The sequence below is a fragment of the Zingiber officinale genome, chromosome 2A (assembly GCF_018446385.1).
Source record: "Zingiber officinale cultivar Zhangliang chromosome 2A, Zo_v1.1, whole genome shotgun sequence".
Lineage (NCBI taxonomy): Eukaryota > Viridiplantae > Streptophyta > Magnoliopsida > Zingiberales > Zingiberaceae > Zingiber > Zingiber officinale.
The window spans coordinates 159,959,837-160,014,371 of record NC_055988.1 but is presented as its reverse complement, the minus strand read 5'-3'; the positions used below and the strand labels follow the sequence as shown (position 1 = coordinate 160,014,371).

Below are 54,535 nucleotides of genomic sequence, written 5' to 3'. Positions count from 1 at the left end.
TAATAGGTGCACCACCACCAAACGCATCGGGAGCAGAATTTGGAGGCAATATTGATTAATATTTCTATTTTTATATGTTTTTATGTTTTTTTTTTGTATTATTACATGTACTCTTCATTCGAAAAAAATATGTTTGTTCCTAAGTTATGAATGTGTTCATTATTAATTGGTAATATTTTTGTTAGTTTTAAATATAAACTAAAAATAAATAAAAGATTATAAACATATAAAAAAATTATTAAAAAAATAAAACTGATAAAAAATTGATAAATAAATTGATTAAAAAATTAATAAAAAAATAAAATTTAAAAAATCAATTGAAAAATATAAGTATTATGAAAAAAAATAAAAACTAAATAAAATTTATATAAAATTGAAAAATAAAGTATTGATCAAAAATAATAAATTAAATTAATTAAAAAATAAAACTAAATAAAATTAAAAATATAATTGTATGAGAGTTATTTTTAAATAAAATTAATTAAAAAATTAAAAATAAATGAGAATTAAATGAAATAAAAAAATAAAAATAAAATAAAGAGGAAGTTACATGCGTCTTTTGACAGAGAGAGAGAGAGAGGAGGTGGAGGGGGTGTGTGGGAAGCAGCTCTCAATTTGTCAGTAATAAACTAATGGGTGGCATAATGTTATCAAAATTATGAATTGACTAATAAACTCATATAAAATCATGAATTGAGTGAAATCATAATAAAATCATATATTAATACTATCAAGTGAATGCTAATTGCTTTATTTTTCAGAAAAAACGAACCTTGATGGTCATCTTTCTTTATGATTAATTAGATGAAGTTGGGACAATCTATTTTTTTTAAAAAAAACTTACAAATGACTTTCAAATGTAGAAACTATTAAAAAACATAACCAATATTAAGTGGTTAATTAACAACACTAGAAGCCATAGCCTTGAGGTGCATAGCCAAATTCCAACAAATTTGGAGCCGCCGCCCCCGTGGGGGCGTCGGCGGTGACAAAGACACCGGCGTTGACCGCCACGTTCGACGGCTGCAAAGCCTCGAAGGCCAGTTGCTCCGCCCTGCCCGCCGCCTCCTCCCGCACCCACTCCATCGCTCTCTGCAGCAGGCCGAGCTCCGGCATCCCGAGCGCCTCGACGTCGGCATCCAGCAGGTCCGCCACGGTGCCCCAAGGCCGGAAAATCGCCGCCTCGAGCGCCGCCTTCCTCCTCCTCTCCGCCTCGAGCCGCTCCGCGAGCTGCGACTCCTGCCGTCCGAGCGCCTGAAGCAGGGCCCCAGCGAGGGGGTGGTGCCGAGGGGGAGCAGGCCAGGCGGAGAAGAAGCGGGCGAGCACGGAGTCGACGGAGGGGTGGCCGAAGGAGAAGGGCTTGCCGCTGGGGGAGAAGGCGAGGACGGCGATCTCGGCGCCGCAGAGGACGGAGAGCTCGGCCGCCTTCTTGAACACGACGGCGCGGCGCTTGGAGAAGCACACCTTCCGCGCAGCCGCATTCTCGATCGCCTCCATCGCGATCCTTTGACGGCCTCTGCTCGTCTTCTTCATCGCCACTTCCAAATTCTGTTTCCTTCGAGAACACGCCAACCCGAGACAGGTTAGTTATATATAGCATTCAAACTCCGATTGAGATCTGAATTGGATTGCAAAATCTAAGTTAGTTATATATGGTGTTCAAACTCCGGATCTGAATTGGATTGCAACTCAAATTTTAATTGCAATCTAATTAAGATCTGAATATAATTGCACAATTAGTTAATCTTGGAATGATATAATTCGGAAGGATTTTTCAAAAAAAAAAAAAAAACCCCATGTTTGGACGATAATAAATAATATTTAGAATTGTTCTTCATTTACCATATATATATATATATATATATATATATATATATTCTTTATTTTAACTTTTTTTAATTATCCAAATATCAAACCATGTATCTAGTGAGTTAGTTCCACCATAGCTCACTATTTACCACTACACCATAATCCAAAGATAATTTTTTTTTTTGGTTTTGAAATATTCAAATGTCTAGATATTTCTATCTTTCATTTATCCTAAAATGATCCGATTATGTCTCATGAAAATTTTTTCATTGATTATAAATTTTTCTATCGACCATAAGTAAATTTGTAAAGTATAGATGGACCACAAGGGAATATCCAATTTTCTTTTATTATTATTATTATTATTATTATTATTAGTAGGTATCTAGATTTTACAATCCGATTAATTCTAGACTAGATAGTCTAATCCCACGTTCGGTCCATAAAATAAATTTAAAAACCTAATAAATTCAGAAAGCATGATGGCTCACCCCAATTTTACTAGTAGTTTACTATTGATACAGGATAATCTAGAAAGCACGGTGTTCTTCATTTACTATATATATTCTTTATTTTGATATTTTTTTAATTATGCAAATATCAAACCCAAGGATAAATTTCCTTTTTTTTATTTTTAAGAATTCAAATGCCTAGATATTTCTATCTTTCATTTTCCTTTTTTTTTATTTTTAAGAATTCAAATGCCTAGATATTTCTATCTTTCATTTATCTTTAAGGCATCAATTATACCTCATGGAAATTTTTCCATCCACATCGAGTAAATTCCAATTTTCTTTTTATTATTATTATTATTATTAGGTATCCAAATTTTATAATCTGATTAATTCTAGACTAGATAGTCCAATCTCACATTCGGTCCACCAAATAAATCTAAAAACCTAATAAATCCAGAAAGCACGATGGCTCACCCTAATTTTATAATTAGTGGTTCAATCTTGATTGGAATATCCTATATATGAATTGAATCTTAATTATTTGAGAAATATCACCTAAAATTGTAATTAGAAGTTAATTATATTAATTTTATTTAAATTTAGAATTATTATTTTTGTTGTATTTGATACATCACTTCATTAATACAATGATAAAAAAACAGCGAGAGACTATTAATAACAAGGAAGAAAATGTTAACTCATAGAAGAAAAAAAAATGTATTTGACTATGACAACTTATATGAATGTAACACCTTTTTTTTTATTGGTATTTCCAACAAGAAAAATGTATCTCAAGTTGGGCTTGTTTTGCACATTGAATGGTAGTAAATCAAATAAATTAGCATTTTACTCTAAGAGCATCCACAACGCTAACCCATTATATTACTAAAAAGCATAGGGACCACTATTATATACTCATTATAACAACATATTTTTTTAACCCATATTCATTTTAACATTAAAACTTATTATTTATGGGTCCCACAGTCTACTTAATCATCTTAAAATTAATACATATTAAATGAATATAATTTAAATATATTTTAAAATATTTAAATTATTATTATTGTTTTTAATAATTTTTTTTAAAAAATAATTTTACTATTTTTAAAAAATAATATTGAATTTTTTAATATATTTTTTACCATTTACAAAAAAAATAGACAAAAAAAAAGAAGAGAGAGAACACTCCCCTCTCTCTCTATAACGCTCACTCACAATGGAGAGGGGGTGTTAAATGGACATTAGAGCATCACCTTCGGAGCTCCCACTGGTGACGTGGCTTGAGGGAGGAATCTCCCTCCCATAGCGACGGAGCGGCTCTGCAAATGCAGAGTCGCTCCGTCGTTGTCTTTTTTTTTAATTATTTTTTAAAATATTTATTATATAAAAAAATAAAACACACCTAATAACGTCTAGAGTTTTATTGTTTCAACTTTCAGCTTTTTAGTTTTTCTTTTAAAAAAATAAAAATATTTAAAAAGTAAGTGCTAATGAACATTTTAATGAATGTTGAATTTGAACCGTTGAGCCATAACTATTCAACGATTAATTTTTTTATTTAAAAAAATTTCTATAAATATACTCTCAATATTTCATTCTTCTTATCATTTTCTCAATTCTCTCGATTTCTATCGACCACAAAAATATCTTAGAAGACTTAATGACTAAAAATTTAGATCAATCTATGCTATATGAATTCTAGATAAATCAATTGAAGAAAGATACAGAGGATATAGATGAACAAAGAATGTTCCAGCTATATGAGCAACAACAAATGGTACATCAAATAACTCAAAGTTCTTCAGGCAGAACACAGAGGAGATGGTATTTAAATCAGGATCGTGAAGTCAGACATGCTTATCTTTTTAGCGATTATTTCTTTGATGAGCCAGTATATCCTGATGATATATTTCGACGTCGATTGCGAATGCAAAGGGGGTTATTCCTTTGTATAGTCAATGTCTTGAAAAATCATTCAAAATATTTTCAATGGAAGGTCGATACAACGGGAAAAAAGGTTTGTTGCCACTTCAGAAATGTACGGTGGCTATTCGTTAATTGGCATATGGAGTCCCTAATGATCATTATGATGAGTACCTATAGATTGCTGAAACAACTGTTATCCAATGCTTATTCAACTTCTATCGATGTGTAATTGAAGTGTTCAGGGCTCAATATTTGAGAAGACCTAATGATACTGATATCCAACACTTGCCTGAAATGCATGAACAGAGGCATGACTTCCTTGGCATGTTGAGCAGTTTTGATTGTATGCATTGGCAAGTTGTGCTTGAAGTAATCTCATCTATAGACTTATGGATATGACATGCCTTTTTTGGGATTTCAGGGTCGCATAATGATATCAGTGTACTTAACAAATCACCTTTATTTAACAACATTTTGCAAGGAAATGCACCCGAGGTTAATTTTACAGTTAACAATACACAATATACAAAAAGATACTATATGACTGATGAGATCTATCTGAAATGAGCTACTTTCGTCAAGAGCTTTCAGTGCCCCTAGGATCCCAAGAGAAAATTATTTAAGGAACGACAGGAGACCGCCATAAAAGATGTTGAGAGGGCATTTGGAGTGCTCCAATCTCCATGAGCAATGATAAGAGGTCTAGTACGATGGTACAAGGATAATTTGAAGGATATCATGTATACATGTATTATTTTACACAACATGATTATTAATAATGGGGGAGATGTAGTAGTAAATTGTTCAGATGATGAAGGAGATCCTCCGTCACAAATATTTTAAGGCTCCACCCAAGAATTCCAAATACCTCCGGAGAAATTATGAGCTATGTGATAATCAACTGCATCATCAACTTCAAGCTGACTTGGGTGAACATATCTGGGCACGTTATGGTTGTAATCAGTAAAAAAATAATTTATTAATTGTGCGAATATTATATTGTTTATTTGATATATGGTAATATTTTTTATTTTTTTAATTATTAATGTTATTTTGAGGGTTAGCCATTTATGGATTTAAATTAAAAAATAATTAATTATATATGAGGTAAAATAGGAATGAGAGATAAAAAATATATATAATGAAAAAATATGAGACCCATGAAGAAGTTGTTGAGAGACTTTTTGATAGTAGAGAGATATATAGGGATTTTTACTTTTGACGTGGCCTTGACGTGATATTGAAGGAACTCCTTAAGGGTGTCCACCATTGTGGATGCTCTTATAATGCCCATTTAACACCCCATTGGGGATGGCCTAATATCAACTATGGGTTCATTAACAAGGAATCTAAAGGTTGAATCTCAATTAGAGCACATTATAAAAAAAATTTCTCTAGTGAGAAGTAGGTCTAAGAATGTTGGTCATCTAGATGAGCCTCTATTAGTGATTCCCGATTTACCCTGATGATCGGTGAAAAACTTCCATGGGACCAATCCGGTCACCTCAGAATTAGTCAGTTCGAAGAACTGAATATTTGGTGTCAATTAAAAAAAAACTATAGGATCATTAAGGATTGATAGACCCCACTGTTGATACGGTCTGACCTGGTTGCTGTTTTGATGTTGACACTGATTTAAGTTTGTATCAGATATTAATTAAACTCTGATTGATTACTGATCAATGTTGATCAGGTGGAAGGGAAAAGTCCAAGTATGGAAACTTGGCACGCGAAGTCGGAGAGGGCTCGGTAGCTCGTTCTCTGGACCGGACGAAGTCGGAGAGGACTCGGTAGCTCGTTCTCCGGACTAGGTCAGAGAGGGCTCGGTAGCTCGTTCTCCGGACTAGGTCAGAGAGAGCTCGGTAGCTCGTTCTCTGGACCGGACGAAGTCGGAGAGGGTTCGGTAGCTCGTTCTCCAGACTAGGTCAGAGAGGGCTCGGTAGCTCGTTCTCTGGACCGGACGAAGTCGGAGAGGGCTCGGTAGCTCGTTCTCCGGACTAGGTCAGAGAGGGCTCGGTAGCTCGTTCTCTAGACTAGAAAGGCTTTAGGGTTTAGGGCTGGAAAGCGCCAAACCTACCTTACATAGGCATTGGATCGGTCTATTGACCGATCCAGTGATACTATGGATATCTGATCGGTCAACAGACTGATCCAGTGATACTGTTAGTTTTCTAATCATTCCCCATATGATAGGAAAGTATGGATAAGTTTACAATCTCAAACAAGAGTTCATCAGAAGACTATTGTATCAGGAGAGGATGCTTGAGGATTTGAACCTTCCGTGGACCGATCCACCTATAGGCTGATCGGTCCACAGACCGATCAGAAGCCTCCCAGACCGATCAGGATATGTCCTGATCGGTCCAGAGGGCTATGGATCGGTCTGCTGACCGATCCACAACACTGTCTGTTTCTCTGCAACTTCTGATTCGTCTGATTTAACCATCTGGTGTGAGCCTTTTACGTTGTAGGTTGCAGGTATCATGCCAGTGCTTAAGTTCAAATTAAGGTCTATCAGAGGAATAAGACAAAGTGGTTTTTCTACTGTGTTTGGCTGCAAATGGTGCAATTGGAGCATCAACGGTTACTGGCGATCTGGCTGTGTTCTGGTTACAATCAGCTTGACTCCTGGCTATTGGTTCGAGCTCAAAGACACCAGTGAAGACCATGAATGGTATTGGTGTGAGTTCAGAGAACCAGATGAGGAGGAAAAGTGATTGGCGACGCCTGAGTTGGCAGCAGCGATTCGGTGCAGGTTGCAGTGATTCGATATAGGCAAACGCAATGGAAAAGGCAGAGGCATAAGAAGAAGGAGTATGAGATGTTCGATATAACAACCAAAAAAAAAGTAAAAGAAAAACGCTCGGTCGATCAAGCAAAAGTGTTGTGTGTTTTTTAGCTCTTGGCTAAGGAACTTCTTCTGTTTTGCGCTCTGCTTTCATCGTGGCTGTAAGCTTATTTTTCATTCCCTTTAGCCACTAATCCCTGTAAGTCTTGTGCTTCATTTAAATATTCTTTGAGACTTTGTGGAGAGGTTACTCCACCGAGAAGGAGAAATTCTTAGCCGGAATCTATCCGGGGTGTGATCTACCGAAAGATCAAGGGATTGTCCACCTTACGGACACGCCGAGGAGTAGGGGCAAGTTATCCCCGAACCTCGTACATACTTGTGTTAGCTGTGGGTTGTTTCTTTTCCTTGTATTAGTTTTTCTTTTGCATATTTCCGCTGTGCTAACAAACTTTTGTGAGAAGATTGTTTAAGTTTTAGAGGAGGTTATTCACACCCCCCCTCTCTAGCCATCCGAAGGTCCTAACAAGTGGTATCAGAGTTTGGTGCTCTTCATCCGGATTAACACCCTAAAGAGCAAGAAGATGGCTATGAAGGAAGGGTTTAGCACCAATCGCCCACCCTACTTTGACGGAGCGGACTTTCAATATTGGAAGAGCCGCATGGAATATTATCTCAAAACCGACATCTCCATGTGGTTCTCTGTCAAGGAAGGGTTTACACCTCCGAAGGACGAAGAAGGTAAGGAACTTGACTCATCAAGGTGGTCCACCAAGCAAACTCGCAAATGACAAGCCGATGCCAAGGCGGTGGTCACTCTACAATGTGGGATAGCCAAGGATCAACTCGTCAAGGTAGGTCCATTCACGAGCGCATAAGATTTGTGGAACAAGCTCATCGAGCTCCAAGAAGGAACCCGAGACTCTCGGATCGCCAAGAGAGACTTGTTCCTAAACCAACTACAAAACCTCACCATGAAGGAGAACGAGACGGTAAGTGAACTACACGGAAGGTTCAAAGAAATCATCAATGGTCTTCATTCCGTAGATGAACGCGTAGAGAATCGCGATCTTGTAAGGTATGTTCTCAAAGCCTTTCCGAGGAATGCCTTGTGGTCATCGATGGTAGATGCCTACAAGGTCTCCAAGGACCTTTCAATTGTTAAATTAGATGAATTCTTTTGTGAAATGGAACTTCATGAACTTGCTAACAAGGGTCAAAAAGAGAAAGGTATTGCCTTAGTTGCAGGAGAAAAGAGCAAGGATGGAAGAAGGAAAAGAAGAAGGAAAAAGAGATTCCTTCATCCTCATCCTCCTCCGAGTCCGATGATGAAGGTGGTTCATTATCAAGCGAGATGGCCAACTTTGTAAGGAGAATCATGAGAAGAAGCCGGAGATACAAAGGGAAAGGTAAACCTATCGATCAAAATGTTGATAAAACTAATGTTACTTGTTATGAGTGTAGCAAGAAAGGACACTATCGGAGCGAGTGTCCAAAACTCAAGAAGAAGGAGGAAAGGGCCAAGAAGAAAAAAGCTCTCAAGGCTACTTGGGATGAATCCTCCTCAAACTCATCGGAGGAAGAGAAGAAGGAGAAAAGCACACGTTAATTAGCGTTCATGGCAAGGGAGGAAACGGATTCTGGAAGTGATGGTGACACAAGTGACACCTCAACCGCGACTTCATCATCTTCGGATGATGAAGAGGTAACATCTCCTTATTTATAGAAATGTTATAAAATCATTGCACATTTATCTACTTTGCTTAAGAAATCAAAAACTCAAATTAAATCATTAAAAGATGAAGTAGAGCACTTGAGGGCCCTTAGGGAAGATGAGGTTGATGACTTGCATCTAGAGGTCCTTGAGGATGAAAACAAAGCCTTAAAGGGTGAAGTTGAGAAACTCAAGAAAATGCTTGAAAAATTCTCAACTAGCTCTAAGACCTTAGATATGATTCTAAATGCTCAAAGGGCGGTCTACAACAAGGCTGGGTTAGGATATCAACCTAAGGAGTCTAGTTTCATTTCACTAGTGTCTAGAACCCAATTTCATAGATCACATGCTTCTAGGGTTCATGAGACTAGGAAGGTTGTGACCAAGGCATGGGTTCCTAGGTCTTTCATTGTAGATGCATTAGGTCCCAAGATTTGGGGTACCTAAAACGTCTATTTTTCGTGTCTTGTAGGCATTGGTCAAGGGGGAGCATCTATCAACTTGGTTTGTTGATAGTGGATGCTCCAAGCACATGACCGGGGACAAGTCACTCTTCACTACCCTTCAAAACAAAAATAGAGGTAATGTATCTTTTGGTAATAATGGTAGCCTTAAGGTTATAGGAGTTGGAGATATTCATATATCCGAATGTCTCCAAATCAAAAATGTCCTTCTAGTCAAGGGGATGACCTTTAATCTCCTAAGTGTCAGCCAATTATGTGATACGGGTTACACAATTGAGTTTCATTCAAATCAATGTCTGGTCAAACACATTGACACACTTAACACGGTACTAGTAGGCACAAGGGTAGATAACATTTATCAAGTATCTTTTAAAAGTGCTACTAATGCCTCTGCTAAGTGTTTCATGTCAAAAGAAGAAGAATCATGGCTTTGGCATAGGAGGTTGACCCATGTGAACATGAAGAATATTCGAAAGCTAGCCAACAAAGGATTAGTGCGAGGCCTACCAAGCATCAAGTACCAAAAGACAAAATTATGTGATGCATGTCAAAAGGGTAAGCAAACAAAAGCGTCTCATAAAGGTAAAAGCGCTGTAAGTACCTCTACTGCTTTAGATTTATTGCATATGGACTTATTTGATTGTAGTAATGTCATTTCATTGAATGGTAGTAGATATTGCTTAGTGATCATTGATGACTTTACTAGATATACATGGACTTTCTTTTTGAAAAATAAGGATCAAACCATAGATATTTTTGTTTCCTTTTGTAGAAGAACTGAAAATGAAAAATCAACAATAATTAAAACAATTAGAAGTGATCATGGTGGAGAATTTCAAAATCATAGATTTTTAGAATTTTGTCAAGAAAAAGGATATAGGCATGAGTTCTCTACTCCAAGGACCCCACAGAAAAATGAGGTTGTGGAGAGAAAGAATCGAGTCTTGCAAGAAGCTGCACGAAGCATGCTCAATGAGTACTCACTACCGAGCTACTTATGGGCTGAAGCTGTAAATACAGCTTGCTATGTGCAAAACCGAGTCTTGATACATAGGTTTTTAGGAAAGACTCCCCATGAACTTTGGTTTGGAAAACCCCCTACAATTAAACATCTTAGGGTGTTTGGTTGTAAGGTGTTTATCTTGAATACCAAGGATCATCTTGGAAAGTTCACGGCTAAGGCTGATGAAGGAATACTGGTCGGGTATTCTCTCATCAGCAAAGCCTATCGAGTCTACAACAATAGGACTAAATTGATTGAAAAGTCCTCGGATGTAGCATTTGAAGAAATCCCCAAATCAAATGATCAATCGAGGGATGTAGGAGAAATTCAATTTGAACTTAGAATGCTAAGTTTGAATGATCAAAACATAGAAAGAGTCGAAGTTGACTCCGATGACGATGAGCAAAGGCAACAAAGGGCTCAGGCTGATCCTTTGCCTGATACTGAGTCTTTGCCTGTGCCTAGTGAGACCACCCATGAGGCACCGCCGACGCCAAGACAATCCAGGATAGCCTCTAGTCATCCCCAAGACCAAATTGTTGGAGACATCCAACAAGGGGTTAGGACTAGATCATTCTTTAGAAATGAGTCTAATGAGGTCGCCTTGATCTCAGAAATCGAACCAAAATTAGTTGATGAGGCATTGCACGATCCTGATTGGGTCATAGCTATACAAGATGAGTTAGGTCAATTTGAAAGGAGCCAAGTGTGGGACTTAGTTCCTAGACCTAAGAAGACCACCATTATTGGAACCAAATGAGTCTTCAAAAATAAGTTAAACCAAAAGGGAGAAGTCGTAAGAAACAAGGCAAGACTTGTAGCCAAGGGCTATAGTCAAGTCGAAGGTCTCGATTATGATGAGACTTATGCTCCCGTGGCCCGATTAGAGTCCATTCGTTTGATGCTAGCTTTTGCTGCACATAGAGGCTTCAAGCTCTATCAAATGGACGTTAAATCGGCCTTTTTAAACAGTTTCATTAAAGAAGAGGTCTATGTTGAACAACCACCGGGGTTTATGAATACCGAAGCTCCAAACCATGTGTACAAGCTTAAGAAAGCTCTTTATGGGCTTAAACAAGCACCTGAGCTTGGTATGAAAGGTTGTCAACTTACTTACTAGAAAAGGGTTTTGTAAGAGGTCAAATAGATCCAACCCTATTTCTGCGTAGAGATGGTGAAAACATATATGTAGCCCAGGTGTATGTCGATGACATAATTTGTGGCTCAAATAACAAGGGTTATTTGAATGAATTTATCACTCACATGGAAAGTGAGTTTGAGATGAGTCTGGTGGGAGAATTGACATTTTTCCTTGGACTTGAAATTAAACAAACTCGAGATGACATCTATGTCCATCAGACGAAATACACTCAAGAGATGCTCAAGAAATTCAAAATGAGTGACTCTAAGGAAGTATCCACTCCAATGGCGACAAACACTCACCTTGATAATGATGAGAATGGAAAACCAGTTGATCTAACGCAATATAGAAGCATGATCGGTAGTCTTCTATATCTCACAGCTAGTCGACCGGACATACTTTTTGCTGTGGGCATGTGCGCTAGATATCAAGTCTGTGCCAAGGAATCTCATTTAATTGCAGTTAAGAGAATCCTGAGATACCTTAAGGGCACAATTAGAGTAGGTCTATGGTACCCTCGTACGGAGTCTTTTGACTTGATAGGTTATACCGACTCCGATTATGCTGGGTGCAAATTGGATCGGAAAAGCACTAGTGGGGGTTGCCAATTTTTAGGTTCATCATTGGTTAGTTGGTCAAGTCGGAAGCAACATTGCATTGCTCTCTCCACGACCGAGACTGAATACATTGCCATAGGAGAGAGTGTATCACAATTGTTGTGGATGATCCACACCCTAGAAGATTATGGGCTTTCGTATAAGGGAGTGCAAGTGCTGTGTGACAACATCAGCACAATAAACCTAACGAAAAATCCAGTCCATCATTCAAGGACCAAACACATTGAAGTGCGTCATCACTTCATTAGAGATCATGTAGCTAGGGGAGACATTGCGCTCACATATGTTGAGTCAAAATCAAACCTAGCTGATATTTTCACCAAACCCCTTCCGGAAAATGAATTTAGTCATTTAAGGAGAGAATTGGGAATGTGTTTGGCTCAATAGGCCATTAGGACTTCATCATGATTAATAAGGACAATTAAAACGACAAGAGAAATTGGAAAATTAACTTGGACAACTTGGGGACATCTCACACAAACTATAAGGTTTAACAAATTATTTTTGTTTGCTAGAAATGGGGTGAGATGCTAGGATCAGCCAAATTATTCAAAATGTATCATGTATCTCTTGAATAATTAGGTTGAAGAGACATAAATTGAGTATGGGGAAGACTATTACATAATTCATGTGTATTTGGTTCCTAGATCTTACTCATATATTCCAACCAAGGAAACTTGGTTGGACCTTTACCTAGAATTTATCTAACTTTGGTTAATGTGTTGATTGATATTTTTGATCGATACCTTTCATGTTTTTGATTGAAACTAGGACAAGTCGTTGAAATAATGATAGCAATTTGGATATATTTTGACAAACTTGAAACTGAACATAACAAGGTCGGAAATTTCAGTGTTTGAAGCCTTGAGTTGTCTGTGTTTTTTTAAACGTCTATTTCGGGCTATAGACAATTTCAGACCATAAGAGTTCATCTTTAGGAAATAGTTATGCTTGTAGATTCTTCAGATTCTAGGTACTGAATTTGGAAGTTTCTGGACTTCTTGAGTTCTGAATTATCGAACACTTCTACGAATTTCAGTTACTGAAATTACTGGAGAGACTGCAGTGTCAGACACTAATCGGTCTACAGCCCGATCAGGAGAGGGTGGATCGGTCTGTCGACCGATCCAAAAACTCTCCAGATTTGATATCTGATCAGTCCAGGGACCGATCAGGTTCTTTTTTTACGCTAGGAAGCTTACTGATCGGTCTACAGACCGATCAGGAGGTTCCCTGATCGGTCCAAGGACCGATCAGGTTAGTCTGGTACACAGGGGGCTACTGATCGTCTTCTGATCGGTCTATAGACCGATCAGGAGGTTCCCGGATCGGTCCAGGGACCGATCAGGAGGTTCCTGATATCTCCTGATCGGACAGCCGTCCGATCATTTCAACACCTGGACACCCATCTCTCTTAATTCTTCCCGATCCCTTCTCTTCTCATTTCACGCTAAAGCCCTAGCCGACACCCTCCTACACTTCAACTCTTTTCCTCTCTTTGCACGCCGAAGCCCTAGCCAAAGTCCTAGCTGAAAGATACATCAATGGCACCAAGGTAACTCCATACTCCCCTAGCGCTACTCACCTTGGCATTTCAGTTTCATTTCTCATCGTATCTGTGTATTTTGTTTTGGTTATTGGTTGTTGGTGGCTCTGGTGCTCACATATTTGCCCCATTGTGTCACATTGTTAAACCTTAGGAAGAAACAAGTGGGTGAAGGAACCTCTAAGTCGTCTGAGAAGTCTAAATCTAAGGCTCCCTCCCGACCTCAGCCATCTGTTTCTGGAAGATTTCCAAACCATCACTTTGAGCAAGCCTTTAAACAAAGAACCTTTAAACTGCTTCCTTGTAGGTCTGTGGATCAAAAATTCATGGATGAATTCTGTCCATCTGTGTCAGAAATAATTGCCTATTACAAACTTGATTCTCTAATCTACTTAGAACGGGACATCAATTACGACTTAGTATCTGAGTTTTATAATAATCTTCATCAAACTAATGATGTTAATTATAAAACTAAGGTTGCTAAGCAAACTATTGATTTCTCTTTCTCGGCTTTCTTTGATTATCTAGCTTGCCGGAGGTGTTCAGGAAATGTCTTTTATATATCCCTACCCTTACCTTCTCCCTTTGATGTCTCATCTGACTCCATTTATGAGTATTTCTTCGGACATCCTAGACCGGGTGGACTAGATGAGTTCGATGTTGATTTTCCTACCTTTACAGCCCTAAGACTATCTGCCCCAGATTACATTCTCTTTAAGATTGTCACGAATTGTCTTCTGCCAATCACATCAAAACCCTTGTCAGGGATCCGACCATATCACTGCCTGATGCTTTATGGATTGCGTCGGCGTCTCGATTTTGATATCATGTCGAGTATTTACTCTTCTATCATCTCCTATAGTGAGCCTAACAGCTTCACAGTTTATATGCCTTATGGGCATATAATTACGGATTGGCTCGAGACCCTACAGATTGATGTCTCCAAGGGTAGGATAGTCAAGATGGTGAGGCAGGACTGCAGACTTGGAAAACGTGCATTTTCCAAGTCTAGCATCATAGGACAGAATGGGGCGGTTCGTTGGAAGGACGGGAGAGCACTGGGTGAGTTACCACGGGCACCTCCGCGACAGGTTGATGCTGCTCCCGTTGCTGCTCCTCCTCCTGCTGCTGCTGCTGAGTATGGAGAGGCAGATCCTGATCTGCGCTGGCAGATTGCTGAGCTGGAGAGCCGCATCGATCAGCACGATGAGCTACTGGCTGCTGAGCTCCATGGGCTGCACGTTCGGATTGACCAGGGTTACGATGATCTACACAGTAAGCAGTTAGCGATGCAGCAGGTGCTTCTAGGATGCATGGCCAGTTACCCACCTCCGCAGTATTACTCGGGCTATCCACCCTTGAGCATGCCGCCTCAGGGATTCATTCCTCCAGCAGATGATGATGATGCTCCTCATATTGAGGATGTTGAGTGATACACTTTGTTTTATGTTGGTCATTTTGACTGCCTATGTTTCAGATACTGTTTGATAGATACTGTGTCTGACCTGGATATTAGCTGTTTATGCTACTCGTTTTTCTATTACTTGCTTCTATTTATTTTTTTTTCCGTTCTTATTGACTATTTATATGTTTTTCATATGTCATATCTTGATTGTCTCTTATTTACTGTCCGATATTGCACTTAGAGGGGATTCTGTGTGGATTAAGAAAGAGACAATATGGGTTAAGGGGGAGTCCTTTGAGTCTTATTACCTAATTCGCACCTTTTCGGTGTTTGACAAAGGGGGAGAAGATGACTAAGTTTAGAGATGAATGAAGTTTTGATTTTAGGGGAGAGGATAACCTTGAAGATTATTGACTTCCTTAGTGTTGTATTCATCTTAGGGGGAGGATCATGATTCATCTTAGGACAAAGAGGTCAACAGACCGATCCAGTGATACTGTGGTTATCTGATCGGTCTGGTGACCGATCAGTAACCAAACAGTAGCTTTCTGTGGGTTATCTGATCGGTCCGGTGACCGATCAGTAACCAAACAGTAGTTCACTGTAAGTTATCTGATCGGTGTGTAGACCGATCAGGAAGCGATGGGATTCAGAGGACAATAGGGGATCGGTCTGTGGACCGATCCACCTATAGGCTGATCGGTCCACAGACCGATCAGAAGCCTCCCAGACCGATCAGGATATGTCCTGATCGGTCTAGAGGGCAATGGATCGGTCTGCTGACCGATCCACAACATTGTCTGTCTGTTTCTCTGCAACTTCTGATTCGTCTGATTTAACCATCTGGTGTGAGCTTTTTACGTTGCAGGTTGCAGGTATCATGCCAGTGCTTAAGTTCAAATTAAGGTCTATCAGAGGAATAAGACAAAGTGGTTTTTCTACTGTGTTTGGCTGCAAATGGTGCAATTGGAGCATCAACGGTTACTGGCGATCTGGCTGTGTTCTGGTTGCAATTAGCTTGACTCTTGGCTATTGGTTCGAGCTCAGAGACACCAGTGAAGACCATGAATAGTATTGGTGTGAGTTCAGAGAACCAGATAAGGAGGAAAAGTGATTGGCGACGCCTGTGTTGGCAGCAGCGATTCGGTGCAGGTTGCAGTGATTCAATACAGGCAAACGCAATGGAAAAGGCAGAGGCATAAGAAGAAGGAGTATGAGATGTTCGATATAACAACCAAAAAAAAAGTAAAAGAAAAACGCTCGGTCGATCAAGCAAGAGTGCTGTGTGTTTTTGAGCTCTTGGCTAAGGAACTTCTTCTGTTTTGCGCTCTGCTTTCATCGTGGCTGTAAGCTTATTTTTCATTCCCTTTAGCCACTAATCCCTGTAAGTCTTGTGCTTCATTTAAATATTCTCTGAGACTTTGTGGAGAGGTTACTCCACCGAGAAGGAGAAATTCTTAGCCAGAATCTATCCGGGGTGTGATCTACCGAAAGATCAAGGGATCGTTCACCTTACGGACACGCCGAGGAGTAGGGGCAAGTTATCCCCGAACCTCGTACATATTTGTGTTAGCTGTAGGTTGTTTCTTTTCCTTGTATTAGTTTTTCTTTTGCATATTTCCGCTGTGCTAACAAACTTTTGTGAGAATATTGTTTAAGTTTTAGAGAAGGCTATTCACACCCCCTCTAGCCATCCGAAGGTCCTAACACCCACGAGCATAACCTAGTTGATACTTGGGTGGTAGATTACCACAAGAGAGTAGAGATAAAATTTGTAAAAAAAATAATCCACTAAGAAATAAAATTCCTCTCATTTAAAGATACGTCGTTCGATCCCCATGATTTACTTCACTTCCAAATATCATGGAATGGACATGGAAGGGCACTTGGGATGAGACATCACCTTTTGTCATAATTGAGGGCTTTACAGGGACTAGTGCTATGACTCTCAGCATAAAGATGGTCAACCCAGTAGTCGGTCAGATTTAAGAGAATTAGTTCCCCATTCTTTGGGTATAAGTCTCTCTGTATACAATCGACCGATCGCAAGGACCAACCGGACTGGGAGGAGTTATCGTTCCACTAAATACCAAGATATACAAGACAAACCCGAACGACGCTAATGTTGGTCGGACATATGGGACTTAGCTCCTCATCCTCTAGAAGTATCTGTTGGTGCAGTGGGGACCGACAAGAGGGGGGTGAATTGCCTGCAAATAAAAGTTATACCCTCCTCAACCAATTTAAACTCAAAATAAATGCAATAGTTATAAATTTAAACAAAACTAAACTATGAACAGAAAAGAAGGACTTAACTATTTACTTGGTTACAACTAAGAAGGTTGTTAATCCAAGGCAGTAATAAAATGCTATGAACGATCTCCTTCTCTGAAGGCGGAGAAGCCTTTTACACATTTGGAAGCACAGAACTATTGCTAGAATGAAAGTACAGAAATTGTAGTTCGATTTCGTTGTTTTTAATAGCTACCGGAGACCCCCTTTATATAGGGGTTCTAGAGCTTATCAGATAACCTGAACCTTCGGGATCAGGTTTGACTCGAGAGGGATCGATCGACCGATCCCCAGGTTCGATCGACCGAACCTGCTATACCTGCCAGTCTTCCGTCCAGGTGCAGTCTCTGTGGATCGAGCTTGGGTTCGGTCGACTGATCCTTATTTTCGGTCGACCGATCGGCCAACGACCTCCAGCTGAGTTGGCCCGATCAAAATGCTCGACTGAGTCTCTGGATAAACTTGGGTTCGGTCGACCGATCATGAGGTTCGGTCGACCGATCACTTCACCGCTGGCTGGTGTGATGCTGACGTGTCACCAATGGTTGTGCTCTGATGTAAAGGGGTTCGGTCGACCGAACCATTGACAAGTCAACTTCCAGTTGAATTGTTCTGGTTCGGCTTCCTTGGGTCATTTCGGCCATCCGGAATAGGGCTTACCCGAACCCAATTCCCGGCCTTCTCCTCGAGTAGTCTTCCGTCCTGGCTTTACGTCCCTTGAACACCGCGCATATTCTTCACGCCCACCGGGTGTACTCTTCCGCAGCTCTCTCGTCCTTCGGACGCATCGAGCCCGTCGGCTTCCTTCCCGTGCCGTCCTTCTCGCTAGCTGCGTCTTCCGCTCGACTTCTTGTGCTCCTAAGCTCCTTCACACTTAGACACAGGGATCAAACACAAAGCAGGACCTAACCTAAACTTGGTTGATCACATCAAAACTACCACGGGATTCAACAATCTCCCCCTTTTTGATGTGCATCAATCCAAGTTCAGGTTAGGGTTAAAACAAACAGATAGTAATTTAAAGAAATTACTAAACTAACAATTTAGGCATAAATTTGTAACTTTAAAATAAATTGCAACATAAAAATTTATACTTAAAAATTTTTTTTAACTAACTCCCCCTAACTGAACTTATCTTTATTCTCCCCCTTTGATCACAGCAAAAACGGGGTGCAAACAAATTTGAACTTTGGAAAAACTGATAATATAATTTTTTTTTTTCAAAATTCAAGTATTTCAAAAAAAAAAATTCAAAGTTAAACAATTTCTAAGTAAAGATTAATTAATAAAAACTGAGTTAGGTTTAATTTTAAAAATTTCTAAGTTTTAAAAAATTTTCCAAGTTAAAATGAATTTTCAGAATTTTTAAAAAAATTTCTAAGTAAAAATTTCAAGAAACATTTTTTCTAGAGAATTAAAACATTTAAATAATTTCTAAAGAGATGTTTTAAAAACTTTTCAAAGCATTATTTAATTCTAATTTTAATGCTTTTATCAGAAAGTTAATTAAACATTTTTATTTCGATATTTCGGCTTTCAGGTCATGGCGAGGCACTAGGCCTTCTTGGTTATTGGAGCAACAACCACTTCCTTAGACAAAGCTTCCATAAAGAACCTCAATGTTTAATTTTCTTACTGTAAGCTTTTAACTAAAAGAGAAATTTAAACCAGTAAAGATTTTGGAACCCAATAAAGGTTCCTACCTACAGGGTTGGTCAAAACCTTAGGGGGTATATAGTTTCTTGGTATTTTCCTAACTTGACCCTGATGCTTCCTTATGTACCAATTTAATTTTCCATATAACTTTAATTTTGAATGTGGAAAAATATTTTTAAAACATGCATCGGTTTTCAATTTTTTAATTTTTAATTTTAAAACTTCATTTTCTGATTTCAAATATTCATTTTCCTTTTCTACTTTATCTAATTCTTTAGAGAGAGCTTTAATAAAACGAAAGGACTGTTTAGGGTTTAGGGCACGTACCTTACTTACCTCGTCTTGCGATGCTCCCCTTTCATCACAGCTTTCTTCTTCTTCTGTTGTTCCTCCCCCTTCATCTATGCTCATTTCTGAGCTAGACGTTTCTTCTAGTTGATGGTTGGCCATCAGTGCTAGTTCCGAGAATTCTTCGACTTCAGATTCGGAGGACGATGAATCATCCTACGTGGCCTTTAGGTTCTTGTGCTTGGACGATTCTAGATTCTTGTGCTTCACCTTTCCTTTCTCTTTCTGTTTGCCCTTCAACTTTGGACAATCATCTTTGATGTGTCCTTCTTCGTTGCAATTGTAGCACCGAACTGTTCTTTTTCTTTACTGATGCCTCTTTGTCTGCGATCTAAATTTATTATAATTAAAAAATTTATTGAAGCGTCTTACCAATAGTGCCGCTTCCGATCCGTCGATCGAGGCTTTGGAGTCAGAACCGTTTATTCTTGCCTTCAAAGCGATGTTCTGACTAATCTTTTCTACTCCATTGGGCTCTGCAACTCGAGATTCGTGAAGTTCAAAAGTAGAAAACAAATGTTCTAGAGTACTTACCTCGAAATCCATAGAGATGTAATACGCATCTACTAAGGAGGCCCACTCGGGAGTTCTCGGGAAGGCGTTGAGCGCGTACCGGATCGAGTCCCGGTTCGTTACTTCTTCTCCAAGATTGGTTAGTTGCGTGATCAGCTCTTTGATCCTTGCTTGGAGTTGCGCTACCTTTTCGCCTTGGTTCATCCGGAGGTTCGTCAACTAGGTCCGGAGGATGTCGTGCCTTGCTAGCTTCGCCTCGGAAGTACTTTCATGAAGCTCCAGGAATTTTTCCCAGAGATCTTTCGCGGAGTCGTAGCTTCCGATCCGATTTACCTCCTGAGGTGGCAAAACGCTGAGCAGGTGGAACTCAGCCTTTCCGTTGGCGACAAAATCAGCTTGTTCCTTCTTGCTCCACGTGTTTTCTTCTTTATCTTTCGGCGCTGCATATCCATATTTCATTATTAAAAGTATATCAAATTCAGTTTTAAAGAATACCTCCATTTTTCGCTTCCATGTAGCGAAATCTCCGTCGAACTTTGGGGGATGAATGTTCGCTCCGGCCATTGTTCTGATCCTTGTGCTTCAGATGGCGGTTAGTCCCTCTGAGGCTGTTGGGCTCTGATACCACTTGTTGGTGCAGCGGGGACCGACAAGAGGGGGGTGAATTGCCTGCAAATAAAAGTTATACCCTCCTCAACCAATTTAAACTCAAAATAAATGCAATAGTTATAAATTTAAACAAAACTAAACTATGAACAGAAAAGAAGGACTTAACTATTTACTTGGTTACAACCAAGAAGGTTGTTAATCCAAGGCAGTAATAAAACGCTATGAACGATCTCCTTCTCTGAAGGCGGAGAAGCCTTTTACACATTTGGAAGCACAGAACTATTGCTAGAATGAAAGTACAGAAATTGTAGTTCGATTTCGTTGTTTTTAATAGCTACCGGAGACCCCCTTTATATAGGGGTTCTAGAGCTTATCAGATAACCTGAACCTTCGGGATCAGGTTTGACTCGAGAGGGATCGATCGACCGATCCCCAGGTTCGATCGACCGAACCTGCTATACCTGCCAGTCTTCCGTCCAGGTGCAGTCTCTGTGGATCGAGCTTGGGTTCGGTCGACTGATCCTTATTTTCGGTCGACCGATCAGCCAACGACCTCCAGCTGAGTTGGCCCGATCAAAATGCTCGACTGAGTCTCTGGATAAACTTGGGTTCGGTCGACCGATCATGAGGTTCGGTCGACCGATCATGAGGTTCGGTCGACCGATCACTTCACTGCTGGCTGATGTGATGCTGACGTGTCACCAATGGCTGTGCTCTGATGCAAAGGGGTTTGGTCGACCGATCAGGGTGTTCGGTCGATCGAACCATTGACAAGTCAACTTCCAGTTGACTTGTTCTGGTTCGGCTTCCTTGGGTGATTTCGGCCATTCGGAATAGGGCTCACCCGAACTCAGTTCCCGGCCTTCTCCTCGAGCAGTCTTCCGTCCCGGCTTTACGTCCCTCGAACACCGCGCATGTTCTTCACGCCCACCGGGTGTACTCTTCCGCAGTTCTCTCGTCCTTCGGTATACATGTTCTTCGGGAGCTTGTTTTTTTTCATGAAACGTCAATGAAAATATTTTATATATATATTATGTTATTAAAAATTTAGGCCTTTTACTAATTAATTTTGGATGAAATGTAAAAAAAATTATTTAATAATTTTTTTAGTCATACTAAAAATAATTTTAAAATTTATTAATAATTTTTACATATGTATGAATCATACCGGATCTAGAATTTAAGACTCCACTGATATATTATTAAAAATTTTTATCATTAATCAATTTATTAATGATCTAGAGTTCAAAACTCAATTGCTGCACATTATTAAAAAAAAATTCTCATTAATTAATAAAAAATCAAGAGTTCGAGACTTAGCTGCGGCACATTATTAAGAATTTTTCTCAATAATCAATTAGGAATTTAGAGTCTCTTTAGTTTCACATTTTAAAATTAAGAACACTACGAGCAGAGAAACTTCTATAAATATCTTGGTCAATTTTTTTTTAAAAATATATTTTCTTATAAAATTTATATGTATTCATATATTATATTACACATGCAATACGTTAAAATTTACTGATTAATATGCAAATCACATTATTTTAAAATATTCCAATATAATTTACCTTAAAATTACTAGCTTTAGCTTATTTTTTTATTTTTTTTAATACGTTAAAAAGAAAATAAAAGTAAAAAAGAAAACTTTAATAAAAATTATTTTTAAAAAACTAAACTTTTTATTTTTCTAATTTTAATAACTAATTATAAGAGAAGTAGAAACAAACAAAACTATAAAATTTTAATTAAAGAATATAATAAATCATCTTGATGTGTAAGGTATTTAATTGGCCAAATCAAAGGAAAAGTGAGACGCATTATTCATAGCGCAATGGCTCCTACAAAAACTATTTGATCAGACTTTACCACTTGATGAATGATCACACTAATATTTATAATATAAGTGTAGTAATAAGAGTTTGAATAAAAAATACTTGTAAATAAAATATATGTATATTTTCTTTTAGGGATAGTTGGATAAAGACATAAAAGTTTAACAATATTAAATGTATTAAAATAAGAGATGATCAATTATCATAATTGAAGTATTTAAGATCAATTTTTTTACAAAAGAATTCAGGGTTAGACAGTTCAAATGGAGGAGAATTCTACATAAACTTAAAATTTTTAAAAGGCTTGATTTAGTTTTTGAAAGAAATATAAATTATTTTAGAGAAGAAATAATTTTAGGAATTTATTATAAAAGTTATAAGTATGTTTTAAAAGCTTTAGAAGTTTAAAATAAATTAATTTTCAAATTGATATTTATTGAGACAAATTAAGAAATTTAGTACTGATTCCTAATATATCTAATCTTTTAATTAATTCATTCTAGGTTAAAAGATGATTAAAAACTATCTCAATGAATAACCTTTCTTAGATCATATTAAAAAAATTCAAAAGTGGAGAGGTCAATCATCTTCAGAAATTAGTCGATTTGAAGAATTAGATATTTGGATTATCAAAAAAAAAAATCTTAAACATCAACTCTCTTTTTTTCTGATTTTGTTTAAAAAGTTAGAGAAAAATTATCCCCATAGACGTAGCTGAGTTGGTACTTGGGTGATAAATTTATTCGCATCACATGAGCAATCCTTTCCACGAGATCTTACGGCAGGCAGTGAAGGGGCACCTAGGATAAGCATTTCACCTTTTTGCATCACATGAGAAACTAGAGAAATCAGACATATTTCTTGTATGTCTTCCATGAAGATATGTGTTCTGAATCAAAAAAGTGTTTTGGTTTGTTTTAGTTTAATCTAATCATGCTTCACATGAAGGAAAGGCAAAGTTGATGTAATAATTATCATGCCTCACATATTAAGCTCTCTCTTTATTGGGCAGTAAATTGATGAGCTTACATAAATAATCAGCATCATGAACAGGCACTCACAATCGCTAGCCAATTTGCTTTTCTCTCATGCCTTTCTTGGTTCAAGGCCTATCAATAGTGGCAATAGTACTAATATCTAAGCAAGGACTACTGCTTCAGCAGATGTAGCTGCAAGAACTGGTTCAAACTGCTCTCCATCCTGCCATATCTCAGGCAAGGCTTCTCTTATATTGTGAATGCTCTCTAGTGCAAGATCTGCCCCTGGCACCAACACCGAGCTCCCCACCTGCATGCATATGGCAATTCAACTATGAGATATCGACAAATCTCTGACAGAAATAAGGAAAGTGTTATGAAGATGTTTTGATAACTTGTTTTTCTATCCGAATTTTAATCTGTTCTGACATTAAAATAAAAGAGATTAGTCATCTTCTCTGCTTGTTGATATTTTATCAATACTTTAACATTTATATTTGTTGATATTTAATTTCATTCTTCTTTCTTCTTTCCTTTGTTTGTGTTACTCATTGAGCTTATGAAAATTATCCTTTTCCTATTAATTTACAGACTATTCATGCTTCCTTTTAACTATCAAGATGGACAAGATCCACTAAACGACACCAATCTTGATTTAATCTTCAAATGGAATATGCTTGATTTAATTTGAATATTGGAGAGATCAGAGGCAAACTTACAAGGACAGTATGAAGACCTGCTGCCTTTCCTGCTGCTATGTTTCTTGGACTATCATCAAAAAAGATCTAGGAGAGAGGTGACCAAAATTTTGTTTACAGTATGATTATTCTAATCAAGTCAAATTCAATCTTTGAATAAATATGGCTTACCGTTCTCTTTTGATCAATGTTTGAAATCCTGATTGCAGTTTCAAAGGCTTCCAGAGAAGGCTTGCAGAGTATTCTCCCTTCGGAAGTCCAGCTCTTTAGATCATCATCAGTCATGGTGGTGATCTTTTCAGCAGGAAAATTAAGAGTTGGGGTCAGATTAAGTGTCTCAAAACATATAACACCATCGAAACAATCTTCTAGGCCAAGCCTACTGATAACTTTGGCAGTGTGAACCTTGTCTGCATTTGTGAAGATCTATAAACACATTGAATCACACATAGTTAGAAGAGATAACATGGAATTATTTATGAACTATGTGATCTTTTTGTGCTTACTATCTTTCTTTGCGGCACTGAAAGTAGTAAACTTCTCAACACAGGATCAGGTTTCAAAGTTTCATATGGCAGTCTTCCGTGAACATAAGCATGGAATTCATCATCGTCAAATCCATAACCAAGTTCCTGTCGCAAGATAGAGAGAAAAGTTTCATTCAATCATGAACTAAGGAGAGAGAACTTTAACTAATCAGGCTAAAACCTTAAGACCAGCCATCGTTGTCCCATATTCTTTGTACAAGTCCAGGCACATTTTCGCAACTTGGCTTTCTTCAATATGGAGATTGTGCAACATGAAATCTGCAGTTGGGCACAATACAAGATTGAGATCAAAGGTCTCATTCTGTGTCTAATCGTAAGTAATAACTGTGCTACCTTGGATGTTCTTGCGACAGGCCAAATTGAGACCGGAGGTCAAGGGATACAAGGTATCATCCATATCTGAAAATCATGAATTTGAACTACTCAGTTCTCATCAAGAACAGAGACGAAGATACAATTTATCACTTACCAAAGACCAGACAGTCGTACTTGGCTTCCTTTGTAATAGTTGCCATGAACATCCAGCACTAATGCAAGCCTATAATAACCAATTTCACTATTTTAAAAACAACAACAAAAATGAAAAGAAGCCTAGCTAGCAGATTGTTACCTTCAAGAAGAAAATGGCAAAGCTGAATGGTTGGAGTGTTTGCTCAGGACACAAATTTATACAGCTCCAGTGAGTTCAGACATGTTGTCAATGGTGGCACTCGAAATGTTTCTAGTGGGGTGTTAGCGCAGCATCTATTCTTTTCTTTTCTTTTTTATCTGGATAATGCAGTGGATCTTCTTTTTTCTCGAGTCGTCGATGATGCCTTCCAACACGACCCAATTCGTCGCAGAAAATTTTCTTCCTTGCCAGAAAATTTAAAGAAAGATAAAAACGATGAGAGATGTAGCAGAATCATACCGTGGCGTTGTGCTGAATTAAATTAAGTTGTTGGGAAAGGTTTCTTTATTGCTAAAGCTATTGCTTTCTTCGTCACCAGTGGCAAGGTCGGTTTCTTTCTGGATCTGGCGTTCCGCCAGACGAGCGACAACGCAGCAGGGCTGCCCTGGACGATGTGCCTTGAGCAGGAGGGGTGTCCTCATGGCCACTTCGCAACTGAGGATGCTTGCTGCCTTTTGTGGTGCGAGAGGACAGTTCGTGTCGGGTTTGGCGAAATTTGACTGGTGGCTGGGTACGTGATTAATGCTTTAGCAGGAGAGCAGATTTTTGGTTTCCTTGGAGAAGTCAGCAATCCACAAGAAGAGTTGGTGGTGTATGCCGACTCCTCCTAGAAGTTTGTACCTCTGATCGACGCAGGCCCCCTGTGATGTTAACCTCTCTCATTTCTTCCAGCAGACCTTTCCGCCAAAAGTCCACGATCACAACAGACCCGCAATTTTCATCTCTCACGCGAAAACAACTCACGTATTGCATCGAATAAATTAAATGCAGTGATGTCTGATAAAACTAGTTGACCACTTCGATAACATTTTCTATAGTGTGCATAGCAATTCCCAACGATAAACGTGTTGTCCTCTACATCATCCAGCCTTAAAAAGTTGTCATCTAATTTAGCCTTCCATCTCAACGATGATTTTTAGCCACTTTAGATTGATTTATCAATCACGTAACTTCACACCTTGTGTAGTAGTTTCATTGGTGAATATTTGACTGTCCCATGAATTAACATAGTTAGTATTTGACTATTTTCTCACAATACAGTGGTTAAAATATGGAGTATTATCATATTAGATTATGGGATCAAAATTCAGAATCTTCGAGCATATCTTTTCTCATACTTTGACAACTATACTAATAGTTAGTAGTCATTCGAAACTCGTATTGACCTATGGATAGATTGACGGAGCCACTGAAGACGAGTGAATCATCTTTTGTCACATTAATAAATATTTGATTATCCTATAAAGTGACATAATTGATATTTGAGTATTTATTTTAATAAATTTTGAATTTAATTACTAACGGATGTAAAATTATCCATTAGAATAAATTATTCTCATAATTTACTTATTTATATTTTATAGTAGGATTGAAGATATTAAACAATTTAAAACTGAAAGATATCACTTCTTTACTTACCTAAGATGTTGACTTCTGAGTGAGGTTGGTTCAGCTAGGTTATCGACTCAGCTAGGAGCTAGTAGGTAAGTCTTGCTAACTAGATTTGAGATCCTATATTTAGGATATCATGAGTCCCTTCTCTCGGAACATGTCCAATAAAGTTTATATATATATATATATTAAGACTCTACTATGTCATTTCATGTCAGTATGCCATTAAAAATATAAAAATTTATCTTCTTTCCGTAATTAAAAAAACCTCCTATGACTTTATGATTTTTTTTTTCATAGACTATATAGTATTAACTTTTTATACTCATCCCACCTATATTATTAATTTTGATATAAAAAATAAATTTAAAATTTAACTATACTCTTAAACTACAAATCTCATACCTTTATCGATAATGATTAAAAAAATCAACTTTTTTATTTTACAAATATCTTTTTAATGATAACAAAAGATAATTATATTCACATAGTACTCCATCCTTAGATTAGATCATGTGAATAGAGATAAAATAAAAGGTCAATTTATAACTAACCACTAAATGACTAGAGGATAAGTAAAATTTTTCCTAAAGATATATGTCAGCTAAAAATTAATCCTTACTCTATAGTAATAAAACGACAACCTTTTAACTAATTGGACATCCGTGGAGACTACAAATATCTTTTTAAATCTTTCATTGGAGATACGTCTTTAATTTTTAATCCGCTGCAAATCTACTTAATCCTACTTTGCTTTCAAAGTGACATTTGGGTATTATCATTTGAGTTATAGGTAGGGGCGCCCTAGCGGTTGGATCGACCTGGATTCAATGGTTAAGTTAAAAACTTATCTGATATGGGGCTGGACCTTGTCATTGCCGCCTCAAAAAATGTTCCACTTTCGTTCTTCTAGTTATTTTGTCACCTCAACTTCACCCACCCGAGTCTCTATTTTTCATTATCATTTCTATCTCAAGTAGATCAAGGCTAGGGTTCTCATTTTTGTTGCTTGTTCGCTTACCCAATTCTTAGGAGAGTATCCATCTTCCGCTGAAAGATATTTTTTTTATTCGTTCACAATTTTTTTACAGACCATAAGTCTGAGAGGGTAATTATTAAGTCAAGGGAATAATTGCTGAGATGATCCCTTAGTGGATCTATTCCAACTGAAGCACTGATATCATCCACTATACCAATTCTTCAACTTGTGGTGTAGGCATCTGGAATTCCAAATTTTGCTAAGAGAAATGGCAGCGCAACAATGCAGGGTTCAAAACAGTTTACATTATGTAAGAAACTGAAATCATTAAAAGCCTCACTCGAGCAACTAAACAAAGAACATTATCACCATAACACATCCACGGTCAAAGCTGCAAACCAGGAGCTGTTAGAACAACAAACCCAACTCCATGAACAACCAGAAAACGCAAGATTAAGATAGGTTACTCTGGAACAAAGGAAGAAGGCCTATATGTTAGCTGATGTGGAGCATAGTTTTACTAGCAGAAGGCAAAAAATTGTTACCTCATAATAGTGATAGATACTAAGTGATGGAAGTATCAGGGAAGATGGATCCATGACCTATTCTCACCAAAAAGTAGCTGCTGAATTCGTGGGCCACTTCCAGAATTTGCTGGGGACTGAAATTGATCAGGCACAAAGCTTGCAGGAAGCGGTTGCAGCAGGAAGGTTGATCAATACTCAGTAGGCTGATACTTTAGGAAAATACAATGCATGAGATTAAGGAATGCATTGTAGATAATAAATCACATAGCCTGAATGGATATTTATCTTACTTCTAATGCCAAAAGGGGAAATGGTGGGTACTCATTTCACAAAGGCGGTGCTGGAATTCTTTGTATCAGATTCTGCCGAAACAAACTAATCAAACAGAGATTGAGTTGTAACACAAGTGAGCAACCCGCAAAAGGTGGAGGATTTCATAGCTTGCTGCAACGTCTACTATCAAGTAAAATTGCTAAGATTCTAGCAAATCGACTTTCGAAACTGTGACTCCATAATAGATGCACAGGCAGCTTTTGTAACTGGTAGGAGCATCCCTGTAACATTCACCTAGAGTGACGATACAGTCAGAAGTGGATTTTTTTGAGGTGTATGCTCAAAGTTGACTTGTGGAAAGCTTATGACTCCATCAACTGGGAGTTTTTTCGTACTAGGTAGACATCAGTATGGGTTTCCCAGAGAAATTCACTGAGTGGGTAATGGAATGCATAACCACAGTTTCTTTCTCACTAGTAATCAATGGCAGTGTTCCTGGATATGTTCAGGGGAAGAGGGGACTACGTCAGGGCGACCCCTAATTGATGAGATTGTTTGTGATCTGCTTAGATTGCTTCTCTACATTGATGATGCTGCAGACAACGAACATAGATTTCAGCTTCCACTCCAAATGCGTAGACCTCCAAATAACTCACCTAGCTTATCCAGATGATTTATTGCTTATGTCCAAAGGTGATATCATGTCTGTCGAGATACTTCAAAAGTGTCTACAGGAATTTGGAATGATTGCAGACTTGAACATCAATGTGCCGAAGTCCTCTCTATAGACAACTGGGATTGTAGGGTTTGAACCAGAAGAAATAGAAGAGCTAACACAGATCATACGTGGCTCCATGCCATTCAAATACTTGGGAGTACCACTAGCTGCTGCAAAATTGAAGGTGACTCATTATGCTCCTCTAGTTGACAAGCGAGCTGCACATGTAAATACTTGGACTAGCAAGACCCTATCTTATTCGACCATCGCTGAGCTAATCCAATCCATCCTGCAAGGAGTGGAATATTACTGGATGTCTATATTTCCTATCCCAGCTATAGTTATAGCAAAGATCATAAGGATATACAGGGTTTTCCTATGGGGAACGAAAAAGCTGCTAGAGGCATGGAAAGACTCACCTCTAGATTCAATGGAACATCAACAACATATACCTTAAGGGAATACCAGAATCCTATGGAACGTCCAGTCCAAGGACACTCTAGATTCAATGGATCAACAACATATAACTTAAGGGAAGGTCATAATGGACTGGGAACCGAGGAAAATAGACTCACCTCTACTCAAAAAGAGTGGCAAAATCAAGACTTTTCTATGCTATTAGGTTGGGAATTAAGAAGCAGCAACCAACCTACAAACAAGCTGGACTCACAGAGCACAATTTGACACAACAAAAGCATATGGATTATACAAGCCAAGGAGCAGGAGAAAACCATTTATGAAAGACATATGGAGCTTGCGGCTGATTCCTAAACACTTGTTCATACTCCGACCGGGGGTTCAAGATCGACTGCTCATCTTGGACAACCTACAGTTCCTGGAAATAGCTAGGCTGTGATCCTTATGCGGGAAAGAGCTAAAAATTCATAATCACCAGTTCTTTGGATGTGAGTACAACAATGCCTCTCACCCTCTAGCCATTTGACGGTCGGCTATAAACTGACCCCGTGATTTACCACTCTTCACATAACCTTGGGACGGACTATGGCGCCTGGGGTGAGTGTAATCACCTTTTGCTACAACAATACCATATGAAATTATTTATGAGAACGGATGGGCATCAGCTAGGCTGTGATCCTTATGCGGGAAAGCGCTAGAAATTCATAATCACCAGTTCTTTGGATGTGAGTACAACAATGCCTCTCACCCTCTAGCCAATTGACGGTCGGCTATAAACTGATCCCGTGATTTACCACTCTTCACATAACCTTGGGACGGACTATGGCGCCTGGGGTGAGTGTAATCACCTTTTGCTACAACAATACCATATGAAATTATTTATGAGAACGGATGGGCATCAGCAGGCAAATGACTACATTGAATAGTGCGGTCAAATGGATGGCAAAAGAAACTCATGGTACATCATCGAGAAATAAAGCAAGAACGATAACACTCACTTGTACAGTCTACCAACCCTAGATGCTCATAACAAGTGGATCTTTGAAGCACAACATCTCCAAAGGGACTCAATCATCATGAAAATACAAAGGGAAGCATACAATAAATGTAGATCCGCTACATTAACGACCCCCTAGTATCGGTCGCACGGATATGAAGGGAGGTAAATGCAAGTACACAGGTGTTAGGTGCATGGTGGAGTAAACACCAGGATGTTAGTTCTTGAGAATCAACCGCTGGCCATTACCAAAGATGTCATGTACACATCGTCTGCGCTACGCCCTAGGAGCACAAAGGCAAACATGCAAGATCCTATTCATCATGTATCCGAAGGCACAAAGACTACTGTATTAGGAAGTGACCGGCATTGAGCCGATCTGGTATTGACTCTGGATATGGTGGCATGGTGCACCCATAAGATTGTGGCTGAAACAATATTTTGGGTTATCACCAGTACTGCATAATATGTGCATGGCAATTTTCTAAGAATGTAATTAAAGTTTGCATTTCCAGATTAAAAAAAGTCCAAAATATTCTTAAATTTTCCTAATAATCTAAATAAATATAAAAATTGTAGAATATTACAAGCCCAGCATCCATTCCAATGAGGAAGACCTCAATTGCATTGTAAGATCATGCTGATTTTATCCCAAACTCAGGAGAGGGAAGTATGTTAAAAATAAACTTTATGGATTTTGATCCTCCAAGAGGATGGCATCTACTGTATTGTAGGTAGAAGGACGTATGGATCGGGAAAAAAAACTATATTTTCTAAATTTTAAATTCTTTCCATTAGATTTATTTTTTATATATTTTAAACCTTACAAAAATTGTATTATTATTTATAAATTTAATAATAAATTTTAATTATTTTCTTATGAAAACACTTAATAAAAAAAAGCGGATCAAGCACAGGCTCAAGCATTGAGATGGCTTGAACCACCCTAGGTCCATGCTTGGGTTTAGATCAATCTCACTATTCCAAGGGATAGTAGTCATCCGTGATTTACCTCCTCTGTGTTGGTACTAGGACGGGTTGGCAGGGGTTGGGGGTGAGCGCAGTCACCTTCTGCCCACTTGGGTTCAGATTCAATCTAGTACTTAGGTTCAACCTCAAGCTAGAGGCTCCAATGTTCAATTTGACATAGCTCAAAACAGGTTGTCTCAAGCCTGAGACAACCTATTGACACCTTTAAGCACAAAGTACAGTTCAAGAATACTTTTCCCAATGATTTGTTTCTACTTGAGACATGATTTCAGACCCCATGGTACTTCTAGGTCTTAGGTGCCATATATTTTGTCTTATTATTATCACAATAAAATTGTGCCTGTCACACATCAACTATATGAATCTTTACATCTATTAAGCTCAAGATAGCCCTCTACCAAATTTACAAATCTTGTCGAAACTCTACTTCCTGAGATTTCTTTTCACATAAAACCAACGTAGACTAAGTGCTCATTAAGGTAGTAAAAAAGTTGATTCCATAGCACGACAGGAACAGATGGCATTATATTGTATATTTTTGGTCATGGTGCATATGAAACCTACACTGAACAGCTGAAGAAATCTAAACAGATACAGTTCGTCCCACCATAATATTAGCAGATCTAAAACCATTTTAATGCTTGTGCATCAAATATTGCTTCTGTCTATTGTAACTGTGGAATTAAGTAGCGATCAGAAACAATATAATGTGTGATTAAGGAAACAATAATAAAACTGAAATCAATCCTTTCCATGACATTTTGTATAAATAAATTGTTTTGGCGTGACTCCCAAAAGTGTTTACCAGATGGACAACTTGGAGCTTAATCCAGTAGACTGCAACTGAATTCACCATTCAGTGTTAGCAACTTCTCTACCTTGGAGACGGCATCTAAAGGCAAAGGCTGAAAGCTCCGGTCAGGGCCATAGAAATGAGGAAAGTAGGTATCCTTGACAGCTTCATAAACTAAACCCTCTCCAAGCTTTAAGATGATAAGAATTATTAGTAGTAAGCTTGCAGAAACTGAAGTTGTAATAATAACCACGTCTATACAAGCGAAAGCTGTAGTAGCTATTTGTTATTAACATTCCAGTTGTGCAAAATGCTAAAACAAATTATTAATTTTTATTTGAGAAATAAGAGAACTATTAAGAAAAAGAAAACCATGTAGGATATACAAACATTGGGAATTGTTAACAATTGATTATAACACTCCGATTGGCTAAATATGCATCCACCAGACCTTATAGAAAAATCGATTAATTATCTTTATATCTTTAATTCTGCCTACTCATAGATGTAAGAGTGCTTCAGTTGTTCAGTCCAAATCTAACATATGAATAAATGAGATTATATATATATGACATAGAAGGATTTGAACTCTAGACTTCTTGCTCTTTCTCTAATACCATGCTAAATTGAAGTAGAACTCATTTCATCCCAAATATATATATATATATATGGCATGAAAGAATTTGAACTTTAGACCTCTTGATCTTGCCGTTGCTATTGCTCCGATATCATACTACACTCAAGTAGAACTCATTTCATCCCAAAGTGATTACTCTTTTGGAAGGGAGACCCCTCTCCGTATAAAGACATGATGGATCAGCCAATTGTCCCTATGAAATTAATTGTGACTTTAATAGGCTCTAGTGAAAAGTAAATCAGCAGAATATAAGATTAAATTGAGAAAGATACATGATTATAAAAAACTTCTTATCCTACCGTCCCATATGGTTAGTTTTTTTGTTAGCAGAGAAATTGAACAAATTTCTCAAGTCCCACTAACATTCTCGACTCAAGTTCAATGTTCCCTTCAAAAAAACTCATTGCTAACTCCATCCTTTCTCCCATAAATTGCACCAGAGCTATAAAGTATGACTACATGCAATCTTGATTAGGGCCATAGCACCGCTAGATGTGCAGCTACTACAATTATGTAACTCATGGAGGGGACAATAAGTGTAGTGATTAATGGATTGTTAGTGCATATTAGCAAAAGCCAACCACGGAGTTACTAGAACACAAGAAATCTATATTGATCATGCCATGTTAGACAATCTTGTACTAGAGATAGAGAGGAAAGATTCTAAATTTACAAAATTAAATTATAACTTATCTATTGAGTTGACCTGAGCTAATAATCTCAGAGTGTCAAACAACGAAGGAAGAGCTGCTTAGGATGCCTAGAAAATTGGGTTGTCTTGTATACCCGACTGTCGACTACCAAGTGTTGAGTGCCGACTACTGAGTGTCAAATGTCGACTGTCAAGTTGCCGACTGCCGAGTTGTGGACTGCCAACTCACCGATTGCCGACTCTAAGTCATCAAATGTTGAGTACTACCAATTTTGGGTCACCAAATGTCGAGTCGCTGATTGAAAGAGATTCCAAGGCCTGTGTTGGACGCAGTTTCCTTAAAACAAATTTGTCCTCCTCTGATTGTGCTTCGAGGTTATTATGAACGTTTGTCTTTCAGGATACAATGACAGAACCACGTATACAACCAAGCACTGATTGTGAGAAAATACCTAATTGCTATCACTTTCAAAGCACCGAGCAGAAATGCACGATGGAGAGAAGATTTGGGGGGCTACTAGCTCTCTTTAAAAACCAAAAAAACCTCTTTTATTCAAGATCTAGCCTCCTTATATAGGAGCTTCTCCCCTTTAGCTATGTTAAATGGCCGATTAAAGGTCATTTACTATCATTACGGCCCGATCAAAACGTCAGTCGTTTCACATGAGGTTACGGATACACCATTAACCTCAGTTAATGCATCTATTATTCACTTGAGCAGGTAGCAAAAATGTATTCATGTAGCAAAATGTTAGTTGATCTACTTGGCAAATTTTACCCCACCGGTTCAGCATTCGACATACACAGGTCGTGTTCGCACATGAGTCAACTTGGATCTGTGCAAATCCAAGCCCTAGATTTGCACCCCCTGTGCACCCACGTGTGTGAGAGAGTCTCTCTTCATACATTTGTTCACAACTACAATATTTATAAATCAATATAAACCAACAAATATGTCTTGAAACTCTCAATATGGAATTAAAGTCTCATTCACAATGGAGTATCTTTCCTCTCCACTTCTTTTCCATTCACATATAACCAACAGCCAATATAAATAATGCCTAGTGATCATTAGAGAAGGTCCAAAGACTCAGACGAACGATACGCAGTCAAAACACAAGTCTCATGCGAGAAGGTAAAATGGTTGGCCAGTTCTTTGCAAATCAATCCACAAGTAATTAATCTTTCCTATTATAATTTTGACCCTTTGTGCCCCAAATTACCTTAGTGGCATCGATTTGGAGCAGATATAGGTTCTCCTGGCCACGAAAGAAGTTGTTCAAGACCATCTTCACCTGTTCGAAGATGGGAAATCAAGTAATTTCGCATACAGAAAAGAAAAAAGGGATTAAGGGTTGCAAGGCATGAACCTGATCGAGATCACTGAAGTGAATGCATCCAGTTGTTCGATCGATATCTCCGCCCAGCGTAGCGCCCGTTCTCTGCAGCTCCTCCCATTCGTCGGGGACGCTCACTCTGTAGACAAATCCTTCATTCGGGATTCTCTTCTCCATTCAGCAACAGCAAAAAAAAAAAATGGCGTCGGAAGGTTCAGAATCCGCACCGGAACGGATTTGGATTCCGATTGGGATGGGAGGACCCACGCGGAAGGGTAGAGTCGTAGAGAATTTGACAGCTTCCCTAAAATGAAAACAAACCAACAATTTTGGGTCTGCTTGTAAAAAGAAAATTAATAAATAAAATATAAAAAACATGTCAGAAGTGGGGTTTGAACCCACGCCCTCGTTAGAGGACCAGAACTTGAGTCTGGCGCCTTGGACCACTCGGCCATCCTGACTTTTTGATTTATTTTGATACGTACATTTTATATGAATTAATTTATTTAAAAGAAAGTTGAACCAAGCTATGAGGATGATCCAGTTGTGGAAACGGCTGATCTTCTTGTAAACAGAATTTTGTACGTCCATTTTGATTAAACTCATCTTGGCACTGTCTCTCAATATAATTATTATTATTGGGCAACAGACCAGATTTCAACTTTATCTCTTAGATCAGTTTTTTTATTTGGCATCAATTAATTTTGAGATTGATCCGGCCGTCTAAAAGTTTTTGCATTGACCACTAAAGTAAATCATGAAGTATTTATGGTGGATGATCCATCAGTTAAATATTCTTAGGTCAATTATCCATTAAAAAATATTCTTAGGTGAAAACTAAAACTCAATTCTTAGATAACTTAGAAACTAAGAAAGTATTTTACTGCTACATCATTTATCCCCGTAGGTATATCTTATATCAACTTTGATAAATACATAGATAGAGTGCTTGCTTCCCAATATGAGAGGCTTTTATTCCTTAAATCTCGATCTTGGTATTATCCATCTCTAAATGTGATGTCAGAATATAAATCTATTTATATCATCAAACTCAATTCCTCCTATCTATATTTAAATATATTTTATTTTAGTATTATTGAAAGAGAACTTTGATGTGACAATAAAAATATTGTGTGACTTAGAATTTTAAGTATTCGAGTTGTAAAAATAATCTCTTAAAGCACTCATAAAACTGCGTATAATAGATTTAATGTAATCCAACTCTTTATTACTACTATCTATGTCTTCTTTATTTGTTTTTATTAATATGTGCATATGTTATTAGGGATGTAAATGAGTCGAACCGAGCCGAACAGTATTAGGCTCGAGTTCGGCTCGTTTAAGTTACATTCAAACTCGAGCTCGGCTCGAGCTTTAATCACAAGGCTTGAGCTTGGCACGTTTTGGAATTACCAAGCTCGCGAATAGTTTGAACTTGGCTCGTTATTAGCTCGATTATCATAATTAATAAGTCTAACTCGTTAATCAAGCTCGGACTCATTTTTTGACTCATTTTAGAGTTCGTTTTGTAGGTTTGTTAAGCAAGTTCGAAAACTCATTTGAATAAATATTCAACAAACCTAACAACTAAAATAATATAAACCAACACATCATTAAACATCATAAACTAATACATTAAACTTTCAAACTCAACACATCATTGAACATATTCGCGAGGCCTTTAATCGAGCCGAACTCGAACTCGAGTTCACGAGCCCATAAATGAACATGTTCTCGAGCCCTTTAAACAAGCCGAACTTTAGCTCTTTAAACGAACATGCATGTTCTCGAGCCATTTAAACGAGTCGAACTTGAGCCCTTTAAACGAGCCAAGCTCGATCTTGAGCTCGTGAGCCTATAAACGAATATGTTCGTGAGCTCATGAGCCGAATGTCCTTAAGTTCGAGCTCGGTTCCATAAAACTGTCGAGCTCGAAATCGAGCCCAAGCTCGGCTCGATAAGATAAATGAACGAATTAGAATGAACTTTTTACTGAATCGAGCTCCGAATATCTCGCGAACTGTTTGATTCATCATTTACATCCCTATTTGTTATAGTCTCATATCGTAATTGAGATATTTATTAGATGCCTAAATATATGTTCATATCATTTTTAAATATATATTTTTTAAATTCTCTTAAAAAAATATAATCTTAATTTTTCCTCTAACATTTTTATTTATCATATTCATTCTTATATATTTATATAGTGTGAACATTTTCATCCCTCGTCCCACGACTCTCTTTGTTTTTGTTTTTGTTTTGTGCGCCTTTCATATTCCAATATTTTAGATATTCTTTACAAATTTCTTTACTTTGAAATACCTATTAATCTTTCTGTTCTATACTCTTGGAGGTTTCTGTAAGTCATAGATAGCTTTTAAAGATAGTTTGCCTGCCTTTCTTCTGACTTAAATATCTTTAAACTTGTTCCATTAGCATTAAGTTGTGTACTTGTGTCTATTGGTAGTATACAATGCCAATAATTCCCTGTCCAAGCAAGGTTGCGCATGGGCCAAGCAAGTTGCAAGATTGTGACTGTCTAAATTGTTCAACGATTTATGCTTTTGCATAATCACACATAGTTTGTAGGATCATGATGAAGTTTGGTCGAGATCGGATTGGATTGGTAAGATCAGATTTTTAAAGTTTGAGACCTTTGATAAAAAAAAATAAAAAATCATAAGATTGACTCCATCAAAAACCATTAATTTCATTATTCAAACATGAATATCAAAAATAATATGACTTGTTAATTCAACATAATATAAGGAAATAAATATTTACGGAGAAAATAAAAAAATATTTTTAATGATCAAAACGGTCAAACATCATAAAATAAATATTTTATAACTTTACAAAAGATAAAAAAAATAATCTCAAATATAACTTAGGAATCTTCAAAACGATTTTCAACAATATTTTTTAATTTAAAATTGGACTGTTACAAGTTATACCTAATAATAAATGTATGTTTTTGAATGAATTTGATTTAATATATTATGTACCTCATAATTTCATCCGAGTTAATAATTATGATATCTTAAAATGTAAAATCATTTAAATATAACATTATTCATGAGTTTACAAACCACGTGATATCGATGGAGTATTGAGTTGAATATCTAGAGCGTTCTACTTGGTAATATATAAGTTAAATACAGTAAAAATATATAATTTAATTAACCTAGTAATGGTATTTCCTTTTAGTGATCTCAAAATTTTATAAATTAATTTGTAAATCAACTCGTGTCTACATTTAAAGCAAAAATAATAATAATTTTAGACTTTAAAATGCTTGAAATGTTCTAGGTTATCTAAAAAGGCTAAGACTACTTGTGTCCAAATTAATGATGCTGCAGCTGATCGAGATCGCTCTGCTTGTAAAAAGAAAATTAATAAATTAATTAATTGTCAGAAGTGGGATTTGAACCCACGCCCTCGTTAGAGGACCAGAACTTGAGTCTGGCGCCTTAGACCACTCGGCCATCCTGACTTTTGTTTTATTTTGATACGTACATTTTATATGAATCAATTTTATCTAAAAGAACAGTTAAGATGACTGTTAAACCAGTGAGGATGATTTAGTTGCGGACCATATGATGAAACGGCTGTAAACAGAATTTTGTACATCATTTTGAACTACTCATCTGGGCACTTTTCTAGATAGAATTATTATTATTATGTAAGGAGTCATATTTTAACATTATCTCTTACATCAACTTTGATAAACGAATAGGTAGAGTGCTTGCTTCTTTGGATCATCCTAAAGATAGTCAATATGACTAACTAAATTTATTATATTATTTTTACTTCCCAATTCCCAATGCGAGGACATTTACTATAATTCCTTAGACCATCTTGAAATTGTCATTGATAGTATATAAATCCTTTTATATCATTAATTTTATTTTTTTATTATTATTAAAAAGATGTTTGATGTAGTGATAAAGTTATTGTGTGACATGAAGTTTATGTATTTGAGTTGTGATGAAAATAGTCTATTGTAATAATGAGTAAAACTGTTTATAATAAATCTAATATGGTCCGGTCCTTTTTCAAGACCTCATATTAATGGGGCTTTGTGCATCGAACTACTCTTTATATTACTATCTAAGTCTTCTTTAATTGGTTTTCTTTATTAATATGTTTATTTGTTATAGTCTTATATCTCTTAATTGAGATATTTATTGGATGTTTAAGTAAGTATTCATACCATTTTAAATATATATATATATTTTAAAATTGTCTCAATATATATAATTCTAATTTTCTATCTAATATTTTTTATTTCTTATCCTATTCATTCTTATACTCGCAACAAAAAAAAAAAACATTCTCATGCTGCTCTCTTTGTCTTAGTCATGTATTCCTTTCCTATTTCAATATTTTAGGTATTCTTTACATAAAGAGAATGATTAATTTCTTTAGTAGTGAAATATCTATTTAGATAGTTTTCTTCCTTACTGTTCTATGCTCTTGGAGGTTTCTTTAAATCATAGATAGCTTTAAAAATAAGTTGTCGTTGTCCTCTTGCCTTTAAAATAGCTTTAAACTTGTTCACATTAACTTTTTCAAAATATCTCTCTATAATGATGATTTAGCATCAAGTTGTGTCAATTGGTAATACCATGCCTACAATGCCATGTCCAAGTAAAGTTGTGCATTGTGGAATTTCCGAGGCTATCAGTTGTGTTTTTTAAATGATTTAACTGTGATATATTATAGATTTTTTTTTCCAATGGGATAATAAATCTATACATATTGGCAGTTTGGATGAGCCTGTGTGAGCATTTCCTAATTTATCCTAATGACTAATAGAAAATTTTCATGGAATCAAGTCAATCATCTTTAAAATTAATCGGTTCAAAGAATTGAATATTTAAATTATAAAAAAAATAAAAATTTATGCATTGTAGCCAAGCAAGTTGCGAACACTAACATTGATTGCATATCAATAATCAGATTGCGAGCCTCTAAAATGTTCAACGATTTATGCTTTTGCATAATCATAACATTTTGCAATGTTTGTGCAACATTCACATCGCATGAGCATGGGTACCACGTGCTATCGATAGAGCATTGAGTTTCATTGTTGAATATCTAGAACCTTCTATTTTGCCTTTTATAAGTCAAATACAGTACAAACGTATAATTAAATTAACCTATTAAAGGTATTTCCTTTTAGTGATCTCAAAGATATATATATTTAAATTTAGAAATTAATTTGTAAATCAACTCGTGTTTACATTTAAAGCAAAATAATAATAATAATTTTAGACTTTTAAATGCTTGAAATGTTATAGGTTATCTAAAAAGGCTAAATAAGACTATTTTCATAACTTGTGTCCAAATTTAAAGCACAATAACCTATTTTAGATATCTTGGATACTTGAAATGATTAAATTTTACTTTCTGAGTTACTTGAGAGAATGCTCTAAATTTGCAAAGAAATACCATACGCAAAAGCATGTTCTAAATTTGAAAAATTAGTGCGGGATCGATCCATTGATCAATCCAACAAGGTTAAATCGATTCATTGATTGATTCAGTTTCGTTTGTCTTCTAGTGTCTGTCGTGCCTGTCGTGCCCTCCCATCGTCGTCAGCCTCCGACCGCCTGCCTCCGAACTTTACTATAATCGGAGAGGAAGGTGAACCCAAGGGGTTCCGGCAGTCGTTGGGGCTGGATTGCAGCCGAAATTGTTCACGATCGCGAGACGAGTCTGAGAAGGTTGCGAGACGGGTGTGAGAAGGCGAGGGCTGAATCAATCCAGCCCATGCTAGATCGATCCATCGCACGCGAGAAGACCAGCAAGCGGGGCTGAATCGATTCACGATCAGTGGATCGATCCAGCTCAACTGGATCAATCAGTGGAATGATCGCGAGACGGGTGTGAGAAGACGAGGGCTGAATCAATCCAACCCTTGTTGAATCGATCCATCGCACACGAGAAGACCAGTAAGCGGGGCTGAATCGATCAGTGGATTGATTCAATACTAATTTTGATGTGCGCCGCACCAAACCGCACGGGGCCGCAGGAGATCTTCTCTATATATATATAAACATGAATTACTATATACATGAACATGTTTAAAAAAAAAAATTATACATTAGATAGTTATTGATTTTAAGTAGTTTTTTAAAATAAATTCTACATACTACAAGTGTGTGGCGGTCATGCACAACCATCTTAAAGAAAGGTTTATCATTCCCAACCACCTAAAATGTATGATAAGAGTTAGGGGCCGCAGGAGATCTTCTATATATATATATATATATATAAACATGAATTACTATATACATGAACATGTTTAAAAAAAAAATTATACATTAGATAGTTATTGATTTTAAGTAGTTTTTTAAAATAAATTCTACATACTACAAGTGTGTGGCGGTCATGCACAACCATCTTAAAGAAAGGTTTATCATTCCCAACCACCTAAAATGTATGATAAGAGTTAGGGGCCGCAGGAGATCTTCTATATATATATATATATAAACATGAATTACTATATACATGAACATGTTTAAAAAAAAAAATTATACATTAGATAGTTATTGATTTTAAGTAATTTTTTAAAATAAATTCTACATACTACAAGTGTGTGGCGGTCATGCACAACCATCTTAAAGAAAGGTTTATCATTCCCAACCATCTAAAATGTATGATAAGAGTTAAGAGACACATTAACAAAAGTGTGTGGTGGTCATGCACAAAAGTATTTCTGAGTCATCTGTTTCATAAACACAACTGTTCTATTAAGAAAGAGGCTACTTCTGTCCATCTCTGTACATAGTTTGACTTATTGAATCTAAGAAAAAAACACCAAGAATGTAAATGATTTCTGAGACTTTGTTATGCAAAGCTTCCCTGATAGCTTTTCCATCTGCAACCCATCATGACTAATGTTCTAAGTTACTGCAACCAGAAAAAAGCACGAAGATCATCAACTTTGAAAAGATATAATGAGCAATCAAGACAGGAAACAAAGATTTGATATTTTGTTGATTCGAGAAAGCAAATCCTTAGCATTCTACAATTGCATGTCTGGAGCAAAGAAGTTTGTTGATATTGCAGGAGAGCAAGAGAAATTGCACTAGCAAGCTGTCTCTTATTTCCAATTTTAACAAAGTAGTTGGACTGACAGACAAGATTAGGGAACATACTTGGGGGAAGCTGATGAGGCCGGAGAATGAAGATTTGCCGATACGTTCTTGTAAAACTGAATGGAAACAAATCCACCTCTACTTTGTGCTGATGATTCCGGTGTACCATAGAAGCCGAGTCTGTAGCTTCCTCGAGAATAGACTCCTGTGAGTTCAGAGCAGAACAAGCACAAAAATGACATTAGTATAACTAATTGATGCCTTTTGTCGTAATAACATGCTTTTCCTCTATCATGTGCACACTAATCCAGGCACTTATTGTCAAAAAATTCAACCAGATTAATGGCAGATGTGAAAGGAGGAAATCGCAAGACATTTTAGGTATGAAGAAAAAAATTTAAGATATGCAATAAATATGATACACAACAGGAAACCGTAAAGATTATGTGTGAATCTGAAGTAAAACATTCTAAAACTACCATAATAAACCTGAATGTGAAGTATGTGTTGAAATGCAATTGAATGTAGAATGCGTAGAGTTTTTGTGAGAGGGAAAATTTTAATATTTGGAAAAGTAATCTCCCTTATTGCATCATCCAACTTCAGCCGCATACAAACACCAGGATGGAAAACAAAGATGCAAATGCAAGCATCAATGCGGAGGAATTGGCTTAGAAGACAAAAGGCTTAACTGTAGTGACTCAAAAAATAGTTGGGCCCGATATGCCTTGGTCGCTAAGCTACAGAATGCCAAGCCATAGGATATAGTTAAATTGTGCTCTGTACAAGTAGTGTATACAATCAAAGATGATAATACAATTTAAAACAGTGGCAGTGCATCCACATTATCACGAAGCATGAAAATTGGCTATCAGTTTCCAATGGCCTTGTTATTTCAAATTACAAATATCAGCACTTAATCCACAAATTATCTAGTGGCAATAAAAAATGAATCAAACCTTTCCAGATTATAACAAGGATGAAAAGAATGGTGACGAGCAAGGCCCAAAGGCTGCTATTAGAATGTGTTGATTTAGCATTCTTCATCTTGATTTTCATTCGTTGAATCCTCTCTCTCTTCAACCTTGCAATTTCCTCGATCTCCTTCATCAGCTTCTGGTTAGTAGCATCAAGAGGCAGAGAGTTGGGAGGACGAGGTGGCTTAGGTGGTTTCTTGCGCCCTTTCTTTTTTGGCTTCTCAAGTTCAATTTTCTTCTCCAAAAGGCTTACATTTTCCTCTGGTTCAACCCTCTTGTCAACCAAAGCCTCCTCATCTGTGTAAGAATGTTCAGAAGAGCTAGATAATCGACATTTCTTGTCACAAATTAGGAGCTTTATACCGGTCATAAAGAGATTTTACATGAAGTACACCAACCAAATGTGAGAATCTGAAACTACCTATGCTTCAACAATTTTATCCACCAGAATTCCGAAAGATTGAGAATACTAAAGCACGATGCAGAAAAAAGTCCCAACTTTTTCCAAGCCAAAACATCATCCAAAGCATGCGAGAAGAGATCACATATGTTCAGCTTAAAACGGTGACAACAATAAACTGATTTCCTGCGTAATTCATAAGGCATGAGCAAAAAGGGGCGACTTTGGACGCCAAGCTACATCAGCTATGCAACTTAGAATTTATAATATGCCATACAAACCAAAAAGGAGAAGATCATCCATACTCACAATACCCTAACTTAGTTTTTTAAAAACTTACAAATGACTTTCAAATGTAGAAACTATTAAAAACCATAACCAAGATTAAGTGGTTAATTAACAACACTAGAAGCCATAGCCAAATTCCGACAAATTTGGAGCCGCCGCTCCCTGGTTGACAGCCACGTTCGACGGCTACAAAGCCTCGAAGGCCAGTTGCTCCGCCCTGCCCGCCGCCTCCGCCCGCACCCATTCCAGCGCTCTCTGCAGCAGGCTGAGCTCCGGCATCCCGAGCGCCTCGACGTCGGCGTCCAGCAGGTCCGCTACGGTGCCCCAAGGCCGGAAAATCGCCGCCTCAAGCGCGGCCTGTTGGATATTGGGGCCTTAAATGGACCAAAAATGATTTTGAGGAAGGAAGCCATCAATTGTTGAAAGTCGTAATTGACTTCAAAATTGAAATCTACGATTCGCGTAGATAGATTTAGACTATTAATTTGCTCAAAACCGATTAAGGGTGAATGAGAAATTAATGTTTAAAGTCGGCCCTAAATAACATTTATTATTCATTAATAAAGTGCATGGGAGAATAGTCCCACATCGGAAATTCTCGATGTGTATTCTCTACTTATTAATGAAGATGTGTTAATGGAGTTAACACAAAAATAAAAGGACAGGTGCTCCCTTAGCCCAGGGCGAGCAGGTGCTCACACCTGTGAGCCCGCCACAAGCCACGTGCGCAATGGGCGCTTTGTAGGCGCACTTTGCACTTCGCACGCATCGTCGCGAGGAGTATTGAGGAGCTTAAATTTATGCTCCAGGTGACATTGCAGTGCCTACGTGGCACTCGGGTGACATGTCAGGCTCGTACCTGACGTGGCAGCACCTATGCGGCATCCTCGTGGGCAAAGGGAGATGACTGGACAGTTGACTTAGGGAATGGATGACTACCGTTGATCAACGTTGATCAAATAGGTATGATGGATCGCTTGTGATGCGATCTAGAGCGTTGGATCGCAAAGAGTAACGATCTGACGGCTTGGGATGAGACTTGATTTGAAGTATCGAATCAATGGATCCAGATCCGATGGCCGATGACAATAGGCGGGATCTGAGGGTCACAACTCCTCAGATCTGATGGATGAGATTGAAGTGGGCTTGGAGAAGGGTTACAACCCTTCAGAATGGATGATCTAGATCGAGCCCAAGGAACACATCCACTCACCCAAAGGACACTCAACCTCTTCTTTCAGTATAAATAGAACCCTCCTGATGATGGAATATTCACTCAATCCTCTCTTCTCTTTCTCAAGCATTCATCTCATCTTGTGCATTCAAGAGTCCAAGAAGTCTACTAGAAGGTTCGCTGGTCTCGGAAGTCGGAGTGCTACGATTCCGAGACTTCCGTCGTCGTTGTATCTTGGAAACGAATTGCAACAATCCGTTAGGCACCGTAGCGGAGCAATATCGTTTACGGAGATAGTGTCGAACACTAGCCTCGACGATCAGTTTGCATACTCCAGAAGCTACCCGGGAATAACAGTCGTAAACGATATTTCGTGCAACTGATATGGCTACCAACGACATTCCGACGGTCGTTTCGACCGTCGTTCCGACCGCCATTCTGACAACCATTCCGCACGGAGAAAAGCCGAAGAAATTCACCGGAACCGACTTCAAAAGATGGCAGCAGAAGATGTTGTTTTATCTAACAACGCTAAACCTTGTACGGTTTTTGCACGAAGACATGCCAGCCGCTACGGAAGGTAGTAAGGCTGCTAGCGATGCGTGGTCTCACGGAGATTTTCTGTGCCGCATTTATATACTCAACGCCTTGGACAACACGTTATATAACGTATATTATTCTCTGGAGACGGCGAAATCTTTGTGGGAATCCCTTGAGAAGAAATACAAGACCGAAAATGCTGGATTAAAGAAATTCATCGTCGGTCGATTTCTGGATTTCAAGATGGTGGACTCAAAAAGCGTCTCATCTCAAGTCCAAGATATGCAATTAATACTGCATGATCTGGACGCCGAAGGCATGAAGCTGAACGAGACATTCGCAGTTGCTGCGGTAATTGAGAAGCTCCCTCCGTCATGGAAGGATTTCAAGAATTACCTAAAGCACAAGCAAAAGGAGATAGGGCCGCAAGACCTGATCCTGAGGCTACGAATAGAGGAGGATAATCGAAAGTTATCCGACTCCAGAGGAACCAAGCGGACTATAGACGAAATGTCCAACCTGGTCGAGCCGAACGCTAAAAAGCCGAAGCAGTTCAAAAAGAAGGCTCAAGCAAAAAAGTTCAAAGGCTCCTGCTAAAACTGTGGAAAGGCAGGACACCTGTCCAAGGACTGCAGACGCCCAAAGAAGCCAACCAAGGGGCCAAAGGATGCTGTGAATCATGTCGCAACCTCTCTTGAGGACTTGGATCTCACTGCGGTTGTATTTGAAGCCAACTTGGTGGATACCAACCCGAAGCAGTGGTTCATTGATACTGGAGCAACTCGTCATATCTGTTTCGATAAGGCGATGTTCTCCAAGTATACTCCGATAAATGGCAGGAAGCTCTATATGGGTAATTCCACGACGTCGCCAATTGTTGGACTCAGAAAGGTTGTTCTGAAGATGACGTCCGGAACGGAGCTAACACTCATTGATGTACTCCATGTTCCCGACATCAGTAAGAACCTAGTTTCTGGAGCAGCATTGGTCAAGGCCGGATTTAGGCTAGTGTTCCAGTCAGACAACTTTGTACTTACGAAGAATGGTGTCTTCGTAGGAAAGGGGTACCTAGAAAAGGGTCTATTCAAAATGGCTGTAATGCCTGTACTCCGAAATTTTCCAGCTATGTTGTTGAGTGTTTTAATTTATGGCATGATCGACTCGGACATGTGCATAATAATACTCTCAAACGTCTCGTCAAATTAAATTTATTACCAAACGTCAATGTTGACGGAACACACAAATGTGAAGCGTGCGTGGAAGCGAAAATGACGAAACTACCTTTTCATTCGGTGGAAAGGACAACAACTCCTCTAGAGTTGATACATAGTGATCTATGTGACTTGAAATTTGTGCAAACTAGAGGAGATAAAAAATATTTTATTACTTTTATCGATGACTGCACAAAGTTCTGTTATGTCTTTCTTTTAAGAAGTAAAGACGAAGCTCTAAAGGCGTTCAGAACCTATAAAACAGAAGTTGAAAACCAACTTGACAAACGAATTAAAATAATTCGAAGCGATAGAGGTGGAGAATATGGTGCACCGTTTGATGAATTTTGTACAGAATCTGGCATTATCCATCAAACAACGGCGCCTTACTCACCTCAATCAAACGGTGTTGCCGAACGTAAAAATCGGACACTAAAAGAAATGATGAATGCCTTGTTGATAAATTTAGGCTTACCTCAAAACTTGTGGGGGGAAGCAATATTATCGGCAAATCACATTCTCAACAGAATCTCTCATAAGAAAAATGATAAAACTCCATATGAACTATGGAAAGGCCGCGAGCCATCGTATAAATACCTGAAAGTGTGGGGGTGCTTGGCAAAGGTCGAAGTACCTAAACCAAAGCAAGTAAAGATTGGACCTAAAACGTTCGATGCGGTATTTGTCGGATATGCCCATAATAGTAGTGCATATCGTTTCCTAGTTCACAAATCAGACATTCCTGATATACATGTGGGAACAACCATAGAATCTCAGAATGCGATATTCTTTGAAAACGTATTCCCAAATAAAAAGGGAAACGTTGAAAGTGATAACAACGGAAGTTCAAACAAAAATGACGTTACCGAACTTAGCTGTTATAAAAGGACTATTGACGATCAAAGTGAAGAGCCACGTCGTAGCAAACGGGCTAGAGTTGAGAAATCGTTCAAGCCAGATTTCATGACTTTCATGTCAGAAATGGAACCAAGAACATTAAGTGAAGCTCTCTCTAGACCTGATGCTCCAATGTGGAAAGAAGCTGTCAATAGTGAAATTGAGTCTATCATGAATAATCATACTTGAGAATTAGTAGACCTTCCTTCTGGTAATAAACCATTAGGTTGTAAGTGGATACTAAAACGTAAGTATAAAGCTGATGGATCAATTGACAAGTATAAGGTCACACTTGTAGTCAAAGGGTACAAGCAAAAGGAAGACCTTGACTACTTTGATACCTACTCACCGGTGACAAGGATTGCATCCATACGAGCGTTGATAGCCATCGCAGCACTGTATGACATTGAAATACACGAAATGGATGTTAAGACTGCGTTCTTAAATGGTGAGTTGGAAGAAGAAATCTATATGGAGCAACCCGAGGGGTTCGTAGCTCTAGGAAAAGAGGAAAAGGTGTGTCGACTTGTTAAGTCGTTGTACGGACTTAAACAAGCGCCTAAACAATGACACGAAAAATTTGACAAAATAATATCGTCAAACGAATTCAAAATAAATGAATATGAAAAATGTATTTATGTCAAAAACACACCTGAATGTCATGTAATGATCTATCTATACGTAGACGACATGCTTATAATGGACAGTAATCATGATGTAATCATGACTACAAAGAAAATGTTGATCAGAAATTTTGATATGAAAGATATGGGTCAAGCAGATGTTATTTTGGGAATTAAAATTCTCAGGACATCAGAAGGGATAGTTTTAACATAATCCCATTATGTAGAATCTGTATTGAAAAAATTCAATGCGTACAATCTCTCTACAGTGAAAACACCTATGGATCTAAATCAACACTTAGCGAAAAATCATGGTGAGACCATATCGCAGTTGGAATATTCTCGGATAATAGGCAGTTTGATGTATCTCACAAACTGCACACGTCCAGATATTTCCTGTACGGTCAACAAACTGAGTCGTTTTACGAGTAATCCAAACGACACCCATTGGAAAGCATTGATGCGAGTTCTCAGATATTTGAAATATACTATGAACTATGGATTACATTATGGAAAATATCCCGCTGTGTTGGAAGGATATTGTGATGCTAATTGGATATCAGATACAAAAGACTCCAAATCCACTAGTGGATATGTATTCACGATCGATGGGGGAGCAGTATCTTGGAAATCCACTAAGCAGACTTGCATTGCTCGGTCAACTATGGAATCCGAGTTTATAGCACTAGACAAAGCAGCTGAGGAAGCTGAATGGCTGCGGAATTTCTTGGAAGATATTCCGAGCTGGATGAAACCTGTGTCTGTCATACTAATTCACTGTGATAGTCAATCGGCGATTGGAAGGGCACAGATTAATATGTATAATGAGAAGTCACGACATACACGTCATAGACATAATACCATTAGGCAGTTGATCTCGAATGGAGTGATTGCAATCGACTATGTTAAGTCCAAAGATAATTTGGCAGATCCTCTAACGAAGTGGTTGAGTCGAGATCAAGTATACTGCTCATCAAGAGGAATGAGATTAAAAAATCTACAACTGAAAACGACTGTAGCGGTAACCCAACCTTGTTGACTGGAGATCCCAAGATCTTGGTTCAATGGGACAACGAAGTTACAGAAGTTGTGGTCCAGCACATTAGATAGTTTATCTCTATCCCAATCCTAGGATGAATTTGTGTTGTCGTACCTCATGTAGTGAGGTTAAGCTTATGCTTTTAGTGACTTCTATACCTGATAAGGTGGAGTATGGTAGGATACTCTTGATAGAAGTGTCACCTATATGAGTGTGAAGACATGGCGCTTCAATGAAACACTCATGAATCCAAGATGGTATCCATGGCTGAAACGGAACCAACCATGAGAACCTAAAGTAGGTGAGATAGATCTCTGTGTGTGTGTTATTGTCTAAGTATACACCAACAGCTGAGCAGTTCAAGACATCACATTCACTGCGCAGCCTAGTATACTCGATAGCATTTCACTACGGAAGGTTCAAAGCCACAAGCTACCTCTCCCGATGCAGTGACTTATCGATTGGACTTTTGTAAAGTGTCAGCATGCATACACGCATTGTATTAATTTCCATTCATGTGGGAGATTGTTGGATATTGGGGCCTTAAATGGACCAAAAACGATTTTGAGGAAGGAAGCCATCAATTGTTGAAAGTCGTAATTGACTTCAAAATTGAAATCTACGATTCGCGTAGATAGATTTAGACTATTAATTTGCTCAAAACCGATTAAGGGTGAATGAGAAATTAATGTTTAAAGTCGGCCCAAAATAACATTTATTATTCATTAATAAAGTGCATGGGAGAATAGTCCCACATCGGAAATTCTCGATGTGTATTCTCTACTTATTAATGAAGATGTGTTAATGGAGTTAACACAAAAATAAAAGGGCAGGTGCTCCCTTAGCCCAGGGCGAGCAGGTGCTCGCACCTGTGAGCCTGCCACCTGCCACGTGCGCAATGGGCGCTTTGTAGGCGCACTTTGCACTTCGCACGCATTGTCGCGAGGAGTATTGAGGAGCTTAAATTTATGCTCCAGGTGACATTGCAGTGCCTACATGGCACTCGGGTGACGTGTCAGGCTCGTACCTGACGTGGCAGCATCTATGCGGCATCCTCGTGGGCAAAGGGAGATGACTGGACAGTTGACTTAGGGAATGGATGGCTACCGTTGATCAAATAGGTATGATGGATCGCTTGTGATGCGATCTAGAGCGTTGGATCGCAAAGAGTAACGATCTGACGGCTTGGGATGAGACTTGATCTGAAGCATCGAATCAATGGATCCAGATCCGATGGCCGATGACAATAGGCGGGATCTGAGTGTCACAACTCCTCAGATCTGATGGATGAGATTGAAGTGGGCTTGGTGAAGGGTTACAACCCTTCAGAATGGATGATCTAGATCGATCCAGCCCAAGGAACACATCCACTCACCCAAAGGACACTCAACCTCTTCTTTCAGTATAAATAGAACCCTCCAGATGATGGAATATTTACTCAATCCTCTCTTCTCTTCCTCAAGCATTCATCTCATCTTGTGCATTCAAGAGTCCAAGAAGTCTACTAGAAGGTTCGCTGGTCTCGGAAGTCGGAGTGCTACGATTCCGAGACGTTCGTCGTCGTTGTATCTTGGGAACGAATTGCAACAATCCGTTAAGCACCGTAGCGGAGCAATATCGTTTACGGAGATAGTATCGATCACTAGCCTTGACGATTAGTTTGCATACTCCAGAAGCTACCCGGGAATAACAGTCGTAAACATCCTCTCCTCCTCGAGCAGCTTCCCGAGCTGCGATTCCTCCCGGCCGAGCGCCTGAACTGGGGCCCCAGCGAGGGGGTGGTGCCTAGGGGGAGCAGGCCAGGCGAAGAAGAAGCGGGCGAGCACGGAGTCGACGGAGGGGTGGCCGAAGGAGAAGGGCTTGCCGCTGGGGGAGAAGGCGAGGACGGCGATCTCGGCGCCGCAGAGGACGGAGAGCTCGGTCGCCTTCTTGAACACGCCGGCGCGGCGCTTGGAGAAGCACACCTGCCGCGCAGCCGCATTCTCGATCGCCTCCATCGCGATCCTTCGACGGCCTCTGCTCGTCTTCTTTATCGCCACTCCCAAATTCTCGCCAATTCTCTTTCCTCGGAGAACAAGCCAACCCGAGACAAGTTAGTTATATATAGTATTCAAACTCCGATTGAGATCTGAATTGGATTGCAACTCAAATTTTAATCGCAATCTAATTAAGATCTGAATATAATTGCACAATTTAGTTAATCTTGGAATGATATAATTCGGGAGGATTTTTCAAAAAAAAAAAAACCATGTTTGGGCGAAAATAAATAATATTTGGAATGGTTCTTCATTTACCATATATATATATTATTTATTTTGATATTTTTTTAATTATCCAAATGTCAAACCATGGCGCAAGGATATTTTTTTTTATTTTTAAGAATTCAAATGCTTAGATATTTCTATCTTGCATTTATTTTAAAGTGATCAATTCTACCACATGAAAATTTTTCTATCGACCATAAATTTTTTCATTGATCATCGAGTAAATTTGAAAAGTACAGATGACCTACAAGAGAATGCCCAATTTTCTTTTCTTTATTATTAGTATTAGTAATAGTAATAATAGATATTCAAATTTTACAATCCGATTAATTCTTGGTAAATTTGCCTATGAAGTACCACTCCTAAAATAGAGAAAGGTATATGTCACTTCTTTGATCCACCTATGAATCATGATAGGGTTACTTTGGTCCCCTCGGAGCAGTGCGATGGTTAAGGCATGAGCTGTTGCCACATGAGGTCTTGGGGTCGAAACTCGGCGTGACCGAGCAAAACCTTCCCTATGTCTTGGCCATTTGCACTAATAGCTAGTAGTCACCCGTGATTTACCTCCTCCGTGTTGACCTAAGGATGGGTTGACGGGGGCGTTGGGGGCGAGCAAATCGCCTTTTGCCACATGATAGGATTACTTTGCTCAACCACCGCCCTTGTTCATCTAACCAAGCTACTCTTTTTCATCTGACCTACTAGTTAAATAACCCTTGAATCGTAAACCTACTAGTTAAATACTCGACCTTACTACAATAGTATACTTGATTGTGAAGCATTTCTAGCTGAGACAACATCCAATTCTTTTGCAGAATACACACTAAATAGCGACCATATGCATCACACACCAAGCTAAGCATGCATATATTCTCTTTGAGATGCGACACTAAAGATAAGTAGTGAATGCACTCGAATTTTTGAATGATCATAAGACCACATAAACCCTTGGAATTGAATTATATCAAACCAAAAAAGGGAGATTGATTCACTAATCAACCCCAATATCAAGTGAATTTCGTGTTCATCGATGTATATATATTAATACTATCAAGCAAAGAATGCTAATTGCTTTATTTTCCCGATCAGAACGAACCTTAATGGTCATCTATCTTTGTGATTAATGAGATGAAGTTGGAACGATCTAACTTAGTTTTTTAAAAAACTTACAAATGACTTCCAAATGTATTCAAACTCGGATTCAGATCTGAATTGGATTGCAAATTTAGAATTTGAGGATAAAAGAATATGATTGCATAATCTAGTTAATCTTGGAATGATATAGTTCGGGAGGATTTTTCTTAAAAAAAATTCACGTTTAGGTGGTAATAAATAATATTTGGCATCGTTTTTTACTTTCTCTCCATATATTTTTCCATCAACCGTCGATTAAATTGAGAAAGTACAGTTAGATCAATTTTCTTTTCATTATTATTATTATTATTATTATTATTATTATTATTATATAATATGATTAATTTTAGATTAGATAGTCCAACCCCACGTTCAGCTCATCAAATAAATTTAAAACTAAGTAAATCCAAAAAAATACAGTGGCTCATCATCATGATTACTTAGAAAATACCATCAAGTTTTGTGAGACCAATTTTTCTTTCTTTATTTTTTTAAATAATTTTTTTCTTTATTATTATTATTATTATTAAAACTTTTTCCAAAATTTAATTGCTGAAATAATCTTCCGAGTTTCGAGTTAAGAATCATCATTTAAATCACTAAAATTGTAATTAGAAGTTAATTATATTAATTTTATTCAAAATTATAATTATTATTTTCCTTGTGTTTGATACATCACCTCATTAATACGATGATAAAAAAATAGCCAGAGACTATTAATAACAAGGAAGAAAATGTTAACTCACAGAACTAAAAAACCTATTTGAATGTGACAACTTATATGAATGTAACGCTTTTTTTTATTGATATTTTCAATAAGAAAAATGTATCTCATCAAAGAAAGGTGGGCAAATAAATTGGAATCTTACTCTAACATCAACTATGGGATCGTTAACCAGGAATTTAAAATTTGACACTTAATTATGACACACTATAAAAAAATTTCTATCTAGTGAAAAGTAGGTCTAAAAATACTAGTTATCTAGATGAGCCTCTATTAATGATTTCTAATTTATCTTCGGTGAAAAATTTCTATGGGACTGTCTGATCACCCTAAAATTAGTCAGTTCGAAGAACTGGATATCTGATGTCAATTAATAAAAAGAGTAATGATAGGATAAAATATATATTTATCATTGAGCTTTTCCTTGAGATTTTTCCTAATTTACCCTAATGGTCGATGAAAAACTTCTATGGGGCAAGTCTGGTCATCCCAAAATTAGTCAGTCCAAAAAATTAGATATCTAATGTCAATTAAAAAAAAAGAGTAATGATACACAGAGGGATAAAATCTCAGGGATAGATACATAAATTCACGATCCATCATTTTCACTTTTGTGGGCCTATCATTTTATATGTTTATCATTGACCTTTTCCTTATTTTTCCTTCTACAAATCATTTTTCTAAAAAAATAATATAGGATCATTAAGGACTTGATAGGCCCCCACGGACATAACCAAATTGATACTCAGGTGGTAGATTACCACAAGAGAGCACAGATCGAATCCTTGAAAAAATAATCCCCTGAGAAATAAAATTCCTCTTATTTAAAGAGATGTCGTTCGATCACCATAATTTACTTCACTTCCAAATATCTTCGAACCGGCATGGAAGGGCACTTGGGATGAGGCATCACCTTTTGTCATAATTGAGGGCTTGACAGGGACTAGCGCTATGGTTCTCATCATAAAGCCTGTCGACCCAATAGCAGGTCAAATTTAAGGGTCTTAGTTCCTCATTCTTTAGGTACAAGTCTTTCTGTATACAGTCGACCGACCCTAAGGACCAGCTAGACTGGGAGGACTTATCGTTCCACTTAATGCCAAGATATAAAAGACAAACCCGAATGACCCAAATGTCGACTAGGTATACGAGGCTTAGCTCCTCATCCTCCAGAAGTATCCTCTCAGCACACAACAGAGACAATCTCGTAGCATACAACCTGCCAGGATGAGATCCGATCGGACTTCCAGATCCTAGCATAACTGTTTAGGGGCAAGTCTTATTACATATGACTGCTCGGTCTAAAGTGTCAGATGTGTTGGCACCGAAAAGTAGCTAGAGGGGGGGGGGGATGAATAGCTCTTCGCGTGCTCATCGTTGGCGTTGCTCGTTTCTTTGATGGTATGCAGCGGAAATATAAGAA

The 54,535-nt window shown here is 37.9% G+C and overlaps 3 protein-coding genes, 1 long non-coding RNA gene and 2 other non-coding genes across 7 annotated transcripts; all 6 read right to left on the bottom strand.

The window, feature by feature from the left end:
- Positions 1–909: 909 nt before the first annotated feature.
- LOC122044186 (agamous-like MADS-box protein AGL62) lies at positions 910–1,533 on the bottom strand. The gene has a single exon (XM_042604716.1). It carries the CDS (start codon positions 1,531–1,533, stop codon positions 910–912), a length of 624 nt encoding a protein of 207 aa, XP_042460650.1.
- Positions 1,534–23,087: 21,554 nt separating this feature from the next.
- Positions 23,088–25,682, bottom strand: LOC122042921 (uncharacterized protein C24B11.05-like). 2 transcript variants are annotated; one of them, XM_042603318.1, is made up of 9 exons: positions 25,258–25,682; positions 24,958–25,162; positions 24,817–24,885; positions 24,681–24,746; positions 24,508–24,605; positions 24,306–24,431; positions 23,971–24,225; positions 23,821–23,886; positions 23,088–23,411 (listed from the first exon to the last, which is right to left on the bottom strand). In XM_042603318.1, the coding sequence occupies exons 3-9, from the start codon at positions 24,866–24,868 to the stop codon at positions 23,262–23,264; spliced, it is 813 nt and encodes a 270-aa protein (XP_042459252.1). In that variant the 5' UTR covers positions 24,869–24,885; positions 24,958–25,162; positions 25,258–25,682; the 3' UTR covers positions 23,088–23,261. The 2 variants fall into 2 exon arrangements, with proteins under 2 accessions (XP_042459252.1, XP_042459253.1); XM_042603319.1 differs by having other exon boundaries at positions 24,958–25,197; positions 25,334–25,682.
- A 1,940-nt stretch (positions 25,683–27,622) lies between these two features.
- Positions 27,623–31,138, bottom strand: LOC122042935. The gene is made up of 3 exons (XR_006129402.1): positions 28,206–31,138; positions 27,934–28,124; positions 27,623–27,856 (listed from the first exon to the last, which is right to left on the bottom strand). It is a non-coding gene; the product is annotated as an uncharacterized LOC122042935 (long non-coding RNA).
- An 813-nt stretch (positions 31,139–31,951) lies between these two features.
- Positions 31,952–35,014, bottom strand: LOC122042927. Its single transcript, XM_042603332.1, has 3 exons — positions 34,763–35,014; positions 34,616–34,687; positions 31,952–32,293 (listed from the first exon to the last, which is right to left on the bottom strand). The coding sequence occupies exons 1-3, from the start codon at positions 34,904–34,906 to the stop codon at positions 32,135–32,137; spliced, it is 375 nt and encodes a 124-aa protein (XP_042459266.1). The 5' UTR covers positions 34,907–35,014; the 3' UTR covers positions 31,952–32,134.
- Positions 35,015–35,106: 92 nt separating this feature from the next.
- Positions 35,107–35,190, bottom strand: TRNAL-CAA. The gene has a single exon. It is a non-coding gene; the product is annotated as a tRNA-Leu (tRNA).
- Positions 35,191–38,141: 2,951 nt separating this feature from the next.
- TRNAL-CAA lies at positions 38,142–38,225 on the bottom strand. The gene has a single exon. It is a non-coding gene; the product is annotated as a tRNA-Leu (tRNA).
- Positions 38,226–54,535: the final 16,310 nt, after the last annotated feature.

Coding starts and splice junctions, on each gene's coding strand:
- LOC122042927 (XM_042603332.1), bottom strand. CDS start 34,906: ATGGAGAAGAGAATCCCGAATGAAGGATTTGTCTACAGAGTGAGCGTC. Junction 34,688..34,762: donor ACTTCAGTGATCTCGATCAG/GTTCATGCCTTG, acceptor ATCTTCGAACAG/GTGAAGATGGTCTTGAACAA. Junction 32,294..34,615: donor TCCAAATCGATGCCACTAAG/GTAATTTGGGGC, acceptor ATCATCTTAAAG/CTTGGAGAGGGTTTAGTTTA.
- LOC122042921 (XM_042603318.1), bottom strand. CDS start 24,868: ATGTTCATGGCAACTATTACAAAGGAAGCCAAGTACGACTGTCTGGTC. Junction 24,606..24,680: donor CTGTCGCAAGAACATCCAAG/GTAGCACAGTTA, acceptor GCCCAACTGCAG/ATTTCATGTTGCACAATCTC. Junction 23,887..23,970: donor ACATTGATCAAAAGAGAACG/GTAAGCCATATT, acceptor CCTCTCTCCTAG/ATCTTTTTTGATGATAGTCC.
- LOC122044186 (XM_042604716.1), bottom strand. CDS start 1,533: ATGAAGAAGACGAGCAGAGGCCGTCAAAGGATCGCGATGGAGGCGATC.